The following is a 72,089-nucleotide window of genomic DNA, read 5'->3' on the forward strand; positions in this document are numbered from 1 at the left end:
CTTGTGACGAAGATGTGCGCCGACAAGGACACTTGGGACGCAGTACGCACGACCGCAAGGGCCTTCTTCAGGACACTGCAACAGTTGTGGAATGAAATGAGACCACCCAGACGACGACAACGACGCAAAACATTGTAGATGCCATTATGCTTTCTTTTAGATGAAGCAGCACAGCCAACAAATGCATGAAGACGTCGAAGCAGCAGCAGAAGCAGCGACGGAAGAGTGCTAAGCACGCACACATCCCTGCAAAGAGTAATACACATCTCACCGCATCGGCAGGGTTGGATCTGGTCGAATGGTTTAGCGAGATCGCGCCAGGACGCTAATTCCTTCCCCTTCGAGTTAGCGGATCTCGTGAATCCCGCACTGTTCACCGGACGGACGGTGGTTTACAAACGATACGGTGGAGGAGCTGCGTCGAGCAAATATTCCTGTGGAAGAATTAAACTCCGCGATTCTAACTCTACAGTCGGAGCGATTCAACAGATTAGACAAGCTGAAAAAGAACCGTCGTCTATAATGTTATGCAGGCGAAGTTCATGCGTTACGTGGTGACGATGGTGACTCAAAATCGACAAGACACCAGGCTGAACAGAGTGTAATATACAAACTATCACCATTCACCAATGAGGACGGAGTGTTACGAATGCAAGGAACAGTAGGAGCAGTGGTGGATGTCGTGGATATCGTATGATACTGTCTAGAACTTCAAAGCTTGGCGAGCTGATAGTTGAACGAACAAGGACGAACGAAAAGCCGACTGTTCACGTGTTTGATAATACGTGCCATTCATCTAAAGTAGTACGCAATTTGTCAACCGAGTCGGGTGTTATTGCGTGCGCTACGCAGTACAGGTCCGGTTTGAGGGATAACTATACGATAGCGTAACACATATTGGACGGTGCGTACCACTAGCGGCACATTTAGGCGACCAGTAGTTTGGCGTAGGGTGACCATACGTAGTTGGTCACGGGCGGGGGGATGTTGAGAATCATGTGAAGGATCCGACTGTCGCCCGGAGGAACGCGAAAAGGGACAGCGATAACGAGAGAGAGAGTAAATGCGAATGCGCCGAATGCGGTTGCGTACGAAAAACGGATTATTATAACTTAGGACACAGGAGCCGGTGTAGCAAAAGCCGGACCTTTTCTTAGATTTATATTCTCTTTTCTTTTTCTGATTCTTTCCCTTTTACTTCCTTCTTGTCGGCACTGTAACAGTACGAGAATAAAGTTTAATTACTATCAAAACGCATTTCGCGCTCCGTATGCCTACCGTAGCAACACAGCAGTAGCACAGGATCGAGCAAACCATACACAAAAATAGAATATCCTTCAACAACGACAACAGCTCCAACAAGCCGAACAACAACAAAAACACAATCACAACCGAGTATACCCGGGATAGGACAAATTACAAACAGAAAATGGCTTGCAAAAATTGCACAAAACTCAACCAAGGCGGTGATAGTACGTCGTATGCCGTCATTATCAAATAAATAAAATATGTAGCTTACAGAAATATCTTTAGAAAAACTCACCTCTCGTTGCAGACTTTTACCATAAATTCATCGAATATGTGATTGTTTTGATGAAACCCATTATCCGCACGATTGGCAATACTCCATTAACGATAAAAATCGCAATAATATACCTAAAAGGAAACGATTAAAAGGTGCATATTATAAAACTATACCTCATGACACATTTTATTTAAAAAATCTTTATAGAGGGAATCAAGTATACCTACGAATCATACACACATACACCTTGCCGATAGTCCCTTGTAAGCAACAGGTGCGAAGGTTGGTTTTTCGATGAACAATTGAATGTTGTTTTCGTTTTCGTTGTTTTGTTAAATAACTGACTAAATTCACAATCAACTTAATCCATTACTTCGTTGCTCCATTAACACATGCTGCGAATACCATGCATCACTTTATCCGCTGAGTTCGTGACATTCGAAAGACAGCTGCCGTGTAAATCATGTTATACTCGGCCAATACGGAACGAAAAACGTATCACAAACACTTATGTGCTATCATTGCACAACACCACAAAGATGTGCAGCTATCATAACATCACCTGAATTGAATGAATTGTAGCTTACGAATGAATTGTTCGTTGTCGAAAAATAGAAAACGAATCAATTATCTAACAAAACGAACCATTCTTTCAATCCTGGCGCTTTCTTCTTTCTTCTCCGCATCATTCTTTTGGTCAAGCTAAGCCCACCACAATCGAGGAACACAAACTGAGAAGAAAAAAATCCGAGGCTGATCCTTTTGCCATTGTGTAAGCGACTCTGATCCACAACGAAAAAACCAACATACGATTTTAAGCTGACACGCAAGCGTCGACATCAGACAAACGAAAACTACCGCCTACTTGTATCTCTACTTTGTAGATATAGTTCCGAGTTTCTCAATGCGTCCACACAACCAACGAATTATTTCCCGGAACCAACAGGTCTCCACTGACAGCTATCAAAAGCATCAGTGGTGGTTATGTCGGAGCGGATGCAATCAATCTGGAACGTTCGCTCCGACCTTAATCGCACAAGGTCAATGTAAACGCCAAAGGTATTTAAATAACGCAGTATGCTATAATGCTTCCATATGATACAAATGTAGGCAAAAAGTTTTTGGATAAAGGATTCGGTAACAGGTTTCGGGTAAAAGAATCGGTAAAATATTTGTTCGAAAAGGTTCTAGTTGTCCACCCCCCCTCTACCACACTGAACCAAATGGTTTGAAGCTACACACGACATATTAGTTGCACATATTAGTCAACGACGATCCTGCCAGTGAAGACGTGGCACGTCAGCAACGACATAATTTGGAGATAAGCCGGTTGGAGTTGGAACTCCAGCTGTGGTTCGTGCGTGGAAAGAAGGTGAGGTGCGTGAGGTTTGGTAAAATAGAATTTTCGACAAGTTTAACCTCAGCTTTTCAGTCAGAAGAGAGTGTGGCAACAACCAGTAAAGAAGACTCAGATGTAACTCCTCGCCAAACGGTCACAATGAAGACTATCCCAAAAGAGCTCCCGACCTTTACAGGTGAGCCGGCTTAGTGGCCAATATCTATTTCTCACTATTAGCACACCACCAGGCGATGTGGGTACTCCTGGGTAAAGAGTCCTGCATTGGAAGCTGTGAGCAGTCGCTTAACAACAATCAGTACAGTATTCATGAAACGACACGATTGTCAAAAACGGTGGAGGGAATAATACAGAGTACTTGTGTGGACGGTTTCATTGACAATTATGAATCTGTAGCAGAAGCGCGTCAGACATCTGTGGAGGTGAGAGCGATATTTCGGAACGGAGGGCTTGAGCTCAGAAATTGGACCTCCAACAATTCGAAGGTAATGAACCATCTTGGATAGGCTAGTAACGACGGCATTAAAACTCTAGCAACAGACAGTGAGACGGTACAGGTTTTGGGAATGCTCGGTTTCTGCAACGAGGATCATTTATGACAACGGCGATTGGCACGTGTTCGTTGATGGCAGCTATACTGGACCGTACTGTACTGTGTTTGTCCGTTGTATCTGCGAAAAATTGACGCTATGGGTGTACCGGAATGTACACTTGCTAGTAGGAAAGTGAAGGTCACACCGCTGAAACCACTATCGATTCCAAAACTAGAACTACAAGCTTGTGTGTTGGGCGCACGAATTTTGCAGTATGTACAAACCACCATCCATGTACTGTTCTCATGTCCCCGATTTGCCCGAATACACCAGGAAATGCAACAGCGCAGTCGAACCCGGCTCACCATGGAGAAACTTGTGACGAAGATGTGCGCCGACAAGGACACTTGGGACGCAGTACGCACGACCGCAAGGGCCTTCTTCAGGACACTGCAACAGTTGTGGAATGAAATGAGCCCACCCAGACGACGACAACGACGGCGGTAACCACGCAAAACATTGTAGATGCCATTATGCTTTCTTTTAGATGAAGCAGCACAGCCAACAAATGAACCATCCACCAGCCGCGAGAGCAAGTTGTGTCATGACTCGTGGCACAAACTGGTGGACTGCGAACTATTTCGAGAACTACCGTTATCGGAAAGACGTGCACACGTACAAAACGAAGACTTATGCGTACGATGTTTGGCAGCGCATCGAGGTATGTGCTTCATAAAAACGGTGTGTAACATCGACGGGGACATACGCCCTCCTCGACGAAGGGTCAACGGCGACCTTCATTGAACATAGTTTGATTGGCGAGTTAGGTGTTGAAAGCAGGCCGGATCCATTGAGCTTGAGGTGGACGGGAGGCACAACTCGGCAGGAAGTTGGCTCAGTCCGTGCGGCACTTCGCATCGCAGGCGTGCGCGATGGGTCAAAATCATTTCACCTAAAAATAGTGCATTCTATTAATGACTTGTCTCTTCCAGAACAATCGCTAAACATGGAAGAGCTAGGTGAGAGGTATACTCATCTGAAGGGACTGTCCATTGCCTCGTATCGTAAGGCGAGACCACGCATACTGATCGGAGTGGACTATTTCGGTCCGATACATGTAGCCGTTGGACGTCGCCACGAGAAACGATGGGGGGTGATCTTCACCTGTCTGACCACGCGAGCAATTCATTTGGAGGTGGCCCACTCACTAACGACGGCATCGTGCATTTTGGCGATTCGACGATTTATGGCGAGGCCCGGAACACCGCGCGAAATCCTCAGTGACCAGGGCACCAACTTCGTCGGCGCAGCGCGTGAGCTACGAGCAGCTATGAAGAACGTCGACGCTAAATCGCTGATGGAAAGGTTTTCGAGCCCGACAACGAAATGGAGCTTCAACCCGCCAGCTGCACCTCATTTTGGTGGTTGTTGGGAGCGTCTGGTGCAGTCCGTTAAAAGGGCACTAAGTAGCCTGGATCTACCAAAGACTCCGAGCGACGAGCAGCTGCTGTCAACACTAACGGAAATAGAACTTATTATCAATTGCAGGCCGTTAACGTACCTACCGTTAGAAGACGAAATGGACTCCCCAATAACGCCAAACCACCTTCTGTTGGGTAGCTCGGACGGAGTTAAACCACAAGCCTTCCTTGACGATTCACCGGCAGCAGTGAGAGCGATATGGAGCGCGGCTCAACGCAATGCGCAGCTATTTTGGAAGAGGTGGATCCAAGACTACTTGCCCACGCTAACCCGTCGAACTAAGTGGTTCGAGCCTGTAAAGCATATCGCGGTCGGCGATATCGTGTTGATCGTAGATGGGAACCTGCCTCGCAACAGTTGGCCGAAAGGACGTGTGATTGCAGCGGTTAGGGCTAGTGACGGTCAGGTTAGGCGTGCGACAATACAAACCAATACCGGTACGATCGAGCGACCCGCAACTAAAATAGCAGTATTAGATGTGAAACCGCGGAAGGAATAAGACTTATCAAACGATCAGAACATACAAACTAGGAACCGCGTGGTTTACAGTGACGTTTCGTTAAGTGAAGAACCGAGTTTCAACACTGGAGGGGAGAATGTTGTGAAAACAACGCGTCAATGTAGTGGTGCGCACGCGGTGACAGCGTAGGTGACTGCAGTAATAAGTTCACCGTTTGAGGAAATGTCAAGCGAGATAGGATCATGACGAAACAGTGTGCGAGTCGACATTGGAGAAAGATGATGGCCGTTAGGAGAGCGGAAAATTGTATAAATAGGGGGTGAAAGGGACGATTTCGTTCTTTTCCAAACTAAGTGGCAATAAAGACCAATTTGTGGTTGCTAACGATTAGCACAACCGACAAAACCTTTTTTCGCCGTTACTTTTACAACAGAGGGCTTGAGCTCAGAAATTGGACCTCCAACAATTCGAAGGTAATGAACCATCTTGGATAGGCTAGTAACGACGTCATTAAAACTCTAGCAACAGACAGTGAGACGGAACAGGTTTTGGGAATGCTCGGTTTCTGCAACGAGGATCATTTATGACAATGGCGATTGGCACGTGTTCGTTGATGGCAGCTATACTGGACCGTACTGTACTGTGTTTGTCCGTTGTATCTGCGAAAAATTGACGCTATGGGTGTACCGGAATGTACACTTGCTAGTAGGAAAGTGAAGGTCACACCGCTGAAACCACTATCGATTCCAAAACTAGAACTACAAGCTTGTGTGTTGGGCGCACGAATTTTGCAGTATGTACAAACCACCATCCATGTACTGTTCTCATGTCCCCGATTTGCCCGAATACACCAGGAAATGCAACAGCGCAGTCGAACCTGGCTCACCATGGAGAAACTTGTGACGAAGATGTGCGCCGACAAGGACACTTGGGACGCAGTACGCACGACCGCAAGGGCCTTCTTCAGGACACTGCAACAGTTGTGGAATGAAATGAGACCACCCAGACGACGACAACGACGGCGATAACCACGCAAAACATTGTAGATGCCATTATGCTTTCTTTTAGATGAAGCAGCACAGCCAACAAATGCATGAAGACGTCGAAGCAGCAGCAGAGGATCGACGACAAGGGTGCATAGCACGCACACATCCCTGCAAAGAGTAATACGCATCTCACCGCATCGGCAGGGTTGGATCTGGTCGAATGGTTTAGCGAGATCGCGCCAGGACGCTAATTCCTTCCCCTTCGAGTTAGCGGACCTCGTGAATCCCGCACTGTTCACCGGACGGACGGTGGTTTACAAACGATACGGTGGAGGAGCTGCGTCGAGCAAATATTCCTGTGGAAGAATTAAACTCCGCGATTCTAACTCTACAGTCGGAGCGATTCAACAGATTAGACAAGCTGAAAAAGAACCGTCGTCTATAATGTTATGCAGGCGAAGTTCATGCGTTACGTGGTGACGATGGTGACTCAAAATCGACAAGACACCAGGCTGAACAGAGTGTAATATACAAACTATCACCATTCACCAATGAGGACGGCGTGTTACGAATGCAAGGAACAGTAGGAGCAGTGGTGGATGTCGTGGATATCGTATGATACTGTCTAGAACTTCAAAGCTTGGCGAGCTGATAGTTGAACGAACAAGGACGAACGAAAAGCCGACTGTTCACGTGTTTGATAATACGTGCCATTCATCTAAAGTAGTACGCAATTTGTCAACCGAGTCGGGTGTTATTGCGTGCGCTACGCGGTACAGGTCCGGTTTGAGGGATAACTATACGATAGCGTAACACATATTGGACGGTGCGTACCACTAGCGGCACATTTAGGCGACCAGTAGTTTGGCGTAGGGTGACCATACGTAGTTGGTCACGGGCGGGGGGATGTTGAGAATCATGTGAAGGATCCGACTGTCGCCCGGAGGAACGCGAGAAGGGACAGCGATAACGAGAGAGAGAGAGTAAATGCGAAAGCGCCGAATGCAGTTGCGTACGAAAAACGGATTATTATAACTTAGGACACAGGAGCCGGTGTAGCAAAAGCCGGACCTTTTCTTAGATTTATATTCTCTTTTCTTTTTCTGATTCTTTCTCTTTTACTTCCTTCTTGTCGGCACTGTAACAGTACGAGGATAAAGTTTAATTACTATCAAAACGCATTTCGTGCTCCGTATGCCTACCATAGCAATACAGCAAGAGCACAGGATCGAGCAAACCATACACAAAAATAGAATATCCTTCAACAACGACAACAGCTCCAACAAGCCGAACAACAACAAAAACACAATCACAATGGCTTGCAAAAATTGCACAAAACTCAACGATGGCGGTGTTGATAGTACGTCGTATGCCGGCATTATCAAATAAATAAAATATGTAGCTTACAGAAATATCTTTAGAAAAACTCACCTCTCGATGCAGACTTTTACCATAAATTCAACGAATATGTGATTGTTTTGATGAAACCCATTATCCGCACGATTGGCAATACTCCATTAACGATAAAAATCGCAATAATATACCTAAAAGGAAACGATTAAAAGGTGCATATTATAAAACTATACCTCATGACACATTTTATAAAAAAAAAATCTATATAGAGGGAATCAAATATACCTACGAATCATACACACATACACCTTGCCGATAGTCCCTTGTAAGCAACAGGTGCGAAGGTTGGTTTTTCGATGAACAATTGAATGTTGTTTTCGTTTTCGTTGTTTTGTTAAATAACTGACTAAATTCACAATCAACTTAATCCATTACTTCGTTGCTCCATTAACACATGCTGCGAATACCATGCATCACTTTATCCGCTGAGTTCGTGACATTCGAAAGACAGCTGCCGTGTAAATCATGTTATACTCGGCCAATACGGAACGAAAAACGTATCACAAACACTTATGTGCTATCATTGCACAACACCACAAAGATGCGCAGCTATCATAACATCACCTGAACAAGATAAATTGTAGCTTACGAATGAATTGTTCGTTGTCGAAAAATAGAAAACGAATCAATTATCTAACAAAACGAACCATTCTTTCAATCCTGGCGCTTTCTTCTTTCTTCTCCGCATCATTCTTTTGGTCAAGCTAAGCCCACCACAATCGAGGAACACAAACTGAGAAGAAAAAAAATCCGAGGCTGATCCTTTTGCCATTGTGTAAGCGACTCTGATCCACAACGAAAAAACCAACATACGATTTTAAGCTGACACGCAAGCGTCGACATCAGACAAACGAAAACTACCGCCTACTTGTATCTTTCCTTTGTAGATATAGTTCCGAGTTTCTCAATGCGTTTCTCAACACAACCAACGAATTATTTCCCGGAACCAACAGGTCTCCACTGACAGCTATCAAAAGCATCAGTGGTGGTTATGTCGGAGCGGATGCAATCAATCTGGAACGTTCGCTCCGACCTTAATCGCACAAGGTCAATGTAAACGCCAAAGGTATTTAAATAACGCAGTATGCTATAATGCTTCCATATGATACAAATGTAGGCAAAAAGTTTTTGGATAAAGGATTCGGTAACAGGTTTCGGGTAAAAGAATCGGTAAAATATTTGTTCGAAAAGGTTCTAGTTCTCCACCCCCCCTCTACCACACTGAACCAAATGGTTTGAAGCTACACACGACATATTAGTTGCACATATTAGTCAACGACGATCCTGCCAGTGAAGACGTGGCACGTCAGCAACGACATAATTTGGAGATAAGCCGGTTGGAGTTGGAACTCCAGCTGTGGTTCGTGCGTGGCGAGAAGGTGAGGTGCGTGTGGTTTGGTAAAATAGAATTTTCGACAAGTTTAACCTCAGCTTTTCAGTCAGAAGAGAGTGTGGCAACAACCAGTAAAGAAGACTCAGATGTAACTCCTCGCCAAACGGTCACAATGAAGACTATCCCAAAAGAGCTCCCGACCCTTACAGGTGAGCCGGCTTAGTGGCCAATATCTATTTCTCACTATTAGCACACCACCAGGCGATGTGGGTACTCCTGGGTAAAGAGTCCTGCATTGGAAGCTGTGAGCAGTCGCTTAACAACAATCAGTACAGTATTCATGAAACGACACGATTGTCAAAAACGGTGGAGGGAATAATGCAGAGTACTTGTGTGGACGGTTTCATTGACAATTATGAATCTGTAGCAGAAGCGCGTCAGACATCGGTGGAGGTGAGAGCGATATTTCGGAACGGAGGGCTTGAGCTCAGAAATTGGACCTCCCACAATTCGAAGGTAATGAACCATCTTGGATAGGCTAGTAACGACGGCATTAAAACTCTAGCAACAGACAGTGAGACGGTACAGGTTTTGGGAATGCTCGGTTTCTGCAACGAGGATCATTTATGACAATGACGATTGGCACGTGTTCGTTGATGGCAGCTATACTGGACCGTACTGTACTGTGTTTGTCCGTTGTATCTGCGAAAAATTGACGCTATGGGTGTACCGGAATGTACACTTGCTAGTAGGAAAGTGAAGGTCACACCGCTGAAACCACTATCGATTCCAAAACTAGAACTACAAGCTTGTGTGTTGGGCGCACGAATTTTGCAGTATGTACAAACCACCATCCATGTACTGTTCTCATGTCCCCGATTTGCCCGAATACACCAGGAAATGCAACAGCGCAGTCGAACCCGGCTCACCATGGAGAAACTTGTGACGAAGATGTGCGCCGACAAGGACACTTGGGACGCAGTACGCACGACCGCAAGGGCCTTCTTCAGGACACTGCAACAGTTGTGGAATGAAATGAGCCCACCCAGACGACGACAACGACGGCGGTAACCACGCAAAACATTGTAGATGCCATTATGCTTTCTTTTAGATGAAGCAGCACAGCCAACAAATGCATGTAGACGTCGAAGCAGCAGCAGAAGCAGCGACGGAAGGGTGCAAAGCACGCACACATCCCTGCAAAGAGTAATACACATCTCACCGCATCGGCAGGGTTGGATCTGGTCGAATGGTTTAGCGAGATCGCGCCAGGACGCTAATTCCTTCCCCTTCGAGTTAGCGGACCTTGTGAATCCCGCACTGTTCACCGGACGGACGGTGGTTTACACACGATACGGTGGAGGAGCTGCGTCGAGCAAATATTCCTGTGGCAGAATTAAACTCCGCGATTCTAACTCTACAGTCGGAGCGATTCAACAGATTAGACAAGCTGAAAAAGAACCGTCGTCTATAATGTTATGCAGGCGAAGTTCATGCGTTACGTGGTGACGATGGTGACTCAAAATCGACAAGACACCAGGCTGAACAGAGTGTAATATACAAACTATCACCATTCACCAATGAGGACGGCGTGTTACGAATGCAAGGAACAGTAGGAGCAGTGGTGGATGTCGTGGATATCGTATGATACTGTCTAGAACTTCAAAGCTTGGCGAGCTGATAGTTGAACGAACAAGGACGAACGAAAAGCCGACTGTTCACGTGTTTGATAATACGTGCCATTCATCTAAAGTAGTACGCAATTTGTCAACCGAGTCGGGTGTTATTGCGTGCGCTACGCAGTACAGGTCCGGTTTGAGGGATAACTATACGATAGCGTAACACATATTGGACGGTGCGTACCACTAGCGGCACATTTAGGCGACCAGTAGTTTGGCGTAGGGTGACCATACGTAGTTGGTCACGGGCGGGGGGATGTTGAGAATCATGTGAAGGATCCGACTGTCGCCCGGAGGAACGCGAGAAGGGACAGCGATAACGAGAGAGAGAGAGAGTAAATGCGAATGCGCCGAATGCGGTTGCGTACGAAAAACGGATTATTATAACTTAGGACACAGGAGCCGGTGTAGCAAAAGCCGGACCTTTTCTTAGATTTATATTCTCTTTTCTTTTTCTGAATCTTTCCCTTTTACTTCCTTCTTGTCGGCACTGTAACAGTACGAGGATAAAGTTTAATTACTCTCAAAACGCATTTCGCGCTCCGTATGCCTACCGTAGCAATACAGCAATAGCACAGGATCGAGCAAACCATACACAAAAATAGAATATCCTTCAACAACGACAACAGCTCCAACAAGCCGAACAACAACAAAAACACAATCACAACCGAGTATACCCGGAATAGGACAAATTACAAACAGAAAATGGCTTGCAAAAATTGCACAAAACTCAACCAAGGCGGTGATAGTACGTCGTATGCCGTCATTATCAAATAAATAAAATATGTAGCTTACAGAAATATCTTTAGAAAAACTCACCTCTCGTTGCAGACTTTTACCATAAATTCATCGAATATGTGATTGTTTTGATGAAACCCATTATCCGCACGATTGGCAATACTCCATTAACGATAAAAATCGCAATAATATACCTAAAAGGAAACGATTAAAAGGTGCATATTATAAAACTATACCTCATTACACATTTTATAAAAAAAAAATCTATATAGAGGGAATCAAATATACCTACGAATCATACACACATACACCTTGCCGATAGTCCCTTGTAAGCAAAAGGTGCGAAGGTTGGTTTTTCGATGAACAATTGAATGTTGTTTTCGTTTTCGTTGTTTTGTTAAATAACTGACTAAACTCACAATCAACTTAATCCATTACTTCGTTGCTCCATTAACACATGCTGCGAATACCATGCATCACTTTATCCGCTGAGTTCGTGACATTCGAAAGACAGCTGCCGTGTAAATCATGTTATACTCGGCCAATACGGAACGAAAAACGTATCACAAACACTTATGTGCTATCATTGCACAACATCACAAAGATGCGCAGCTATCATAACATCACCTGAACAAGATAAATTGTAGCTTACGAATGAATTGTTCGTTGTCGAAAAATAGAAAACGAATCAATTATCTAACAAAACGAACCATTCTTTCAATCCTGGCGCTTTCTTCTTTCTTCTCCGCATCATTCTTTTGGTCAAGCTAAGCCCACCGCAATCGAGGAACACAAACTGAGAACAAAAAAAATCCGAGGCTGATCTTTTTGCCATTGTGTAAGCGACTCTGATCCACAACGAAAAAACCAACATACGATTTTAAGCTGACACGCAAGCGTCGACATCAGACAAACGAAAACTACCGCCTACTTGTATCTTTACTTTGTAGATATAGTTCCGAGTTTCTCAATGCGTCCACACAACCAACGAATTATATCCCGGAACCAACAGGTCTCCACTGACAGCTATCAAAAGCATCAGTGGTGGTTATGTCGGAGCGGATGCAATCAATCTGGAACGTTCGCTCCGACCTTAATCGCACAAGGTCAATGTAAACGCCAAAGGTATTTAAATAACGCAGTATGCTATAATGCTTCCATATGATACAAATGTAGGCAAAAAGTTTTTGGATAAAGGATTCGGTAACAGGTTTCGGGTAAAAGAATCGGTAAAATATTTGTTCGAAAAAGTTCTAGTTGTCCACCCCCCCCTCTACCACACTGAACCAAATGGTTTGAAGCTACATACGACATATTAGTTGCACATATTAGTCAACGACGATCCTGCCAGTGATGACGTGGCACGTCAGCAACGACATAATTTGGAGATAAGCCGGTTGGAGTTGGAACTCCAGCTGTGGTACGTGCGTGGAAAGAAGGTAAGGTGCGTGGGGTTTGGTAAAATAGAATTTTCGGCAAGTTTAACCTCAGCTTTTCAGTCAGAAGAGAGTGTGGCAACAACCAGTAAAGAAGACTCAGATGTAACTCCTCGCCAAACGGTCACAATGAAGACTATCCCAAAAGAGCTCCCGACCCTTACAGGTGAGCCGGCTTAGTGGCCAATATCTATTTCTCACTATTAGCACACCACCAGGCGATGTGGGTACTCCTGGCTAAAGAGTCCTGCATTGGAAGCTGCGAGCAGTCGCTTAACAACAATCAGTACAGTATTCATGAAACGACACGATTGTCAAAAACGGTGGAGGGAATAATGCAGAGTACTTGTGTGGACGATTTCATTGACAATTATGAATCTGTAGCAGAAGCGCGTCAGACATCGATGGAGGTGAGAGCGATATTTCGGAACGGAGGAACGGCTTGAGCTCAGAAATTGGACCTCCAACAATTCGAAGGTAATGAACCATCTTGGATAGGCTAGTAACGACGGCATTAAAACTCTAGCAACAGACAGTGAGACGGTACAGGTTTTGGGAATGCTCGGTTTCTGCAACGAGGATCATTTATGACAACGGCGATTGGCACGTGTTCGTTGATGGCAGCTATACTGGACCGTACTGTACTGTGTTTGTCCGTTGTATCTGCGAAAAATTGACGCTATGGGTGTACCGGAATGTACACTTGCTAGTAGGAAAGTGAAGGTCACACCGCTGAAACCACTATCGATTCCAAAACTAGAACTACAAGCTTGTGTGTTGGGCGCACGAATTTTGCAGTATGTACAAACCACCATCCATGTACTGTTCTCATGTCCCCGATTTGCCCGAATACACCAGGAAATGCAACAGCGCAGTCGAACCCGGCTCACCATGGAGAAACTTGTGACGAAGATGTGTGCCGACAAAGACACTTGGGACGCAGTACGCACGACCGCTAGGGCCTTCTTCAGGACACTGCAACAGTTGTGGAATGAAATGAGCCCACCCAGACGACGACAACGACGGCGATAACCACGCAAAACATTGTAGATGCTGTTATGCTTTCTTTTAGATGAAGCAGCACAGCCAACAAATGCATGTAGACGTCGAAGCAGCAGCAGAAGCAGCGACGGAAGGGTGCAAAGCACGCACACATCCCTGCAAAGAGTAATACACATCTCACCGCATCGGCAGGGTTGGATCTGGTCGAATGGTTTAGCGAGATCGCGCCAGGACGCTAATTCCTTCCCCTTCGAGTTAGCGGACCTTGTGAATCCCGCACTGTTCACCGGACGGACGGTGGTTTACACACGATACGGTGGAGGAGCTGCGTCGAGCAAATATTCCTGTGGCAGAATTAAACTCCGCGATTCTAACTCTACAGTCGGAGCGATTCAACAGATTAGACAAGCTGAAAAAGAACCGTCGTCTATAATGTTATGCAGGCGAAGTTCATGCGTTACGTGGTGACGATGGTGACTCAAAATCGACAAGACACCAGGCTGAACAGAGTGTAATATACAAACTATCACCATTCACCAATGAGGACGGCGTGTTACGAATGCAAGGAACAGTAGGAGCAGTGGTGGATGTCGTGGATATCGTATGATACTGTCTAGAACTTCAAAGCTTGGCGAGCTGATAGTTGAACGAACAAGGACGAACGAAAAGCCGACTGTTCACGTGTTTGATAATACGTGCCATTCATCTAAAGTAGTACGCAATTTGTCAACCGAGTCGGGTGTTATTGCGTGCGCTACGCAGTACAGGTCCGGTTTGAGGGATAACTATACGATAGCGTAACACATATTGGACGGTGCGTACCACTAGCGGCACATTTAGGCGACCAGTAGTTTGGCGTAGGGTGACCATACGTAGTTGGTCACGGGCGGGGGGATGTTGAGAATCATGTGAAGGATCCGACTGTCGCCCGGAGGAACGCGAGAAGGGACAGCGATAACGAGAGAGAGAGAGTAAATGCGAATGCGCCGAATGCGGTTGCGTACGAAAAACGGATTATTATAACTTAGGACACAGGAGCCGGTGTAGCAAAAGCCGGACCTTTTCTTAGATTTATATTCTCTTTTCTTTTTCTGAATCTTTCCCTTTTACTTCCTTCTTGTCGGCACTGTAACAGTACGAGGATAAAGTTTAATTACTCTCAAAACGCATTTCGCGCTCCGTATGCCTACCGTAGCAATACAGCAATAGCACAGGATCGAGCAAACCATACACAAAAATAGAATATCCTTCAACAACGACAACAGCTCCAACAAGCCGAACAACAACAAAAACACAATCACAACCGAGTATACCCGGAATAGGACAAATTACAAACAGAAAATGGCTTGCAAAAATTGCACAAAACTCAACCAAGGCGGTGATAGTACGTCGTATGCCGTCATTATCAAATAAATAAAATATGTAGCTTACAGAAATATCTTTAGAAAAACTCACCTCTCGTTGCAGACTTTTACCATAAATTCATCGAATATGTGATTGTTTTGATGAAACCCATTATCCGCACGATTGGCAATACTCCATTAACGATAAAAATCGCAATAATATACCTAAAAGGAAACGATTAAAAGGTGCATATTATAAAACTATACCTCATTACACATTTTATAAAAAAAAAAATCTATATAGAGGGAATCAAATATACCTACGAATCATACACACATACACCTTGCCGATAGTCCCTTGTAAGCAACAGGTGCGAAGGTTGGTTTTTCGATGAACAATTGAATGTTGTTTTCGTTTTCGTTGTTTTGTTAAATAACTGACTAAACTCTCAATCAACTTAATCCATTACTTCGTTGCTCCATTAACACATGCTGCGAATACCATGCATCACTTTATCCGCTGAGTTCGTGACATTCGAAAGACAGCTGCCGTGTAAATCATGTTATACTCGGCCAATACGGAACGAAAAACGTATCACAAACACTTATGTGCTATCATTGCACAACATCACAAAGATGCGCAGCTATCATAACATCACCTGAACAAGATAAATTGTAGCTTACGAATGAATTGTTCGTTGTCGAAAAATAGAAAACGAATCAATTATCTAACAAAACGAACCATTCTTTCAATCCTGGCGCTTTCTTCTTTCTTCTCCGCATCATTCTTTTGGTCAAGCTAAGCCCACCGCAATCGAGGAACACAAACTGAGAACAAAAAAAATCCGAGGCTGATCTTTTTGCCATTGTGTAAGCGACTCTGATCCACAACGAAAAAACCAACATACGATTTTAAGCTGACACGCAAGCGTCGACATCAGACAAACGAAAACTACCGCCTACTTGTATCTTTACTTTGTAGATATAGTTCCGAGTTTCTCAATGCGTCCACACAACCAACGAATTATATCCCGGAACCAACAGGTCTCCACTGACAGCTATCAAAAGCATCAGTGGTGGTTATGTCGGAGCGGATGCAATCAATCTGGAACGTTCGCTCCGACCTTAATCGCACAAGGTCAATGTAAACGCCAAAGGTATTTAAATAACGCAGTATGCTATAATGCTTCCATATGATACAAATGTAGGCAAAAAGTTTTTGGATAAAGGATTCGGTAACAGGTTTCGGGTAAAAGAATCGGTAAAATATTTGTTCGAAAAAGTTCTAGTTGTCCACCCCCCCCTCTACCACACTGAACCAAATGGTTTGAAGCTACATACGACATATTAGTTGCACATATTAGTCAACGACGATCCTGCCAGTGATGACGTGGCACGTCAGCAACGACATAATTTGGAGATAAGCCGGTTGGAGTTGGAACTCCAGCTGTGGTACGTGCGTGGAAAGAAGGTGAGGTGCGTGGGGTTTGGTAAAATAGAATTTTCGACAAGTTTAACCTCAGCTTTTCAGTCAGAAGAGAGTGTGGCAACAACCAGTAAAGAAGACTCAGATGTAACTCCTCGCCAAACGGTCACAAAGAAAGACTATCCCAAAAGAGCTCCCGACCTTTACAGGTGAGCCGGCATAGTGGTCAATATCCATTTCTCACTATGAGCACACCACCAGGCGATGTGGGTACTCCTGGGTAAAGAGTCCTGCATTGGAAGCTGTGAGCAGTCGCTTAACAACAATCAGTACAGTATTCATGAAACGACACGATTGTCAAAAACGGTGGAGGGAATAATGCAGAGTACTTGTGTGGACGATTTCATTGACAATTATGAATCTGTAGCAGAAGCGCGTCAGACATCGGTGGAGGTGAGAGCGATATTTCGGAACGGAGGAACGGCTTGAGCTCAGAAATTGGACCTCCAACAATTCGAAGGTAATGAACCATCTTGGATAGGCTAGTAACGACGTCATTAAAACTCTAGCAACAGACAGTGAGACGGAACAGGTTTGGGAATGCTCGGTTTCTGCAACGAGGATCATTTATGACAATGGCGATTGGCACGTGTTCGTTGATGGCAGCTATACTGGACCGTACTGTACTGTGTTTGTCCGTTGTATCTGCGGAAATTGACGCTATGGGTGTACCGGAATGTACACTTGCTAGTAAGAAAAGTGAAGGTCACACCGCTGAAACCACTATCGATTCCAAAACTAGAACTACAAGCTTGTGTGTTGGGCGCACGAATTTTGCAGTATGTACAAACCACCATCTATTTACTGTTATCATGTCCCCGATTTGCCCGAATACACCAGGAAATGCAACAGCGCAGTCGAACCCGGCTCACCATGGAGAAACTTGTGACGAAGATGTGCGCCGACAAGGACACTTGGGACGCAGTACGCACGACCGCAAGGGCCTTCTTCAGGACACTGCAACAGTTGTGGAATGAAATGAGACCACCCAGACGACGACAACGACGCAAAACATTGTAGATGCCATTATGCTTTCTTTTAGATGAAGCAGCACAGCCAACAAATGCATGAAGACGTCGAAGCAGCAGCAGAAGCAGCGACGGAAGAGTGCTAAGCACGCACACATCCCTGCAAAGAGTAATACACATCTCACCGCATCGGCAGGGTTGGATCTGGTCGAATGGTTTAGCGAGATCGCGCCAGGACGCTAATTCCTTCCCCTTCGAGTTAGCGGATCTCGTGAATCCCGCACTGTTCACCGGACGGACGGTGGTTTACAAACGATACGGTGGAGGAGCTGCGTCGAGCAAATATTCCTGTGGAAGAATTAAACTCCGCGATTCTAACTCTACAGTCGGAGCGATTCAACAGATTAGACAAGCTGAAAAAGAACCGTCGTCTATAATGTTATGCAGGCGAAGTTCATGCGTTACGTGGTGACGATGGTGACTCAAAATCGACAAGACACCAGGCTGAACAGAGTGTAATATACAAACTATCACCATTCACCAATGAGGACGGAGTGTTACGAATGCAAGGAACAGTAGGAGCAGTGGTGGATGTCGTGGATATCGTATGATACTGTCTAGAACTTCAAAGCTTGGCGAGCTGATAGTTGAACGAACAAGGACGAACGAAAAGCCGACTGTTCACGTGTTTGATAATACGTGCCATTCATCTAAAGTAGTACGCAATTTGTCAACCGAGTCGGGTGTTATTGCGTGCGCTACGCAGTACAGGTCCGGTTTGAGGGATAACTATACGATAGCGTAACACATATTGGACGGTGCGTACCACTAGCGGCACATTTAGGCGACCAGTAGTTTGGCGTAGGGTGACCATACGTAGTTGGTCACGGGCGGGGGGATGTTGAGAATCATGTGAAGGATCCGACTGTCGCCCGGAGGAACGCGAAAAGGGACAGCGATAACGAGAGAGAGAGTAAATGCGAATGCGCCGAATGCGGTTGCGTACGAAAAACGGATTATTATAACTTAGGACACAGGAGCCGGTGTAGCAAAAGCCGGACCTTTTCTTAGATTTATATTCTCTTTTCTTTTTCTGATTCTTTCCCTTTTACTTCCTTCTTGTCGGCACTGTAACAGTACGAGAATAAAGTTTAATTACTATCAAAACGCATTTCGCGCTCCGTATGCCTACCGTAGCAACACAGCAGTAGCACAGGATCGAGCAAACCATACACAAAAATAGAATATCCTTCAACAACGACAACAGCTCCAACAAGCCGAACAACAACAAAAACACAATCACAACCGAGTATACCCGGGATAGGACAAATTACAAACAGAAAATGGCTTGCAAAAATTGCACAAAACTCAACCAAGGCGGTGATAGTACGTCGTATGCCGTCATTATCAAATAAATAAAATATGTAGCTTACAGAAATATCTTTAGAAAAACTCACCTCTCGTTGCAGACTTTTACCATAAATTCATCGAATATGTGATTGTTTTGATGAAACCCATTATCCGCACGATTGGCAATACTCCATTAACGATAAAAATCGCAATAATATACCTAAAAGGAAACGATTAAAAGGTGCATATTATAAAACTATACCTCATGACACATTTTATTTAAAAAATCTATATAGAGGGAATCAAGTATACCTACGAATCATACACACATACACCTTGCCGATAGTCCCTTGTAAGCAACAGGTGCGAAGGTTGGTTTTTCGATGAACAATTGAATGTTGTTTTCGTTTTCGTTGTTTTGTTAAATAACTGACTAAATTCACAATCAACTTAATCCATTACTTCGTTGCTCCATTAACACATGCTGCGAATACCATGCATCACTTTATCCGCTGAGTTCGTGACATTCGAAAGACAGCTGCCGTGTAAATCATGTTATACTCGGCCAATACGGAACGAAAAACGTATCACAAACACTTATGTGCTATCATTGCACAACACCACAAAGATGTGCAGCTATCATAACATCACCTGAATTGAATGAATTGTAGCTTACGAATGAATTGTTCGTTGTCGAAAAATAGAAAACGAATCAATTATCTAACAAAACGAACCATTCTTTCAATCCTGGCGCTTTCTTCTTTCTTCTCCGCATCATTCTTTTGGTCAAGCTAAGCCCACCACAATCGAGGAACACAAACTGAGAAGAAAAAAATCCGAGGCTGATCCTTTTGCCATTGTGTAAGCGACTCTGATCCACAACGAAAAAACCAACATACGATTTTAAGCTGACACGCAAGCGTCGACATCAGACAAACGAAAACTACCGCCTACTTGTATCTTTACTTTGTAGATATAGTTCCGAGTTTCTCAATGCGTCCACACAACCAACGAATTATATCCTGGAACCAACAGGTCTCCACTGACAGCTATCAAAAGCATCAGTGGTGGTTATGTCGGAGCGGATGCAATCAATCTGGAACGTTCGCTCCGACCTTAATCGCACAAGGTCAATGTAAACGCCAAAGGTATTTAAATAACGCAGTATGCTATAATGCTTCCATATGATACAAATGTAGGCAAAAAGTTTTTGGATAAAGGATTCGGTAACAGGTTTCGGGTAAAAGAATCGGTAAAATATTTGTTCGAAAAAGTTCTAGTTGTCCACCCCCCCCTCTACCACACTGAACCAAATGGTTTGAAGCTACATACGACATATTAGTTGCACATATTAGTCAACGACGATCCTGCCAGTGATGACGTGGCACGTCAGCAACGACATAATTTGGAGATAAGCCGGTTGGAGTTGGAACTCCAGCTGTGGTACGTGCGTGGAAAGAAGGTGAGGTGCGTGGGGTTTGGTAAAATAGAATTTTCGACAAGTTTAACCTCAGCTTTTCAGTCAGAAGAGAGTGTGGCAACAACCAGTAAAGAAGACTCAGATGTAACTCCTCGCCAAACGGTCACAAAGAAAGACTATCCCAAAAGAGCTCCCGACCTTTACAGGTGAGCCGGCATAGTGGTCAATATCCATTTCTCACTATGAGCACACCACCAGGCGATGTGGGTACTCCTGGGTAAAGAGTCCTGCATTGGAAGCTGTGAGCAGTCGCTTAACAACAATCAGTACAGTATTCATGAAACGACACGATTGTCAAAAACGGTAGAGGGAATAATGCAGAGTACTTGTGTGGACGATTTCATTGACAATTATGAATCTGTAGCAGAAGCGCGTCAGACATCGGTGGAGGTGAGAGCGATATTTCGGAACGGAGGAACGGCTTGAGCTCAGAAATTGGACCTCCAACAATTCGAAGGTAATGAACCATCTTGGATAGGCTAGTAACGACGTCATTAAAACTCTAGCAACAGACAGTGAGACGGAACAGGTTTGGGAATGCTCGGTTTCTGCAACGAGGATCATTTATGACAATGGCGATTGGCACGTGTTCGTTGATGGCAGCTATACTGGACCGTACTGTACTGTGTTTGTCCGTTGTATCTGCGGAAATTGACGCTATGGGTGTACCGGAATGTACACTTGCTAGTAAGAAAAGTGAAGGTCACACCGCTGAAACCACTATCGATTCCAAAACTAGAACTACAAGCTTGTGTGTTGGGCGCACGAATTTTGCAGTATGTACAAACCACCATCTATTTACTGTTATCATGTCCCCGATTTGCCCGAATACACCAGGAAATGCAACAGCGCAGTCGAACCCGGCTCACCATGGAGAAACTTGTGACGAAGATGTGCGCCGACAAGGACACTTGGGACGCAGTACGCACGACCGCAAGGGCCTTCTTCAGGACACTGCAACAGTTGTGGAATGAAATGAGACCACCCAGACGACGACAACGACGCAAAACATTGTAGATGCCATTATGCTTTCTTTTAGATGAAGCAGCACAGCCAACAAATGCATGAAGACGTCGAAGCAGCAGCAGAAGCAGCGACGGAAGAGTGCTAAGCACGCACACATCCCTGCAAAGAGTAATACACATCTCACCGCATCGGCAGGGTTGGATCTGGTCGAATGGTTTAGCGAGATCGCGCCAGGACGCTAATTCCTTCCCCTTCGAGTTAGCGGATCTCGTGAATCCCGCACTGTTCACCGGACGGACGGTGGTTTACAAACGATACGGTGGAGGAGCTGCGTCGAGCAAATATTCCTGTGGAAGAATTAAACTCCGCGATTCTAACTCTACAGTCGGAGCGATTCAACAGATTAGACAAGCTGAAAAAGAACCGTCGTCTATAATGTTATGCAGGCGAAGTTCATGCGTTACGTGGTGACGATGGTGACTCAAAATCGACAAGACACCAGGCTGAACAGAGTGTAATATACAAACTATCACCATTCACCAATGAGGACGGAGTGTTACGAATGCAAGGAACAGTAGGAGCAGTGGTGGATGTCGTGGATATCGTATGATACTGTCTAGAACTTCAAAGCTTGGCGAGCTGATAGTTGAACGAACAAGGACGAACGAAAAGCCGACTGTTCACGTGTTTGATAATACGTGCCATTCATCTAAAGTAGTACGCAATTTGTCAACCGAGTCGGGTGTTATTGCGTGCGCTACGCAGTACAGGTCCGGTTTGAGGGATAACTATACGATAGCGTAACACATATTGGACGGTGCGTACCACTAGCGGCACATTTAGGCGACCAGTAGTTTGGCGTAGGGTGACCATACGTAGTTGGTCACGGGCGGGGGGATGTTGAGAATCATGTGAAGGATCCGACTGTCGCCCGGAGGAACGCGAAAAGGGACAGCGATAACGAGAGAGAGAGTAAATGCGAATGCGCCGAATGCGGTTGCGTACGAAAAACGGATTATTATAACTTAGGACACAGGAGCCGGTGTAGCAAAAGCCGGACCTTTTCTTAGATTTATATTCTCTTTTCTTTTTCTGATTCTTTCCCTTTTACTTCCTTCTTGTCGGCACTGTAACAGTACGAGAATAAAGTTTAATTACTATCAAAACGCATTTCGCGCTCCGTATGCCTACCGTAGCAACACAGCAGTAGCACAGGATCGAGCAAACCATACACAAAAATAGAATATCCTTCAACAACGACAACAGCTCCAACAAGCCGAACAACAACAAAAACACAATCACAACCGAGTATACCCGGGATAGGACAAATTACAAACAGAAAATGGCTTGCAAAAATTGCACAAAACTCAACCAAGGCGGTGATAGTACGTCGTATGCCGTCATTATCAAATAAATAAAATATGTAGCTTACAGAAATATCTTTAGAAAAACTCACCTCTCGTTGCAGACTTTTACCATAAATTCATCGAATATGTGATTGTTTTGATGAAACCCATTATCCGCACGATTGGCAATACTCCATTAACGATAAAAATCGCAATAATATACCTAAAAGGAAACGATTAAAAGGTGCATATTATAAAACTATACCTCATGACACATTTTATTTAAAAAATCTTTATAGAGGGAATCAAGTATCCCTACGAATCATACACACATACACCTTGCCGATAGTCCCTTGTAAGCAACAGGTGCGAAGGTTGGTTTTTCGATGAACAATTGAATGTTGTTTTCGTTTTCGTTGTTTTGTTAAATAACTGACTAAATTCACAATCAACTTAATCCATTACTTCGTTGCTCCATTAACACATGCTGCGAATACCATGCATCACTTTATCCGCTGAGTTCGTGACATTCGAAAGACAGCTGCCGTGTAAATCATGTTATACTCGGCCAATACGGAACGAAAAACGTATCACAAACACTTATGTGCTATCATTGCACAACACCACAAAGATGTGCAGCTATCATAACATCACCTGAATTGAATGAATTGTAGCTTACGAATGAATTGTTCGTTGTCGAAAAATAGAAAACGAATCAATTATCTAACAAAACGAACCATTCTTTCAATCCTGGCGCTTTCTTCTTTCTTCTCCGCATCATTCTTTTGGTCAAGCTAAGCCCACCACAATCGAGGAACACAAACTGAGAAGAAAAAAATCCGAGGCTGATCCTTTTGCCATTGTGTAAGCGACTCTGATCCACAACGAAAAAACCAACATACGATTTTAAGCTGACACGCAAGCGTCGACATCAGACAAACGAAAACTACCGCCTACTTGTATCTCTACTTTGTAGATATAGTTCCGAGTTTCTCAATGCGTCCACACAACCAACGAATTATTTCCCGGAACCAACAGGTCTCCACTGACAGCTATCAAAAGCATCAGTGGTGGTTATGTCGGAGCGGATGCAATCAATCTGGAACGTTCGCTCCGACCTTAATCGCACAAGGTCAATGTAAACGCCAAAGGTATTTAAATAACGCAGTATGCTATAATGCTTCCATATGATACAAATGTAGGCAAAAAGTTTTTGGATAAAGGATTCGGTAACAGGTTTCGGGTAAAAGAATCGGTAAAATATTTGTTCGAAAAGGTTCTAGTTGTCCACCCCCCCTCTACCACACTGAACCAAATGGTTTGAAGCTACACACGACATATTAGTTGCACATATTAGTCAACGACGATCCTGCCAGTGAAGACGTGGCACGTCAGCAACGACATAATTTGGAGATAAGCCGGTTGGAGTTGGAACTCCAGCTGTGGTTCGTGCGTGGAAAGAAGGTGAGGTGCGTGAGGTTTGGTAAAATAGAATTTTCGACAAGTTTAACCTCAGCTTTTCAGTCAGAAGAGAGTGTGGCAACAACCAGTAAAGAAGACTCAGATGTAACTCCTCGCCAAACGGTCACAATGAAGACTATCCCAAAAGAGCTCCCGACCTTTACAGGTGAGCCGGCTTAGTGGCCAATATCTATTTCTCACTATTAGCACACCACCAGGCGATGTGGGTACTCCTGGGTAAAGAGTCCTGCATTGGAAGCTGTGAGCAGTCGCTTAACAACAATCAGTACAGTATTCATGAAACGACACGATTGTCAAAAACGGTGGAGGGAATAATACAGAGTACTTGTGTGGACGGTTTCATTGACAATTATGAATCTGTAGCAGAAGCGCGTCAGACATCTGTGGAGGTGAGAGCGATATTTCGGAACGGAGGGCTTGAGCTCAGAAATTGGACCTCCAACAATTCGAAGGTAATGAACCATCTTGGATAGGCTAGTAACGACGGCATTAAAACTCTAGCAACAGACAGTGAGACGGTACAGGTTTTGGGAATGCTCGGTTTCTGCAACGAGGATCATTTATGACAACGGCGATTGGCACGTGTTCGTTGATGGCAGCTATACTGGACCGTACTGTACTGTGTTTGTCCGTTGTATCTGCGAAAAATTGACGCTATGGGTGTACCGGAATGTACACTTGCTAGTAGGAAAGTGAAGGTCACACCGCTGAAACCACTATCGATTCCAAAACTAGAACTACAAGCTTGTGTGTTGGGCGCACGAATTTTGCAGTATGTACAAACCACCATCCATGTACTGTTCTCATGTCCCCGATTTGCCCGAATACACCAGGAAATGCAACAGCGCAGTCGAACCCGGCTCACCATGGAGAAACTTGTGACGAAGATGTGCGCCGACAAGGACACTTGGGACGCAGTACGCACGACCGCAAGGGCCTTCTTCAGGACACTGCAACAGTTGTGGAATGAAATGAGCCCACCCAGACGACGACAACGACGGCGGTAACCACGCAAAACATTGTAGATGCCATTATGCTTTCTTTTAGATGAAGCAGCACAGCCAACAAATGAACCATCCACCAGCCGCGAGAGCAAGTTGTGTCATGACTCGTGGCACAAACTGGTGGACTGCGAACTATTTCGAGAACTACCGTTATCGGAAAGACGTGCACACGTACAAAACGAAGACTTATGCGTACGATGTTTGGCAGCGCATCGAGGTATGTGCTTCATAAAAACGGTGTGTAACATCGACGGGGACATACGCCCTCCTCGACGAAGGGTCAACGGCGACCTTCATTGAACATAGTTTGATTGGCGAGTTAGGTGTTGAAAGCAGGCCGGATCCATTGAGCTTGAGGTGGACGGGAGGCACAACTCGGCAGGAAGTTGGCTCAGTCCGTGCGGCACTTCGCATCGCAGGCGTGCGCGATGGGTCAAAATCATTTCACCTAAAAATAGTGCATTCTATTAATGACTTGTCTCTTCCAGAACAATCGCTAAACATGGAAGAGCTAGGTGAGAGGTATACTCATCTGAAGGGACTGTCCATTGCCTCGTATCGTAAGGCGAGACCACGCATACTGATCGGAGTGGACTATTTCGGTCCGATACATGTAGCCGTTGGACGTCGCCACGAGAAACGATGGGGGGTGATCTTCACCTGTCTGACCACGCGAGCAATTCATTTGGAGGTGGCCCACTCACTAACGACGGCATCGTGCATTTTGGCGATTCGACGATTTATGGCGAGGCCCGGAACACCGCGCGAAATCCTCAGTGACCAGGGCACCAACTTCGTCGGCGCAGCGCGTGAGCTACGAGCAGCTATGAAGAACGTCGACGCTAAATCGCTGATGGAAAGGTTTTCGAGCCCGACAACGAAATGGAGCTTCAACCCGCCAGCTGCACCTCATTTTGGTGGTTGTTGGGAGCGTCTGGTGCAGTCCGTTAAAAGGGCACTAAGTAGCCTGGATCTACCAAAGACTCCGAGCGACGAGCAGCTGCTGTCAACACTAACGGAAATAGAACTTATTATCAATTGCAGGCCGTTAACGTACCTACCGTTAGAAGACGAAATGGACTCCCCAATAACGCCAAACCACCTTCTGTTGGGTAGCTCGGACGGAGTTAAACCACAAGCCTTCCTTGACGATTCACCGGCAGCAGTGAGAGCGATATGGAGCGCGGCTCAACGCAATGCGCAGCTATTTTGGAAGAGGTGGATCCAAGACTACTTGCCCACGCTAACCCGTCGAACTAAGTGGTTCGAGCCTGTAAAGCATATCGCGGTCGGCGATATCGTGTTGATCGTAGATGGGAACCTGCCTCGCAACAGTTGGCCGAAAGGACGTGTGATTGCAGCGGTTAGGGCTAGTGACGGTCAGGTTAGGCGTGCGACAATACAAACCAATACCGGTACGATCGAGCGACCCGCAACTAAAATAGCAGTATTAGATGTGAAACCGCGGAAGGAATAAGACTTATCAAACGATCAGAACATACAAACTAGGAACCGCGTGGTTTACAGTGACGTTTCGTTAAGTGAAGAACCGAGTTTCAACACTGGAGGGGAGAATGTTGTGAAAACAACGCGTCAATGTAGTGGTGCGCACGCGGTGACAGCGTAGGTGACTGCAGTAATAAGTTCACCGTTTGAGGAAATGTCAAGCGAGATAGGATCATGACGAAACAGTGTGCGAGTCGACATTGGAGAAAGATGATGGCCGTTAGGAGAGCGGAAAATTGTATAAATAGGGGGTGAAAGGGACGATTTCGTTCTTTTCCAAACTAAGTGGCAATAAAGACCAATTTGTGGTTGCTAACGATTAGCACAACCGACAAAACCTTTTTTCGCCGTTACTTTTACAACAGAGGGCTTGAGCTCAGAAATTGGACCTCCAACAATTCGAAGGTAATGAACCATCTTGGATAGGCTAGTAACGACGTCATTAAAACTCTAGCAACAGACAGTGAGACGGAACAGGTTTTGGGAATGCTCGGTTTCTGCAACGAGGATCATTTATGACAATGGCGATTGGCACGTGTTCGTTGATGGCAGCTATACTGGACCGTACTGTACTGTGTTTGTCCGTTGTATCTGCGAAAAATTGACGCTATGGGTGTACCGGAATGTACACTTGCTAGTAGGAAAGTGAAGGTCACACCGCTGAAACCACTATCGATTCCAAAACTAGAACTACAAGCTTGTGTGTTGGGCGCACGAATTTTGCAGTATGTACAAACCACCATCCATGTACTGTTCTCATGTCCCCGATTTGCCCGAATACACCAGGAAATGCAACAGCGCAGTCGAACCTGGCTCACCATGGAGAAACTTGTGACGAAGATGTGCGCCGACAAGGACACTTGGGACGCAGTACGCACGACCGCAAGGGCCTTCTTCAGGACACTGCAACAGTTGTGGAATGAAATGAGACCACCCAGACGACGACAACGACGGCGATAACCACGCAAAACATTGTAGATGCCATTATGCTTTCTTTTAGATGAAGCAGCACAGCCAACAAATGCATGAAGACGTCGAAGCAGCAGCAGAGGATCGACGACAAGGGTGCATAGCACGCACACATCCCTGCAAAGAGTAATACGCATCTCACCGCATCGGCAGGGTTGGATCTGGTCGAATGGTTTAGCGAGATCGCGCCAGGACGCTAATTCCTTCCCCTTCGAGTTAGCGGACCTCGTGAATCCCGCACTGTTCACCGGACGGACGGTGGTTTACAAACGATACGGTGGAGGAGCTGCGTCGAGCAAATATTCCTGTGGAAGAATTAAACTCCGCGATTCTAACTCTACAGTCGGAGCGATTCAACAGATTAGACAAGCTGAAAAAGAACCGTCGTCTATAATGTTATGCAGGCGAAGTTCATGCGTTACGTGGTGACGATGGTGACTCAAAATCGACAAGACACCAGGCTGAACAGAGTGTAATATACAAACTATCACCATTCACCAATGAGGACGGCGTGTTACGAATGCAAGGAACAGTAGGAGCAGTGGTGGATGTCGTGGATATCGTATGATACTGTCTAGAACTTCAAAGCTTGGCGAGCTGATAGTTGAACGAACAAGGACGAACGAAAAGCCGACTGTTCACGTGTTTGATAATACGTGCCATTCATCTAAAGTAGTACGCAATTTGTCAACCGAGTCGGGTGTTATTGCGTGCGCTACGCGGTACAGGTCCGGTTTGAGGGATAACTATACGATAGCGTAACACATATTGGACGGTGCGTACCACTAGCGGCACATTTAGGCGACCAGTAGTTTGGCGTAGGCTGACCATACGTAGTTGGTCACGGGCGGGGGGATGTTGAGAATCATGTGAAGGATCCGACTGTCGCCCGGAGGAACGCGAGAAGGGACAGCGATAACGAGAGAGAGAGAGAGTAAATGCGAAAGCGCCGAATGCAGTTGCGTACGAAAAACGGATTATTATAACTTAGGACACAGGAGCCGGTGTAGCAAAAGCCAGACCTTTTCTTAGATTTATATTCTCTTTTCTTTTTCTGATTCTTTCTCTTTTACTTCCTTCTTGTCGGCACTGTAACAGTACGAGGATAAAGTTTAATTACTATCAAAACGCATTTCGTGCTCCGTATGCCTACCATAGCAATACAGCAAGAGCACAGGATCGAGCAAACCATACACAAAAATAGAATATCCTTCAACAACGACAACAGCTCCAACAAGCCGAACAACAACAAAAACACAATCACAATGGCTTGCAAAAATTGCACAAAACTCAACGATGGCGGTGTTGATAGTACGTCGTATGCCGGCATTATCAAATAAATAAAATATGTAGCTTACAGAAATATCTTTAGAAAAACTCACCTCTCGATGCAGACTTTTACCATAAATTCAACGAATATGTGATTGTTTTGATGAAACCCATTATCCGCACGATTGGCAATACTCCATTAACGATAAAAATCGCAATAATATACCTAAAAGGAAACGATTAAAATGTGCATATTATAAAACTATACCTCATGACACATTTTATAAAAAAAAAATCTATATAGAGGGAATCAAATATACCTACGAATCATACACACATACACCTTGCCGATAGTCCCTTGTAAGCAACAGGTGCGAAGGTTGGTTTTTCGATGAACAATTGAATGTTGTTTTCGTTTTCGTTGTTTTGTTAAATAACTGACTAAATTCACAATCAACTTAATCCATTACTTCGTTGCTCCATTAACACATGCTGCGAATACCATGCATCACTTTATCCGCTGAGTTCGTGACATTCGAAAGACAGCTGCCGTGTAAATCATGTTATACTCGGCCAATACGGAACGAAAAACGTATCACAAACACTTATGTGCTATCATTGCACAACACCACAAAGATGCGCAGCTATCATAACATCACCTGAACAAGATAAATTGTAGCTTACGAATGAATTGTTCGTTGTCGAAAAATAGAAAACGAATCAATTATCTAACAAAACGAACCATTCTTTCAATCCTGGCGCTTTCTTCTTTCTTCTCCGCATCATTCTTTTGGTCAAGCTAAGCCCACCACAATCGAGGAACACAAACTGAGAAGAAAAAAAATCCGAGGCTGATCCTTTTGCCATTGTGTAAGCGACTCTGATCCACAACGAAAAAACCAACATACGATTTTAAGCTGACACGCAAGCGTCGACATCAGACAAACGAAAACTACCGCCTACTTGTATCTTTCCTTTGTAGATATAGTTCCGAGTTTCTCAATGCGTTTCTCAACACAACCAACGAATTATTTCCCGGAACCAACAGGTCTCCACTGACAGCTATCAAAAGCATCAGTGGTGGTTATGTCGGAGCGGATGCAATCAATCTGGAACGTTCGCTCCGACCTTAATCGCACAAGGTCAATGTAAACGCCAAAGGTATTTAAATAACGCAGTATGCTATAATGCTTCCATATGATACAAATGTAGGCAAAAAGTTTTTGGATAAAGGATTCGGTAACAGGTTTCGGGTAAAAGAATCGGTAAAATATTTGTTCGAAAAGGTTCTAGTTCTCCACCCCCCCTCTACCACACTGAACCAAATGGTTTGAAGCTACACACGACATATTAGTTGCACATATTAGTCAACGACGATCCTGCCAGTGAAGACGTGGCACGTCAGCAACGACATAATTTGGAGATAAGCCGGTTGGAGTTGGAACTCCAGCTGTGGTTCGTGCGTGGCGAGAAGGTGAGGTGCGTGTGGTTTGGTAAAATAGAATTTTCGACAAGTTTAACCTCAGCTTTTCAGTCAGAAGAGAGTGTGGCAACAACCAGTAAAGAAGACTCAGATGTAACTCCTCGCCAAACGGTCACAATGAAGACTATCCCAAAAGAGCTCCCGACCCTTACAGGTGAGCCGGCTTAGTGGCCAATATCTATTTCTCACTATTAGCACACCACCAGGCGATGTGGGTACTCCTGGGTAAAGAGTCCTGCATTGGAAGCTGTGAGCAGTCGCTTAACAACAATCAGTACAGTATTCATGAAACGACACGATTGTCAAAAACGGTGGAGGGAATAATGCAGAGTACTTGTGTGGACGGTTTCATTGACAATTATGAATCTGTAGCAGAAGCGCGTCAGACATCGGTGGAGGTGAGAGCGATATTTCGGAACGGAGGGCTTGAGCTCAGAAATTGGACCTCCCACAATTCGAAGGTAATGAACCATCTTGGATAGGCTAGTAACGACGGCATTAAAACTCTAGCAACAGACAGTGAGACGGTACAGGTTTTGGGAATGCTCGGTTTCTGCAACGAGGATCATTTATGACAATGACGATTGGCACGTGTTCGTTGATGGCAGCTATACTGGACCGTACTGTACTGTGTTTGTCCGTTGTATCTGCGAAAAATTGACGCTATGGGTGTACCGGAATGTACACTTGCTAGTAGGAAAGTGAAGGTCACACCGCTGAAACCACTATCGATTCCAAAACTAGAACTACAAGCTTGTGTGTTGGGCGCACGAATTTTGCAGTATGTACAAACCACCATCCATGTACTGTTCTCATGTCCCCGATTTGCCCGAATACACCAGGAAATGCAACAGCGCAGTCGAACCCGGCTCACCATGGAGAAACTTGTGACGAAGATGTGCGCCGACAAGGACACTTGGGACGCAGTACGCACGACCGCAAGGGCCTTCTTCAGGACACTGCAACAGTTGTGGAATGAAATGAGCCCACCCAGACGACGACAACGACGGCGGTAACCACGCAAAACATTGTAGATGCCATTATGCTTTCTTTTAGATGAAGCAGCACAGCCAACAAATGCATGTAGACGTCGAAGCAGCAGCAGAAGCAGCGACGGAAGGGTGCAAAGCACGCACACATCCCTGCAAAGAGTAATACACATCTCACCGCATCGGCAGGGTTGGATCTGGTCGAATGGTTTAGCGAGATCGCGCCAGGACGCTAATTCCTTCCCCTTCGAGTTAGCGGACCTTGTGAATCCCGCACTGTTCACCGGACGGACGGTGGTTTACACACGATACGGTGGAGGAGCTGCGTCGAGCAAATATTCCTGTGGCAGAATTAAACTCCGCGATTCTAACTCTACAGTCGGAGCGATTCAACAGATTAGACAAGCTGAAAAAGAACCGTCGTCTATAATGTTATGCAGGCGAAGTTCATGCGTTACGTGGTGACGATGGTGACTCAAAATCGACAAGACACCAGGCTGAACAGAGTGTAATATACAAACTATCACCATTCACCAATGAGGACGGCGTGTTACGAATGCAAGGAACAGTAGGAGCAGTGGTGGATGTCGTGGATATCGTATGATACTGTCTAGAACTTCAAAGCTTGGCGAGCTGATAGTTGAACGAACAAGGACGAACGAAAAGCCGACTGTTCACGTGTTTGATAATACGTGCCATTCATCTAAAGTAGTACGCAATTTGTCAACCGAGTCGGGTGTTATTGCGTGCGCTACGCAGTACAGGTCCGGTTTGAGGGATAACTATACGATAGCGTAACACATATTGGACGGTGCGTACCACTAGCGGCACATTTAGGCGACCAGTAGTTTGGCGTAGGGTGACCATACGTAGTTGGTCACGGGCGGGGGGATGTTGAGAATCATGTGAAGGATCCGACTGTCGCCCGGAGGAACGCGAGAAGGGACAGCGATAACGAGAGAGAGAGAGAGTAAATGCGAATGCGCCGAATGCGGTTGCGTACGAAAAACGGATTATTATAACTTAGGACACAGGAGCCGGTGTAGCAAAAGCCGGACCTTTTCTTAGATTTATATTCTCTTTTCTTTTTCTGAATCTTTCCCTTTTACTTCCTTCTTGTCGGCACTGTAACAGTACGAGGATAAAGTTTAATTACTCTCAAAACGCATTTCGCGCTCCGTATGCCTACCGTAGCAATACAGCAATAGCACAGGATCGAGCAAACCATACACAAAAATAGAATATCCTTCAACAACGACAACAGCTCCAACAAGCCGAACAACAACAAAAACACAATCACAACCGAGTATACCCGGAATAGGACAAATTACAAACAGAAAATGGCTTGCAAAAATTGCACAAAACTCAACCAAGGCGGTGATAGTACGTCGTATGCCGTCATTATCAAATAAATAAAATATGTAGCTTACAGAAATATCTTTAGAAAAACTCACCTCTCGTTGCAGACTTTTACCATAAATTCATCGAATATGTGATTGTTTTGATGAAACCCATTATCCGCACGATTGGCAATACTCCATTAACGATAAAAATCGCAATAATATACCTAAAAGGAAACGATTAAAAGGTGCATATTATAAAACTATACCTCATTACACATTTTATAAAAAAAAAATCTATATAGAGGGAATCAAATATACCTACGAATCATACACACATACACCTTGCCGATAGTCCCTTGTAAGCAAAAGGTGCGAAGGTTGGTTTTTCGATGAACAATTGAATGTTGTTTTCGTTTTCGTTGTTTTGTTAAATAACTGACTAAACTCACAATCAACTTAATCCATTACTTCGTTGCTCCATTAACACATGCTGCGAATACCATGCATCACTTTATCCGCTGAGTTCGTGACATTCGAAAGACAGCTGCCGTGTAAATCATGTTATACTCGGCCAATACGGAACGAAAAACGTATCACAAACACTTATGTGCTATCATTGCACAACATCACAAAGATGCGCAGCTATCATAACATCACCTGAACAAGATAAATTGTAGCTTACGAATGAATTGTTCGTTGTCGAAAAATAGAAAACGAATCAATTATCTAACAAAACGAACCATTCTTTCAATCCTGGCGCTTTCTTCTTTCTTCTCCGCATCATTCTTTTGGTCAAGCTAAGCCCACCGCAATCGAGGAACACAAACTGAGAACAAAAAAAATCCGAGGCTGATCTTTTTGCCATTGTGTAAGCGACTCTGATCCACAACGAAAAAACCAACATACGATTTTAAGCTGACACGCAAGCGTCGACATCAGACAAACGAAAACTACCGCCTACTTGTATCTTTACTTTGTAGATATAGTTCCGAGTTTCTCAATGCGTCCACACAACCAACGAATTATATCCCGGAACCAACAGGTCTCCACTGACAGCTATCAAAAGCATCAGTGGTGGTTATGTCGGAGCGGATGCAATCAATCTGGAACGTTCGCTCCGACCTTAATCGCACAAGGTCAATGTAAACGCCAAAGGTATTTAAATAACGCAGTATGCTATAATGCTTCCATATGATACAAATGTAGGCAAAAAGTTTTTGGATAAAGGATTCGGTAACAGGTTTCGGGTAAAAGAATCGGTAAAATATTTGTTCGAAAAAGTTCTAGTTGTCCACCCCCCCCTCTACCACACTGAACCAAATGGTTTGAAGCTACATACGACATATTAGTTGCACATATTAGTCAACGACGATCCTGCCAGTGATGACGTGGCACGTCAGCAACGACATAATTTGGAGATAAGCCGGTTGGAGTTGGAACTCCAGCTGTGGTACGTGCGTGGAAAGAAGGTAAGGTGCGTGGGGTTTGGTAAAATAGAATTTTCGGCAAGTTTAACCTCAGCTTTTCAGTCAGAAGAGAGTGTGGCAACAACCAGTAAAGAAGACTCAGATGTAACTCCTCGCCAAACGGTCACAATGAAGACTATCCCAAAAGAGCTCCCGACCCTTACAGGTGAGCCGGCTTAGTGGCCAATATCTATTTCTCACTATTAGCACACCACCAGGCGATGTGGGTACTCCTGGCTAAAGAGTCCTGCATTGGAAGCTGCGAGCAGTCGCTTAACAACAATCAGTACAGTATTCATGAAACGACACGATTGTCAAAAACGGTGGAGGGAATAATGCAGAGTACTTGTGTGGACGATTTCATTGACAATTATGAATCTGTAGCAGAAGCGCGTCAGACATCGATGGAGGTGAGAGCGATATTTCGGAACGGAGGAACGGCTTGAGCTCAGAAATTGGACCTCCAACAATTCGAAGGTAATGAACCATCTTGGATAGGCTAGTAACGACGGCATTAAAACTCTAGCAACAGACAGTGAGACGGTACAGGTTTTGGGAATGCTCGGTTTCTGCAACGAGGATCATTTATGACAACGGCGATTGGCACGTGTTCGTTGATGGCAGCTATACTGGACCGTACTGTACTGTGTTTGTCCGTTGTATCTGCGAAAAATTGACGCTATGGGTGTACCGGAATGTACACTTGCTAGTAGGAAAGTGAAGGTCACACCGCTGAAACCACTATCGATTCCAAAACTAGAACTACAAGCTTGTGTGTTGGGCGCACGAATTTTGCAGTATGTACAAACCACCATCCATGTACTGTTCTCATGTCCCCGATTTGCCCGAATACACCAGGAAATGCAACAGCGCAGTCGAACCCGGCTCACCATGGAGAAACTTGTGACGAAGATGTGTGCCGACAAAGACACTTGGGACGCAGTACGCACGACCGCTAGGGCCTTCTTCAGGACACTGCAACAGTTGTGGAATGAAATGAGCCCACCCAGACGACGACAACGACGGCGATAACCACGCAAAACATTGTAGATGCTGTTATGCTTTCTTTTAGATGAAGCAGCACAGCCAACAAATGCATGTAGACGTCGAAGCAGCAGCAGAAGCAGCGACGGAAGGGTGCAAAGCACGCACACATCCCTGCAAAGAGTAATACACATCTCACCGCATCGGCAGGGTTGGATCTGGTCGAATGGTTTAGCGAGATCGCGCCAGGACGCTAATTCCTTCCCCTTCGAGTTAGCGGACCTTGTGAATCCCGCACTGTTCACCGGACGGACGGTGGTTTACACACGATACGGTGGAGGAGCTGCGTCGAGCAAATATTCCTGTGGCAGAATTAAACTCCGCGATTCTAACTCTACAGTCGGAGCGATTCAACAGATTAGACAAGCTGAAAAAGAACCGTCGTCTATAATGTTATGCAGGCGAAGTTCATGCGTTACGTGGTGACGATGGTGACTCAAAATCGACAAGACACCAGGCTGAACAGAGTGTAATATACAAACTATCACCATTCACCAATGAGGACGGCGTGTTACGAATGCAAGGAACAGTAGGAGCAGTGGTGGATGTCGTGGATATCGTATGATACTGTCTAGAACTTCAAAGCTTGGCGAGCTGATAGTTGAACGAACAAGGACGAACGAAAAGCCGACTGTTCACGTGTTTGATAATACGTGCCATTCATCTAAAGTAGTACGCAATTTGTCAACCGAGTCGGGTGTTATTGCGTGCGCTACGCAGTACAGGTCCGGTTTGAGGGATAACTATACGATAGCGTAACACATATTGGACGGTGCGTACCACTAGCGGCACATTTAGGCGACCAGTAGTTTGGCGTAGGGTGACCATACGTAGTTGGTCACGGGCGGGGGGATGTTGAGAATCATGTGAAGGATCCGACTGTCGCCCGGAGGAACGCGAGAAGGGACAGCGATAACGAGAGAGAGAGAGTAAATGCGAATGCGCCGAATGCGGTTGCGTACGAAAAACGGATTATTATAACTTAGGACACAGGAGCCGGTGTAGCAAAAGCCGGACCTTTTCTTAGATTTATATTCTCTTTTCTTTTTCTGAATCTTTCCCTTTTACTTCCTTCTTGTCGGCACTGTAACAGTACGAGGATAAAGTTTAATTACTCTCAAAACGCATTTCGCGCTCCGTATGCCTACCGTAGCAATACAGCAATAGCACAGGATCGAGCAAACCATACACAAAAATAGAATATCCTTCAACAACGACAACAGCTCCAACAAGCCGAACAACAACAAAAACACAATCACAACCGAGTATACCCGGAATAGGACAAATTACAAACAGAAAATGGCTTGCAAAAATTGCACAAAACTCAACCAAGGCGGTGATAGTACGTCGTATGCCGTCATTATCAAATAAATAAAATATGTAGCTTACAGAAATATCTTTAGAAAAACTCACCTCTCGTTGCAGACTTTTACCATAAATTCATCGAATATGTGATTGTTTTGATGAAACCCATTATCCGCACGATTGGCAATACTCCATTAACGATAAAAATCGCAATAATATACCTAAAAGGAAACGATTAAAAGGTGCATATTATAAAACTATACCTCATTACACATTTTATAAAAAAAAAAATCTATATAGAGGGAATCAAATATACCTACGAATCATACACACATACACCTTGCCGATAGTCCCTTGTAAGCAACAGGTGCGAAGGTTGGTTTTTCGATGAACAATTGAATGTTGTTTTCGTTTTCGTTGTTTTGTTAAATAACTGACTAAACTCTCAATCAACTTAATCCATTACTTCGTTGCTCCATTAACACATGCTGCGAATACCATGCATCACTTTATCCGCTGAGTTCGTGACATTCGAAAGACAGCTGCCGTGTAAATCATGTTATACTCGGCCAATACGGAACGAAAAACGTATCACAAACACTTATGTGCTATCATTGCACAACATCACAAAGATGCGCAGCTATCATAACATCACCTGAACAAGATAAATTGTAGCTTACGAATGAATTGTTCGTTGTCGAAAAATAGAAAACGAATCAATTATCTAACAAAACGAACCATTCTTTCAATCCTGGCGCTTTCTTCTTTCTTCTCCGCATCATTCTTTTGGTCAAGCTAAGCCCACCGCAATCGAGGAACACAAACTGAGAACAAAAAAAATCCGAGGCTGATCTTTTTGCCATTGTGTAAGCGACTCTGATCCACAACGAAAAAACCAACATACGATTTTAAGCTGACACGCAAGCGTCGACATCAGACAAACGAAAACTACCGCCTACTTGTATCTTTACTTTGTAGATATAGTTCCGAGTTTCTCAATGCGTCCACACAACCAACGAATTATATCCCGGAACCAACAGGTCTCCACTGACAGCTATCAAAAGCATCAGTGGTGCCCAGCATGCAAAAGACAGCCGGACGGGCTAACATTGTCAATTTACACTATCCAGTCCAAAGGTTCACGTGTTTTTGAAGCATTTTTACTACGTTTTTACCAGAAATTCTATCCGAGATGTCTTTTAAAACATTTATCCTAATTTTAGAAGTATGTTTTATTCTAATTCAGACAAATTTTCAAATAAAATCGATTATCAGCCCCCTACCATGGGTATTGTTATTGTTGATGTTGGTACTTTTGCTCGCGGATTGCTGTTGTTTTGGTTGTCACACCAAAAAAGCCGCGTAAAGAAGAACATCAGAGAAGAAGCAGAACCACAAGCGTAAAGAAACATAAGTGTATATTTCAGTGATATTTCGAGCGATTTGCGAATATTTGAGTTTTTGAGTTGAGTGAGCAAAGAAAAGATCATGGAAAAGTCTTTTACGAAGCGAATTCGATACAACGCTCATCTGTATCGCAATCGTGACCATCTGGTAGAGCATGATAATGCAATTGCAACTGAGAGTGCTCATGGTAAGGAAAAGTTGTAATTTCTTTTAAATTTTCTGTTAACAGAAGTATGTTCGAATTGCAGGTACACAAGACGAACAAAACATTGCTGAGAATGTATCTTTTGATGCTGGAATAGCTGGTGATCATGTCACACAGGATGTTTCAGAAAACGAAACTATGGAAAACGCTGAGGATGATGCTGACGATAATAACGATGATAATGCTATCGATTATCTCGTTGAAAGTTCGGACGAAGAGCAGGAGTCGGAACAATACAGTAATGTATTTTCGGTGCAAGATGCTCTACGTCGCTGGGCCATATCAAAAAATCAAACTTACGAGTCAATCGAGGAAGTTATGGATATAATACGGAAAGTAAGTAACTGCAAGTTGCCTAAAGATGCCAGAACCCTGCTGAAGACCGATTGCAACCCTTCGATTGAAATAGTGACGGTACAAGGAGGCCAATATTGGTATCATGGAGTTCAAAAATGTTTTCTAAACGAGCTAAGGTAATTGATTCTGCGTAGATATTTTAAGCTATATTCGTATTTGTACATATGGATTTGTTTATTTATAGCCATGTAAATTTTCGTTCCATTTGTACGCTTGTGTTAAATATTGCAATCGACGGGTTACCGATCTTCAAAAGCAGTAAATTGCAATTTTGGCCCATACTTATTAACATTCATGAAATGCCAGAAGTACCAGTTATGAAAGTTGCTATATACTGCGGACCAACAAAACCAGCAAGTATCGAACACTTTCTTCGTCCTTTCGTGGACGAACTAAACTTCCTAATGAAGAATGGAGTAATGGTTCAAAATAAGAAGTTTAATATACAACTACGTGCCATTATAGCTGATTCTCCTGCTCGTGCGCATATCAAAGGTAATATAAATCAATTGTAAAATTACGTTAAAATTACTATTAAATTATACTTTCTTAAACAGGTGTTGCCAATTACAACGCTCGACACGGCTGTTTAAAATGCACTACGGTAGGACAGAGTATGCGAAGAAGAGTTGCGTTCCCGGATCAAATTGCTCCAAATCGTACTGACGAGGGATTTAGAATGTGTATATATGGCCCTCATCATAAATTTGAATCTCCTCTAGTACATTTGGACAACTTCGACATTGTGAAACAAGTAATAGTTGGAGATTCGTTGCACATAATCGATTTAGGAAATACCAAACGACTATTGAACAGTTGGATAAACGGGAAACTTGGATTGGCACACAAATTATCAACACAACAGATTAATAACATGTCAGCTATGTTGTTAAATACTAAATTACCATCCGAGATACATCGCAAATTTCGTTCTCTTAACGATCTAAAGTACTGGAAAGGGTCTGAGTTATCCTCATTTTTATTTTACGCTTCAACAGCTGTACTTAAAGAACATTTATGTGAAACAAAATGGAACCATTTTATGTTATACTTTTGTAGCATTACACTGCTATCTTCAGTGGTATACAAAGAGCATTGGCCACTTGCACATTCGCTCCTACAGCTTTTCGTTCAACAGTACAAAACTATATACGGCCCAGAGTATATTTCTAGTAATGTGCATAATCTGTTGCATATTTACGATGAAGTAGAACAATTCGGTCCTCTTAATACTTTTTCTTCCTACCCATTTGAAAATGAATTGCAGCATATAAAACGTTTGCTGCGAAGCGGTTCAAAAAGTTTGGAACAAGCTATCAATAGAATTTCAGAAAGGGAAACTTTTAATACGGATCATAGTAACGAAAATGTTGCATATCCCTTAATTAAACAAAGAGGCAATTTAATCTCACTTTATGTACGCAAAGGATTTTGCTTAAAAAATGATCAACGCAATGCATGGTTTTTAACCAAAACGGGTAGCATTTGTAAATATGAAAAAGCAGTTTTACAAGAAAATACCATTGACATATCTGCAAAAAAAAAAACCTCTTCAATAGATGCTTTCGATTATCCCTTCAATTCGAAGGTTATCAACATACATCATGCGAATATAAATAATTTAGAAGAAACGGATATAATAGTAGGGGCCCAGGATATAAAATGTAAATTAGTGATGGTACCGCTTGCTCAGGAAAATGATTATTTCTTTGTACCCCTTATACATACCTTAGTTTAAAATAAAATACATTTTTTTTTAAGCAAAAACCATTTTTTAATAAAACGATATGATATTGAATAACGATAGGATATGATATTGAATTGTAAATAAATAATAACAAAAAATATTTCCTAAATAGTTCATTAACTGCTTAAAGATATGTAATGAATCCTGGATTCCCTAATTAATTTACTACTTGCTATGCCTATGATAAGTTGTTTTCACTATACCTACTAAATTTAATCTTTGTGTACTATGTCTAAACTTATTTTGTAAAAATGATTTTATTTTCATGTCGGTAGCATTAAAACCATGGCATGCCCCAATATATCTATAAAAATTTAGTACATTAATATAATCCTTAAACGCTATTTTTGGGTTCGGATGGCCCATACCTGTCCAGCTTAACTTAACAACAAAATCGCGCTTAAAAAGAATGTCAACGCTGGCATGTAGGCGCGCTTCAATGCTTTCAGTTGGCAGCCTGGCATCTACAAACTGACGCATTTTAATTGTGAATTGTTGCCCTCGTAGATTTTGCTCAAAATCGTCCAATTCTTCTTTGCATCCTATGGGTTCGAATTCAAAACTGTTTGCACGTACAATGCCAACCCTGGGAGCAATTCTGTCCGCCAGCAGGTCTAGCTCCGAACGAACGAGTTTCATTTGCTTGTCCACTTCCATCAGTTTTTTGTTGGTTACTTGCTGTTCCCGTTGGATCTCGTTGAGTTTATTTAGAATTTGGCTAGAGCACGCATTCTCTTCGCCGGATGAAATTGTTTGTGTAGCAATCGACGACTGCGTTGTGCGTGCTGATTTACGGAACGCGATTTGTTTGCCTAAAAGTATGCATTAAATACGAAAACATTATTGTTGTTCTAGTGGTATTGCAAAACTACTCCATACTTTTTGCCGGTATATGTTGAACATTGGAAGTACTTTGGCTGGATTGTTCAGTCGTGTTGGGTGCCATTTGTTGTATTAAATGTTGGTGCAAAATTAGGTTTGTAGCACGGGGTTGTGAATCTAATAAAGTACAAACACATTTAATATGATATTTTTGTCTACATATGTCCCGATTATGATGACGAAACTAAAATGCTCACCATTATTTTGGGGTTTCAATGGTGTAAGAATGCATTTTCCATCGATCACCTTTACCATCACCTTTGGCCGTTTTGCGCTAAAAATATAGACGAATAAAGATGTGCTCTTTGTGTACATTACTGTTGAAACATTCCCGTATCCGCACTTACTTTTCCATTTTGGCCTATCTGGATGAACGATTAATATTGGCTAAATGCAATTCACTTTCCGATGGGACCGAGTAGCTCTACCAGCTTCAGAGCGAACGTTATAACACGCTGCGGACGAGTTCAACACCGTTGAGGAACACCAAAGGAACACAAATATAAAATAATTCTCTCACAACTCTACAAAACAACATCAACAAAAAAAACTCCGCAACTGAACCTGACTTCGACACGCTGATGTTAGAAACATACGAAACCACCGAGAAGAGAGAACGAAAGTACTACGACGCAATAAGCTTAGCCCCCCCACCTAGGAAGAAGTGATGAGTGATGAGAGAGAGCTACCCCCCCCCCCCCCCCCCCTACACAAGCGCACACACGAAAGTGAATCAAACATGGCAAGAAGGCCCTCGGAAAAAAAATTGAAAAATGGCGGTTTTTTTTCTCCAGTTTTTTTTATTTACCCGAGCGATGATATTTTGCGACATTATACCACTGCAAACATTTCCTATACCAAGGCATATATAAATTGAGGTATCCACCTCGCTGTCAAAACCTGCCTTAGCCATCGTTATTCGGGCGCCCGACGGTACCAATTTCGGGCGCCCTGCGGGAGCATTTTCGGGCGCCCTTTCGTGTGACGTTTGGAGCTTGGGTGGTTATGTCGGAGCGGATGCAATCAATCTGGAACGTTCGCTCCGACCTTAATCGCACAAGGTCAATGTAAACGCCAAAGGTATTTAAATAACGCAGTATGCTATAATGCTTCCATATGATACAAATGTAGGCAAAAAGTTTTTGGATAAAGGATTCGGTAACAGGTTTCGGGTAAAAGAATCGGTAAAATATTTGTTCGAAAAAGTTCTAGTTGTCCACCCCCCCCTCTACCACACTGAACCAAATGGTTTGAAGCTACATACGACATATTAGTTGCACATATTAGTCAACGACGATCCTGCCAGTGATGACGTGGCACGTCAGCAACGACATAATTTGGAGATAAGCCGGTTGGAGTTGGAACTCCAGCTGTGGTACGTGCGTGGAAAGAAGGTGAGGTGCGTGGGGTTTGGTAAAATAGAATTTTCGACAAGTTTAACCTCAGCTTTTCAGTCAGAAGAGAGTGTGGCAACAACCAGTAAAGAAGACTCAGATGTAACTCCTCGCCAAACGGTCACAAAGAAAGACTATCCCAAAAGAGCTCCCGACCTTTACAGGTGAGCCGGCATAGTGGTCAATATCCATTTCTCACTATGAGCACACCACCAGGCGATGTGGGTACTCCTGGGTAAAGAGTCCTGCATTGGAAGCTGTGAGCAGTCGCTTAACAACAATCAGTACAGTATTCATGAAACGACACGATTGTCAAAAACGGTGGAGGGAATAATGCAGAGTACTTGTGTGGACGATTTCATTGACAATTATGAATCTGTAGCAGAAGCGCGTCAGACATCGGTGGAGGTGAGAGCGATATTTCGGAACGGAGGAACGGCTTGAGCTCAGAAATTGGACCTCCAACAATTCGAAGGTAATGAACCATCTTGGATAGGCTAGTAACGACGTCATTAAAACTCTAGCAACAGACAGTGAGACGGAACAGGTTTGGGAATGCTCGGTTTCTGCAACGAGGATCATTTATGACAATGGCGATTGGCACGTGTTCGTTGATGGCAGCTATACTGGACCGTACTGTACTGTGTTTGTCCGTTGTATCTGCGGAAATTGACGCTATGGGTGTACCGGAATGTACACTTGCTAGTAAGAAAAGTGAAGGTCACACCGCTGAAACCACTATCGATTCCAAAACTAGAACTACAAGCTTGTGTGTTGGGCGCACGAATTTTGCAGTATGTACAAACCACCATCTATTTACTGTTATCATGTCCCCGATTTGCCCGAATACACCAGGAAATGCAACAGCGCAGTCGAACCCGGCTCACCATGGAGAAACTTGTGACGAAGATGTGCGCCGACAAGGACACTTGGGACGCAGTACGCACGACCGCAAGGGCCTTCTTCAGGACACTGCAACAGTTGTGGAATGAAATGAGACCACCCAGACGACGACAACGACGCAAAACATTGTAGATGCCATTATGCTTTCTTTTAGATGAAGCAGCACAGCCAACAAATGCATGAAGACGTCGAAGCAGCAGCAGAAGCAGCGACGGAAGAGTGCTAAGCACGCACACATCCCTGCAAAGAGTAATACACATCTCACCGCATCGGCAGGGTTGGATCTGGTCGAATGGTTTAGCGAGATCGCGCCAGGACGCTAATTCCTTCCCCTTCGAGTTAGCGGATCTCGTGAATCCCGCACTGTTCACCGGACGGACGGTGGTTTACAAACGATACGGTGGAGGAGCTGCGTCGAGCAAATATTCCTGTGGAAGAATTAAACTCCGCGATTCTAACTCTACAGTCGGAGCGATTCAACAGATTAGACAAGCTGAAAAAGAACCGTCGTCTATAATGTTATGCAGGCGAAGTTCATGCGTTACGTGGTGACGATGGTGACTCAAAATCGACAAGACACCAGGCTGAACAGAGTGTAATATACAAACTATCACCATTCACCAATGAGGACGGAGTGTTACGAATGCAAGGAACAGTAGGAGCAGTGGTGGATGTCGTGGATATCGTATGATACTGTCTAGAACTTCAAAGCTTGGCGAGCTGATAGTTGAACGAACAAGGACGAACGAAAAGCCGACTGTTCACGTGTTTGATAATACGTGCCATTCATCTAAAGTAGTACGCAATTTGTCAACCGAGTCGGGTGTTATTGCGTGCGCTACGCAGTACAGGTCCGGTTTGAGGGATAACTATACGATAGCGTAACACATATTGGACGGTGCGTACCACTAGCGGCACATTTAGGCGACCAGTAGTTTGGCGTAGGGTGACCATACGTAGTTGGTCACGGGCGGGGGGATGTTGAGAATCATGTGAAGGATCCGACTGTCGCCCGGAGGAACGCGAGAAGGGACAGCGATAACGAGAGAGAGAGTAAATGCGAATGCGCCGAATGCGGTTGCGTACGAAAAACGGATTATTATAACTTAGGACACAGGAGCCGGTGTAGCAAAAGCCGGACCTTTTCTTAGATTTATATTCTCTTTTCTTTTTCTGATTCTTTCCCTTTTACTTCCTTCTTGTCGGCACTGTAACAGTACGAGAATAAAGTTTAATTACTATCAAAACGCATTTCGCGCTCCGTATGCCTACCGTAGCAACACAGCAGTAGCACAGGATCGAGCAAACCATACACAAAAATAGAATATCCTTCAACAACGACAACAGCTCCAACAAGCCGAACAACAACAAAAACACAATCACAACCGAGTATACCCGGGATAGGACAAATTACAAACAGAAAATGGCTTGCAAAAATTGCACAAAACTCAACCAAGGCGGTGATAGTACGTCGTATGCCGTCATTATCAAATAAATAAAATATGTAGCTTACAGAAATATCTTTAGAAAAACTCACCTCTCGTTGCAGACTTTTACCATAAATTCATCGAATATGTGATTGTTTTGATGAAACCCATTATCCGCACGATTGGCAATACTCCATTAACGATAAAAATCGCAATAATATACCTAAAAGGAAACGATTAAAAGGTGCATATTATAAAACTATACCTCATGACACATTTTATTTAAAAAATCTATATAGAGGGAATCAAGTATACCTACGAATCATACACACATACACCTTGCCGATAGTCCCTTGTAAGCAACAGGTGCGAAGGTTGGTTTTTCGATGAACAATTGAATGTTGTTTTCGTTTTCGTTGTTTTGTTAAATAACTGACTAAATTCACAATCAACTTAATCCATTACTTCGTTGCTCCATTAACACATGCTGCGAATACCATGCATCACTTTATCCGCTGAGTTCGTGACATTCGAAAGACAGCTGCCGTGTAAATCATGTTATACTCGGCCAATACGGAACGAAAAACGTATCACAAACACTTATGTGCTATCATTGCACAACACCACAAAGATGTGCAGCTATCATAACATCACCTGAATTGAATGAATTGTAGCTTACGAATGAATTGTTCGTTGTCGAAAAATAGAAAACGAATCAATTATCTAACAAAACGAACCATTCTTTCAATCCTGGCGCTTTCTTCTTTCTTCTCCGCATCATTCTTTTGGTCAAGCTAAGCCCACCACAATCGAGGAACACAAACTGAGAAGAAAAAAATCCGAGGCTGATCCTTTTGCCATTGTGTAAGCGACTCTGATCCACAACGAAAAAACCAACATACGATTTTAAGCTGACACGCAAGCGTCGACATCAGACAAACGAAAACTACCGCCTACTTGTATCTTTACTTTGTAGATATAGTTCCGAGTTTCTCAATGCGTCCACACAACCAACGAATTATATCCTGGAACCAACAGGTCTCCACTGACAGCTATCAAAACCCAGGATGCAAAAGACAGCCGGACGGGCTAACATTGTCGATTTACGCTACAGAGTCGAAGAGTGCACGTTTTTTTAAGGCATTTTTACTGCATTATGGTCAGAAATTTTATCTTATATGACTTTAAGAAGATTTTAACTAATTTTACAAACTTGTTTATTAACATTCAGACGATTTTTCAACATTTTGCAAGTTTTAGCCCACCTTTGGGGGCATTGCTATTGTTGATGTTGGTACCTTGGGCAGCATATTGGTTGTCACACCTTCACCAAGAAGAAGAACAAGAAGCTCACGTAAACAACATGAGAGAAGCCGCTGCAGAAGCGAACCAATTTTTTCTGCAATTGTGTGAAATACAGTTGTTTCCATGCAGAAAATAACAGTGAGGAGTCTTCTGCAGCTTCTACCCTTGCGAATAAAGCGTCATTCGCTTCTGTATCACTACCATGTTCGTGCAACTGGTTCCACCGTCATGATCATGCTGCCGGCAGAACCAAAGGAATGAAAGAAATTTATGTCGTATGAATGTGCTTTTTTACTATGCTACAGGTTCATCCTGTACCCGAAGAGGTCCTTAAACACGTAAATGACCCTGTTACATCGCACAACAGCCCCAGTGCCATCTTGCAGTGGTTAAAACGGGTTACAATTTTCTTCAGCGATACCGACCTCTGAATGTGCATGTGATATTCTGCGTCATAAAAGAGATAATATAATCGCACGTTTGGTTGCAAGCAGAGCTCTTGTTACATTATATTTGCCCCTTTAATGTATTGACAATAGTTTACGTTACAATCTCAGGAAAACAAGACGAGACAAACTCATGACGGTAATGATGATGCTGTTCCACTGGAATTAGTGTCTGAAAATGCATGTAAAAAGAGACTATTTATACCTCCATTCAATTCAGGAAACACTTTTCGCTGAGGCCGAGGCTTCAACGAAACCAAAATACATACCGACCTTTTACTGCACCATCAATTTGGTGCATCTAGCGCAAATTCATGACGAAGACATACACAGCAGTGCATATTTCGCTTGACTCCATCATGGGTGCTTTTATAGGCCTATATTAGCCCCCAATTCAACACAGACGTAAAAGACAAATACATAACACATTAGAGATTCAAACACATACAATACGAGTTCGATTCTAAATATAGAGAGTAAAATGATTGGGGGATGCATAGAAGAAAAAAAGAACTGGTAGGGAATGGTGTGGGAGAGGGGAGAGGGATGGAACCGAAAATTTGGTTTTTGGCAGCGTTGCCAATTTTTTGGCTACTGCAAATGTCAAAACCTGCCTTAGCCATCGTTATTCGGGCGCCCGACGGTACCAATTTCGGGCGCCCTGCGGGAGCATTTTCGGGCGCCCTTTCGTGTGACGTTTGGAGCTTGGGAAGCATCAGTGGTGGTTATGTCGGAGCGGATGCAATCAATCTGGAACGTTCGCTCCGACCTTAATCGCACAAGGTCAATGTAAACGCCAAAGGTATTTAAATAACGCAGTATGCTATAATGCTTCCATATGATACAAATGTAGGCAAAAAGTTTTTGGATAAAGGATTCGGTAACAGGTTTCGGGTAAAAGAATCGGTAAAATATTTGTTCGAAAAAGTTCTAGTTGTCCACCCCCCCCTCTACCACACTGAACCAAATGGTTTGAAGCTACATACGACATATTAGTTGCACATATTAGTCAACGACGATCCTGCCAGTGATGACGTGGCACGTCAGCAACGACATAATTTGGAGATAAGCCGGTTGGAGTTGGAACTCCAGCTGTGGTACGTGCGTGGAAAGAAGGTGAGGTGCGTGGGGTTTGGTAAAATAGAATTTTCGACAAGTTTAACCTCAGCTTTTCAGTCAGAAGAGAGTGTGGCAACAACCAGTAAAGAAGACTCAGATGTAACTCCTCGCCAAACGGTCACAAAGAAAGACTATCCCAAAAGAGCTCCCGACCTTTACAGGTGAGCCGGCATAGTGGTCAATATCCATTTCTCACTATGAGCACACCACCAGGCGATGTGGGTACTCCTGGGTAAAGAGTCCTGCATTGGAAGCTGTGAGCAGTCGCTTAACAACAATCAGTACAGTATTCATGAAACGACACGATTGTCAAAAACGGTGGAGGGAATAATGCAGAGTACTTGTGTGGACGATTTCATTGACAATTATGAATCTGTAGCAGAAGCGCGTCAGACATCGGTGGAGGTGAGAGCGATATTTCGGAACGGAGGAACGGCTTGAGCTCAGAAATTGGACCTCCAACAATTCGAAGGTAATGAACCATCTTGGATAGGCTAGTAACGACGTCATTAAAACTCTAGCAACAGACAGTGAGACGGAACAGGTTTGGGAATGCTCGGTTTCTGCAACGAGGATCATTTATGACAATGGCGATTGGCACGTGTTCGTTGATGGCAGCTATACTGGACCGTACTGTACTGTGTTTGTCCGTTGTATCTGCGGAAATTGACGCTATGGGTGTACCGGAATGTACACTTGCTAGTAAGAAAAGTGAAGGTCACACCGCTGAAACCACTATCGATTCCAAAACTAGAACTACAAGCTTGTGTGTTGGGCGCACGAATTTTGCAGTATGTACAAACCACCATCTATTTACTGTTATCATGTCCCCGATTTGCCCGAATACACCAGGAAATGCAACAGCGCAGTCGAACCCGGCTCACCATGGAGAAACTTGTGACGAAGATGTGCGCCGACAAGGACACTTGGGACGCAGTACGCACGACCGCAAGGGCCTTCTTCAGGACACTGCAACAGTTGTGGAATGAAATGAGACCACCCAGACGACGACAACGACGCAAAACATTGTAGATGCCATTATGCTTTCTTTTAGATGAAGCAGCACAGCCAACAAATGCATGAAGACGTCGAAGCAGCAGCAGAAGCAGCGACGGAAGAGTGCTAAGCACGCACACATCCCTGCAAAGAGTAATACACATCTCACCGCATCGGCAGGGTTGGATCTGGTCGAATGGTTTAGCGAGATCGCGCCAGGACGCTAATTCCTTCCCCTTCGAGTTAGCGGATCTCGTGAATCCCGCACTGTTCACCGGACGGACGGTGGTTTACAAACGATACGGTGGAGGAGCTGCGTCGAGCAAATATTCCTGTGGAAGAATTAAACTCCGCGATTCTAACTCTACAGTCGGAGCGATTCAACAGATTAGACAAGCTGAAAAAGAACCGTCGTCTATAATGTTATGCAGGCGAAGTTCATGCGTTACGTGGTGACGATGGTGACTCAAAATCGACAAGACACCAGGCTGAACAGAGTGTAATATACAAACTATCACCATTCACCAATGAGGACGGAGTGTTACGAATGCAAGGAACAGTAGGAGCAGTGGTGGATGTCGTGGATATCGTATGATACTGTCTAGAACTTCAAAGCTTGGCGAGCTGATAGTTGAACGAACAAGGACGAACGAAAAGCCGACTGTTCACGTGTTTGATAATACGTGCCATTCATCTAAAGTAGTACGCAATTTGTCAACCGAGTCGGGTGTTATTGCGTGCGCTACGCAGTACAGGTCCGGTTTGAGGGATAACTATACGATAGCGTAACACATATTGGACGGTGCGTACCACTAGCGGCACATTTAGGCGACCAGTAGTTTGGCGTAGGGTGACCATACGTAGTTGGTCACGGGCGGGGGGATGTTGAGAATCATGTGAAGGATCCGACTGTCGCCCGGAGGAACGCGAGAAGGGACAGCGATAACGAGAGAGAGAGTAAATGCGAATGCGCCGAATGCGGTTGCGTACGAAAAACGGATTATTATAACTTAGGACACAGGAGCCGGTGTAGCAAAAGCCGGACCTTTTCTTAGATTTATATTCTCTTTTCTTTTTCTGATTCTTTCCCTTTTACTTCCTTCTTGTCGGCACTGTAACAGTACGAGAATAAAGTTTAATTACTATCAAAACGCATTTCGCGCTCCGTATGCCTACCGTAGCAACACAGCAGTAGCACAGGATCGAGCAAACCATACACAAAAATAGAATATCCTTCAACAACGACAACAGCTCCAACAAGCCGAACAACAACAAAAACACAATCACAACCGAGTATACCCGGGATAGGACAAATTACAAACAGAAAATGGCTTGCAAAAATTGCACAAAACTCAACCAAGGCGGTGATAGTACGTCGTATGCCGTCATTATCAAATAAATAAAATATGTAGCTTACAGAAATATCTTTAGAAAAACTCACCTCTCGTTGCAGACTTTTACCATAAATTCATCGAATATGTGATTGTTTTGATGAAACCCATTATCCGCACGATTGGCAATACTCCATTAACGATAAAAATCGCAATAATATACCTAAAAGGAAACGATTAAAAGGTGCATATTATAAAACTATACCTCATGACACATTTTATTTAAAAAATCTATATAGAGGGAATCAAATATACCTACGAATCATACACACATACACCTTGCCGATAGTCCCTTGTAAGCAACAGGTGCGAAGGTTGGTTTTTCGATGAACAATTGAATGTTGTTTTCGTTTTCGTTGTTTTGTTAAATAACTGACTAAATTCACAATCAACTTAATCCATTACTTCGTTGCTCCATTAACACATGCTGCGAATACCATGCATCACTTTATCCGCTGAGTTCGTGACATTCGAAAGACAGCTGCCGTGTAAATCATGTTATACTCGGCCAATACGGAACGAAAAACGTATCACAAACACTTATGTGCTATCATTGCACAACACCACAAAGATGTGCAGCTATCATAACATCACCTGAATTGAATGAATTGTAGCTTGCGAATGAATTGTTCGTTGTCGAAAAATAGAAAACGAATCAATTATCTAACAAAACGAACCATTCTTTCAATCCTGGCGCTTTCTTCTTTCTTCTCCGCATCATTCTTTTGGTCAAGCTAAGCCCACCACAATCGAGGAACACAAACTGAGAAGAAAAAAATCCGAGGCTGATCCTTTTGCCATTGTGTAAGCGACTCTGATCCACAACGAAAAAACCAACATACGATTTTAAGCTGACACGCAAGCGTCGACATCAGACAAACGAAAACTACCGCCTACTTGTATCTCTACTTTGTAGATATAGTTCCGAGTTTCTCAATGCGTCCACACAACCAACGAATTATATCCCGGAACCAACAGGTCTCCACTGACAGCTATCAAAAGCATCAGTGGTGGTTATGTCGGAGCGAATGCAATCAATCTGGAACGTTCGCTCCGACCTTAATCGCACAAGGTCAATGTAAACGCCAAAGGTATTTAAATAACGCAGTATGCTATAATGCTTCCATATGATACAAATGTAGGCAAAAAGTTTTTGGATAAAGGATTCGGTAACAGGTTTCGGGTAAAAGAATCGGTAAAATATTTGTTCGAAAAGGTTCTAGTTGTCCACCCCCCCTCTACCACACTGAACCAAATGGTTTGAAGCTACACACGACATATTAGTTGCACATATTAGTCAACGACGATCCTGCCAGTGAAGACGTGGCACGTCAGCAACGACATAATTTGGAGATAAGCCGGTTGGAGTTGGAACTCCAGCTGTGGTTCGTGCGTGGCGAGAAGGTGAGGTGCGTGAGGTTTGGTAAAATAGAATTTTCGACAAGTTTAACCTCAGCTTTTCAGTCAGAAGAGAGTGTGGCAACAACCAGTAAAGAAGACTCAGATGTAACTCCTCGCCAAACGGTCACAATGAAGACTATCCCAAAAGAGCTCCCGACCCTTACAGGTGAGCCGGCTTAGTGGCCAATATCTATTTCTCACTATTAGCACACCACCAGGCGATGTGGGTACTCCTGGGTAAAGAGTCCTGCATTGGAAGCTGTGAGCAGTCGCTTAACAACAATCAGTACAGTATTCATGAAACGACACGATTGTCAAAAACGGTGGAGGGAATAATACAGAGTACTTGTGTGGACGGTTTCATTGACAATTATGAATCTGTAGCAGAAGCGCGTCAGACATCTGTGGAGGTGAGAGCGATATTTCGGAACGGAGGGCTTGAGCTCAGAAATTGGACCTCCAACAATTCGAAGGTAATGAACCATCTTGGATAGGCTAGTAACGACGGCATTAAAACTCTAGCAACAGACAGTGAGACGGTACAGGTTTTGGGAATGCTCGGTTTCTGCAACGAGGATCATTTATGACAACGGCGATTGGCACGTGTTCGTTGATGGCAGCTATACTGGACCGTACTGTACTGTGTTTGTCCGTTGTATCTGCGAAAAATTGACGCTATGGGTGTACCGGAATGTACACTTGCTAGTAGGAAAGTGAAGGTCACACCGCTGAAACCACTATCGATTCCAAAACTAGAACTACAAGCTTGTGTGTTGGGCGCACGAATTTTGCAGTATGTACAAACCACCATCCATGTACTGTTCTCATGTCCCCGATTTGCCCGAATACACCAGGAAATGCAACAGCGCAGTCGAACCCGGCTCACCATGGAGAAACTTGTGACGAAGATGTGCGCCGACAAGGACACTTGGGACGCAGTACGCACGACCGCAAGGGCCTTCTTCAGGACACTGCAACAGTTGTGGAATGAAATGAGCCCACCCAGACGACGACAACGACGGCGGTAACCACGCAAAACATTGTAGATGCCATTATGCTTTCTTTTAGATGAAGCAGCACAGCCAACAAATGAACCATCCACCAGCCGCGAGAGCAAGTTGTGTCATGACTCGTGGCACAAACTGGTGGACTGCGAACTATTTCGAGAACTACCGTTATCGGAAAGACGTGCACACGTACAAAACGAAGACTTATGCGTACGATGTTTGGCAGCGCATCGAGGTATGTGCTTCATAAAAACGGTGTGTAACATCGACGGGGACATACGCCCTCCTCGACGAAGGGTCAACGGCGACCTTCATTGAACATAGTTTGATTGGCGAGTTAGGTGTTGAAAGCAGGCCGGATCCATTGAGCTTGAGGTGGACGGGAGGCACAACTCGGCAGGAAGTTGGCTCAGTCCGTGCGGCACTTCGCATCGCAGGCGTGCGCGATGGGTCAAAATCATTTCACCTAAAAATAGTGCATTCTATTAATGACTTGTCTCTTCCAGAACAATCGCTAAACATGGAAGAGCTAGGTGAGAGGTATACTCATCTGAAGGGACTGTCCATTGCCTCGTATCGTAAGGCGAGACCACGCATACTGATCGGAGTGGACTATTTCGGTCCGATACATGTAGCCGTTGGACGTCGCCACGAGAAACGATGGGGGGTGATCTTCACCTGTCTGACCACGCGAGCAATTCATTTGGAGGTGGCCCACTCACTAACGACGGCATCGTGCATTTTGGCGATTCGACGATTTATGGCGAGGCCCGGAACACCGCGCGAAATCCTCAGTGACCAGGGCACCAACTTCGTCGGCGCAGCGCGTGAGCTACGAGCAGCTATGAAGAACGTCGACGCTAAATCGCTGATGGAAAGGTTTTCGAGCCCGACAACGAAATGGAGCTTCAACCCGCCAGCTGCACCTCATTTTGGTGGTTGTTGGGAGCGTCTGGTGCAGTCCGTTAAAAGGGCACTAAGTAGCCTGGATCTACCAAAGACTCCGAGCGACGAGCAGCTGCTGTCAACACTAACGGAAATAGAACTTATTATCAATTGCAGGCCGTTAACGTACCTACCGTTAGAAGACGAAATGGACTCCCCAATAACGCCAAACCACCTTCTGTTGGGTAGCTCGGACGGAGTTAAACCACAAGCCTTCCTTGACGATTCACCGGCAGCAGTGAGAGCGATATGGAGCGCGGCTCAACGCAATGCGCAGCTATTTTGGAAGAGGTGGATCCAAGACTACTTGCCCACGCTAACCCGTCGAACTAAGTGGTTCGAGCCTGTAAAGCATATCGCGGTCGGCGATATCGTGTTGATCGTAGATGGGAACCTGCCTCGCAACAGTTGGCCGAAAGGACGTGTGATTGCAGCGGTTAGGGCTAGTGACGGTCAGGTTAGGCGTGCGACAATACAAACCAATACCGGTACGATCGAGCGACCCGCAACTAAAATAGCAGTATTAGATGTGAAACCGCGGAAGGAATAAGACTTATCAAACGATCAGAACATACAAACTAGGAACCGCGTGGTTTACAGTGACGTTTCGTTAAGTGAAGAACCGAGTTTCAACACTGGAGGGGAGAATGTTGTGAAAACAACGCGTCAATGTAGTGGTGCGCACGCGGTGACAGCGTAGGTGACTGCAGTAATAAGTTCACCGTTTGAGGAAATGTCAAGCGAGATAGGATCATGACGAAACAGTGTGCGAGTCGACATTGGAGAAAGATGATGGCCGTTAGGAGAGCGGAAAATTGTATAAATAGGGGGTGAAAGGGACGATTTCGTTCTTTTCCAAACTAAGTGGCAATAAAGACCAATTTGTGGTTGCTAACGATTAGCACAACCGACAAAACCTTTTTTCGCCGTTACTTTTACAACAGAGGGCTTGAGCTCAGAAATTGGACCTCCAACAATTCGAAGGTAATGAACCATCTTGGATAGGCTAGTAACGACGTCATTAAAACTCTAGCAACAGACAGTGAGACGGAACAGGTTTTGGGAATGCTCGGTTTCTGCAACGAGGATCATTTATGACAATGGCGATTGGCACGTGTTCGTTGATGGCAGCTATACTGGACCGTACTGTACTGTGTTTGTCCGTTGTATCTGCGAAAAATTGACGCTATGGGTGTACCGGAATGTACACTTGCTAGTAGGAAAGTGAAGGTCACACCGCTGAAACCACTATCGATTCCAAAACTAGAACTACAAGCTTGTGTGTTGGGCGCACGAATTTTGCAGTATGTACAAACCACCATCCATGTACTGTTCTCATGTCCCCGATTTGCCCGAATACACCAGGAAATGCAACAGCGCAGTCGAACCTGGCTCACCATGGAGAAACTTGTGACGAAGATGTGCGCCGACAAGGACACTTGGGACGCAGTACGCACGACCGCAAGGGCCTTCTTCAGGACACTGCAACAGTTGTGGAATGAAATGAGACCACCCAGACGACGACAACGACGGCGATAACCACGCAAAACATTGTAGATGCCATTATGCTTTCTTTTAGATGAAGCAGCACAGCCAACAAATGCATGAAGACGTCGAAGCAGCAGCAGAGGATCGACGACAAGGGTGCATAGCACGCACACATCCCTGCAAAGAGTAATACGCATCTCACCGCATCGGCAGGGTTGGATCTGGTCGAATGGTTTAGCGAGATCGCGCCAGGACGCTAATTCCTTCCCCTTCGAGTTAGCGGACCTTGTGAATCCCGCACTGTTCACCGGACGGACGGTGGTTTACACACGATACGGTGGAGGAGCTGCGTCGAGCAAATATTCCTGTGGCAGAATTAAACTCCGCGATTCTAACTCTACAGTCGGAGCGATTCAACAGATTAGACAAGCTGAAAAAGAACCGTCGTCTATAATGTTATGCAGGCGAAGTTCATGCGTTACGTGGTGACGATGGTGACTCAAAATCGACAAGACACCAGGCTGAACAGAGTGTAATATACAAACTATCACCATTCACCAATGAGGACGGCGTGTTACGAATGCAAGGAACAGTAGGAGCAGTGGTGGATGTCGTGGATATCGTATGATACTGTCTAGAACTTCAAAGCTTGGCGAGCTGATAGTTGAACGAACAAGGACGAACGAAAAGCCGACTGTTCACGTGTTTGATAATACGTGCCATTCATCTAAAGTAGTACGCAATTTGTCAACCGAGTCGGGTGTTATTGCGTGCGCTACGCGGTACAGGTCCGGTTTGAGGGATAACTATACGATAGCGTAACACATATTGGACGGTGCGTACCACTAGCGGCACATTTAGGCGACCAGTAGTTTGGCGTAGGGTGACCATACGTAGTTGGTCACGGGCGGGGGGATGTTGAGAATCATGTGAAGGATCCGACTGTCGCCCGGAGGAACGCGAGAAGGGACAGCGATAACGAGAGAGAGAGAGTAAATGCGAATGCGCCGAATGCGGTTGCGTACGAAAAACGGATTATTATAACTTAGGACACAGGAGCCGGTGTAGCAAAAGCCAGACCTTTTCTTAGATTTATATTCTCTTTTCTTTTTCTGATTCTTTCTCTTTTACTTCCTTCTTGTCGGCACTGTAACAGTACGAGGATAAAGTTTAATTACTATCAAAACGCATTTCGTGCTCCGTATGCCTACCATAGCAATACAGCAAGAGCACAGGATCGAGCAAACCATACACAAAAATAGAATATCCTTCAACAACGACAACAGCTCCAACAAGCCGAACAACAACAAAAACACAATCACAATGGCTTGCAAAAATTGCACAAAACTCAACGATGGCGGTGTTGATAGTACGTCGTATGCCGGCATTATCAAATAAATAAAATATGTAGCTTACAGAAATATCTTTAGAAAAACTCACCTCTCGATGCAGACTTTTACCATAAATTCAACGAATATGTGATTGTTTTGATGAAACCCATTATCCGCACGATTGGCAATACTCCATTAACGATAAAAATCGCAATAATATACCTAAAAGGAAACGATTAAAAGGTGCATATTATAAAACTATACCTCATGACACATTTTATAAAAAAAAAATCTATATAGAGGGAATCAAATATACCTACGAATCATACACACATACACCTTGCCGATAGTCCCTTGTAAGCAACAGGTGCGAAGGTTGGTTTTTCGATGAACAATTGAATGTTGTTTTCGTTTTCGTTGTTTTGTTAAATAACTGACTAAATTCACAATCAACTTAATCCATTACTTCGTTGCTCCATTAACACATGCTGCGAATACCATGCATCACTTTATCCGCTGAGTTCGTGACATTCGAAAGACAGCTGCCGTGTAAATCATGTTATACTCGGCCAATACGGAACGAAAAACGTATCACAAACACTTATGTGCTATCATTGCACAACACCACAAAGATGCGCAGCTATCATAACATCACCTGAACAAGATAAATTGTAGCTTACGAATGAATTGTTCGTTGTCGAAAAATAGAAAACGAATCAATTATCTAACAAAACGAACCATTCTTTCAATCCTGGCGCTTTCTTCTTTCTTCTCCGCATCATTCTTTTGGTCAAGCTAAGCCCACCACAATCGAGGAACACAAACTGAGAAGAAAAAAATCCGAGGCTGATCCTTTTGCCATTGTGTAAGCGACTCTGATCCACAACGAAAAAACCAACATACGATTTTAAGCTGACACGCAAGCGTCGACATCAGACAAACGAAAACTACCGCCTACTTGTATCTTTCCTTTGTAGATATAGTTCCGAGTTTCTCAATGCGTTTCTCAACACAACCAACGAATTATTTCCCGGAACCAACAGGTCTCCACTGACAGCTATCAAAAGCATCAGTGGTGGTTATGTCGGAGCGGATGCAATCAATCTGGAACGTTCGCTCCGACCTTAATCGCACAAGGTCAATGTAAACGCCAAAGGTATTTAAATAACGCAGTATGCTATAATGCTTCCATATGATACAAATGTAGGCAAAAAGTTTTTGGATAAAGGATTCGGTAACAGGTTTCGGGTAAAAGAATCGGTAAAATATTTGTTCGAAAAGGTTCTAGTTCTCCACCCCCCCTCTACCACACTGAACCAAATGGTTTGAAGCTACACACGACATATTAGTTGCACATATTAGTCAACGACGATCCTGCCAGTGAAGACGTGGCACGTCAGCAACGACATAATTTGGAGATAAGCCGGTTGGAGTTGGAACTCCAGCTGTGGTTCGTGCGTGGCGAGAAGGTGAGGTGCGTGAGGTTTGGTAAAATAGAATTTTCGACAAGTTTAACCTCAGCTTTTCAGTCAGAAGAGAGTGTGGCAACAACCAGTAAAGAAGACTCAGATGTAACTCCTCGCCAAACGGTCACAATGAAGACTATCCCAAAAGAGCTCCCGACCCTTACAGGTGAGCCGGCTTAGTGGCCAATATCTATTTCTCACTATTAGCACACCACCAGGCGATGTGGGTATTCCTGGGTAAAGAGTCCTGCATTGGAAGCTGTGAGCAGTCGCTTAACAACAATCAGTACAGTATTCATGAAACGACACGATTGTCAAAAACGGTGGAGGGAATAATGCAGAGTACTTGTGTGGACGGTTTCATTGACAATTATGAATCTGTAGCAGAAGCGCGTCAGACATCGGTGGAGGTGAGAGCGATATTTCGGAACGGAGGGCTTGAGCTCAGAAATTGGACCTCCCACAATTCGAAGGTAATGAACCATCTTGGATAGGCTAGTAACGACGGCATTAAAACTCTAGCAACAGACAGTGAGACGGTACAGGTTTTGGGAATGCTCGGTTTCTGCAACGAGGATCATTTATGACAATGACGATTGGCACGTGTTCGTTGATGGCAGCTATACTGGACCGTACTGTACTGTGTTTGTCCGTTGTATCTGCGAAAAATTGACGCTATGGGTGTACCGGAATGTACACTTGCTAGTAGGAAAGTGAAGGTCACACCGCTGAAACCACTATCGATTCCAAAACTAGAACTACAAGCTTGTGTGTTGGGCGCACGAATTTTGCAGTATGTACAAACCACCATCCATGTACTGTTCTCATGTCCCCGATTTGCCCGAATACACCAGGAAATGCAACAGCGCAGTCGAACCCGGCTCACCATGGAGAAACTTGTGACGAAGATGTGCGCCGACAAGGACACTTGGGACGCAGTACGCACGACCGCAAGGGCCTTCTTCAGGACACTGCAACAGTTGTGGAATGAAATGAGCCCACCCAGACGACGACAACGACGGCGGTAACCACGCAAAACATTGTAGATGCCATTATGCTTTCTTTTAGATGAAGCAGCACAGCCAACAAATGCATGAAGACGTCGAAGCAGCAGCAGAAGCAGCGACGGAAGGGTGCAAAGCACGCACACATCCCTGCAAAGAGTAATACACATCTCACCGCATCGGCAGGGTTGGATCTGGTCGAATGGTTTAGCGAGATCGCGCCAGGACGCTAATTCCTTCCCCTTCGAGTTAGCGGACCTTGTGAATCCCGCACTGTTCACCGGACGGACGGTGGTTTACACACGATACGGTGGAGGAGCTGCGTCGAGCAAATATTCCTGTGGCAGAATTAAACTCCGCGATTCTAACTCTACAGTCGGAGCGATTCAATAGATTAGACAAGCTGAAAAAGAACCGTCGTCTATAATGTTATGCAGGCGAAGTTCATGCGTTACGTGGTGACGATGGTGACTCAAAATCGACAAGACACCAGGCTGAACAGAGTGTAATATACAAACTATCACCATTCACCAATGAGGACGGCGTGTTACGAATGCAAGGAACAGTAGGAGCAGTGGTGGATGTCGTGGATATCGTATGATACTGTCTAGAACTTCAAAGCTTGGCGAGCTGATAGTTGAACGAACAAGGACGAACGAAAAGCCGACTGTTCACGTGTTTGATAATACGTGCCATTCATCTAAAGTAGTACGCAATTTGTCAACCGAGTCGGGTGTTATTGCGTGCGCTACGCGGTACAGGTCCGGTTTGAGGGATAACTATACGATAGCGTAACACATATTGGACGGTGCGTACCACTAGCGGCACATTTAGGCGACCAGTAGTTTGGCGTAGGGTGACCATACGTAGTTGGTCACGGGCGGGGGGATGTTGAGAATCATGTGAAGGATCCGACTGTCGCCCGGAGGAACGCGAGAAGGGACAGCGATAACGAGAGAGAGAGAGTAAATGCGAAAGCGCCGAATGCGGTTGCGTACGAAAAACGGATTATTATAACTTAGGACACAGGAGCCGGTGTAGCAAAAGCCAGACCTTTTCTTAGATTTATATTCTCTTTTCTTTTTCTGATTCTTTCTCTTTTACTTCCTTCTTGTCGGCACTGTAACAGTACGAGGATAAAGTTTAATTACTATCAAAACGCATTTCGTGCTCCGTATGCCTACCATAGCAATACAGCAAGAGCACAGGATCGAGCAAACCATACACAAAAATAGAATATCCTTCAACAACGACAACAGCTCCAACAAGCCGAACAACAACAAAAACACAATCACAACCGAGTATACCCGGGATAGGACAAATTACAAACAGAAAATGGCTTGCAAAAATTGCACAAAACTCAACCAAGGCGGTGATAGTACGTCGTATGCCGTCATTATCAAATAAATAAAATATGTAGCCTACAGAAATATCTTTAGAAAAACTCACCTCTCGTTGCAGATTTTTACCATAAATTCATCGAATATGTGATTGTTTTGATGAAACCCATTATCCGCACGATTGGCAATACTCCATTAACGATAAAAATCGCAATAATATACCTAAAAGGAAACGATTAAAAGGTGCATATTATAAAACTATACCTCATTACACATTTTATAAAAAAAAAATCTATATAGAGGGAATCAAATATACCTACGAATCATACACACATACACCTTGCCGATAGTCCCTTGTAAGCAAAAGGTGCGAAGGTTGGTTTTTCGATGAACAATTGAATGTTGTTTTCGTTTTCGTTGTTTTGTTAAATAACTGACTAAACTCTCAATCAACTTAATCCATTACTTCGTTGCTCCATTAACACATGCTGCGAATACCATGCATCACTTTATCCGCTGAGTTCGTGACATTCGAAAGACAGCTGCCGTGTAAATCATGTTATACTCGGCCAATACGGAACGAAAAACGTATCACAAACACTTATGTGCTATCATTGCACAACATCACAAAGATGCGCAGCTATCATAACATCACCTGAACAAGATAAATTGTAGCTTACGAATGAATTGTTCGTTGTCGAAAAATAGAAAACGAATCAATTATCTAACAAAACGAACCATTCTTTCAATCCTGGCGCTTTCTTCTTTCTTCTCCGCATCATTCTTTTGGTCAAGCTAAGCCCACCACAATCGAGGAACACAAACTGAGAAGAAAAAAATCCGAGGCTGATCCTTTTGCCATTGTGTAAGCGACTCTGATCCACAACGAAAAAACCAACATACGATTTTAAGCTGACACGCAAGCGTCGACATCAGACAAACGAAAACTACCGCCTACTTGTATCTCTACTTTGTAGATATAGTTCCGAGTTTCTCAATGCGTCCACACAACCAACGAATTATTTCCCGGAACCAACAGGTCTCCACTGACAGCTATCAAAAGCATCAGTGGTGGTTATGTCGGAGCGGATGCAATCAATCTGGAACGTTCGCTCCGACCTTAATCGCATAAGGTCAATGTAAACGCCAAAGGTATTTAAATAACGCAGTATGCTATAATGCTTCCATATGATACAAATGTAGGCAAAAAGTTTTTGGATAAAGGATTCGGTAACAGGTTTCGGGTAAAAGAATCGGTAAAATATTTGTTCGAAAAGGTTCTAGTTGTCCACCCCCCCTCTACCACACTGAACCAAATGGTTTGAAGCTACACACGACATATTAGTTGCACATATTAGTCAACGACGATCCTGCCAGTGAAGACGTGGCACGTCAGCAACGACATAATTTGGAGATAAGCCGGTTGGAGTTGGAACTCCAGCTGTGGTTCGTGCGTGGAAAGAAGGTGAGGTGCGTGAGGTTTGGTAAAATAGAATTTTCGACAAGTTTAACCTCAGCTTTTCAGTCAGAAGAGAGTGTGGCAACAACCAGTAAAGAAGACTCAGATGTAACTCCTCGCCAAACGGTCACAATGAAGACTATCCCAAAAGAGCTCCCGACCTTTACAGGTGAGCCGGCTTAGTGGCCAATATCTATTTCTCACTATTAGCACACCACCAGGCGATGTGGGTACTCCTGGGTAAAGAGTCCTGCATTGGAAGCTGTGAGCAGTCGCTTAACAACAATCAGTACAGTATTCATGAAACGACACGATTGTCAAAAACGGTGGAGGGAATAATACAGAGTACTTGTGTGGACGGTTTCATTGACAATTATGAATCTGTAGCAGAAGCGCGTCAGACATCTGTGGAGGTGAGAGCGATATTTCGGAACGGAGGGCTTGAGCTCAGAAATTGGACCTCCAACAATTCGAAGGTAATGAACCATCTTGGATAGGCTAGTAACGACGGCATTAAAACTCTAGCAACAGACAGTGAGACGGTACAGGTTTTGGGAATGCTCGGTTTCTGCAACGAGGATCATTTATGACAACGGCGATTGGCACGTGTTCGTTGATGGCAGCTATACTGGACCGTACTGTACTGTGTTTGTCCGTTGTATCTGCGAAAAATTGACGCTATGGGTGTACCGGAATGTACACTTGCTAGTAGGAAAGTGAAGGTCACACCGCTGAAACCACTATCGATTCCAAAACTAGAACTACAAGCTTGTGTGTTGGGCGCACGAATTTTGCAGTATGTACAAACCACCATCCATGTACTGTTCTCATGTCCCCGATTTGCCCGAATACACCAGGAAATGCAACAGCGCAGTCGAACCCGGCTCACCATGGAGAAACTTGTGACGAAGATGTGCGCCGACAAGGACACTTGGGACGCAGTACGCACGACCGCAAGGGCCTTCTTCAGGACACTGCAACAGTTGTGGAATGAAATGAGCCCACCCAGACGACGACAACGACGGCGGTAACCACGCAAAACATTGTAGATGCCATTATGCTTTCTTTTAGATGAAGCAGCACAGCCAACAAATGAACCATCCACCAGCCGCGAGAGCAAGTTGTGTCATGACTCGTGGCACAAACTGGTGGACTGCGAACTATTTCGAGAACTACCGTTATCGGAAAGACGTGCACACGTACAAAACGAAGACTTATGCGTACGATGTTTGGCAGCGCATCGAGGTATGTGCTTCATAAAAACGGTGTGTAACATCGACGGGGACATACGCCCTCCTCGACGAAGGGTCAACGGCGACCTTCATTGAACATAGTTTGATTGGCGAGTTAGGTGTTGAAAGCAGGCCGGATCCATTGAGCTTGAGGTGGACGGGAGGCACAACTCGGCAGGAAGTTGGCTCAGTCCGTGCGGCACTTCGCATCGCAGGCGTGCGCGATGGGTCAAAATCATTTCACCTAAAAATAGTGCATTCTATTAATGACTTGTCTCTTCCAGAACAATCGCTAAACATGGAAGAGCTAGGTGAGAGGTATACTCATCTGAAGGGACTGTCCATTGCCTCGTATCGTAAGGCGAGACCACGCATACTGATCGGAGTGGACTATTTCGGTCCGATACATGTAGCCGTTGGACGTCGCCACGAGAAACGATGGGGGGTGATCTTCACCTGTCTGACCACGCGAGCAATTCATTTGGAGGTGGCCCACTCACTAACGACGGCATCGTGCATTTTGGCGATTCGACGATTTATGGCGAGGCCCGGAACACCGCGCGAAATCCTCAGTGACCAGGGCACCAACTTCGTCGGCGCAGCGCGTGAGCTACGAGCAGCTATGAAGAACGTCGACGCTAAATCGCTGATGGAAAGGTTTTCGAGCCCGACAACGAAATGGAGCTTCAACCCGCCAGCTGCACCTCATTTTGGTGGTTGTTGGGAGCGTCTGGTGCAGTCCGTTAAAAGGGCACTAAGTAGCCTGGATCTACCAAAGACTCCGAGCGACGAGCAGCTGCTGTCAACACTAACGGAAATAGAACTTATTATCAATTGCAGGCCGTTAACGTACCTACCGTTAGAAGACGAAATGGACTCCCCAATAACGCCAAACCACCTTCTGTTGGGTAGCTCGGACGGAGTTAAACCACAAGCCTTCCTTGACGATTCACCGGCAGCAGTGAGAGCGATATGGAGCGCGGCTCAACGCAATGCGCAGCTATTTTGGAAGAGGTGGATCCAAGACTACTTGCCCACGCTAACCCGTCGAACTAAGTGGTTCGAGCCTGTAAAGCATATCGCGGTCGGCGATATCGTGTTGATCGTAGATGGGAACCTGCCTCGCAACAGTTGGCCGAAAGGACGTGTGATTGCAGCGGTTAGGGCTAGTGACGGTCAGGTTAGGCGTGCGACAATACAAACCAATACCGGTACGATCGAGCGACCCGCAACTAAAATAGCAGTATTAGATGTGAAACCGCGGAAGGAATAAGACTTATCAAACGATCAGAACATACAAACTAGGAACCGCGTGGTTTACAGTGACGTTTCGTTAAGTGAAGAACCGAGTTTCAACACTGGAGGGGAGAATGTTGTGAAAACAACGCGTCAATGTAGTGGTGCGCACGCGGTGACAGCGTAGGTGACTGCAGTAATAAGTTCACCGTTTGAGGAAATGTCAAGCGAGATAGGATCATGACGAAACAGTGTGCGAGTCGACATTGGAGAAAGATGATGGCCGTTAGGAGAGCGGAAAATTGTATAAATAGGGGGTGAAAGGGACGATTTCGTTCTTTTCCAAACTAAGTGGCAATAAAGACCAATTTGTGGTTGCTAACGATTAGCACAACCGACAAAACCTTTTTTCGCCGTTACTTTTACAACAGAGGGCTTGAGCTCAGAAATTGGACCTCCAACAATTCGAAGGTAATGAACCATCTTGGATAGGCTAGTAACGACGTCATTAAAACTCTAGCAACAGACAGTGAGACGGAACAGGTTTTGGGAATGCTCGGTTTCTGCAACGAGGATCATTTATGACAATGGCGATTGGCACGTGTTCGTTGATGGCAGCTATACTGGACCGTACTGTACTGTGTTTGTCCGTTGTATCTGCGAAAAATTGACGCTATGGGTGTACCGGAATGTACACTTGCTAGTAGGAAAGTGAAGGTCACACCGCTGAAACCACTATCGATTCCAAAACTAGAACTACAAGCTTGTGTGTTGGGCGCACGAATTTTGCAGTATGTACAAACCACCATCCATGTACTGTTCTCATGTCCCCGATTTGCCCGAATACACCAGGAAATGCAACAGCGCAGTCGAACCTGGCTCACCATGGAGAAACTTGTGACGAAGATGTGCGCCGACAAGGACACTTGGGACGCAGTACGCACGACCGCAAGGGCCTTCTTCAGGACACTGCAACAGTTGTGGAATGAAATGAGACCACCCAGACGACGACAACGACGGCGATAACCACGCAAAACATTGTAGATGCCATTATGCTTTCTTTTAGATGAAGCAGCACAGCCAACAAATGCATGAAGACGTCGAAGCAGCAGCAGAGGATCGACGACAAGGGTGCATAGCACGCACACATCCCTGCAAAGAGTAATACGCATCTCACCGCATCGGCAGGGTTGGATCTGGTCGAATGGTTTAGCGAGATCGCGCCAGGACGCTAATTCCTTCCCCTTCGAGTTAGCGGACCTCGTGAATCCCGCACTGTTCACCGGACGGACGGTGGTTTACAAACGATACGGTGGAGGAGCTGCGTCGAGCAAATATTCCTGTGGAAGAATTAAACTCCGCGATTCTAACTCTACAGTCGGAGCGATTCAACAGATTAGACAAGCTGAAAAAGAACCGTCGTCTATAATGTTATGCAGGCGAAGTTCATGCGTTACGTGGTGACGATGGTGACTCAAAATCGACAAGACACCAGGCTGAACAGAGTGTAATATACAAACTATCACCATTCACCAATGAGGACGGCGTGTTACGAATGCAAGGAACAGTAGGAGCAGTGGTGGATGTCGTGGATATCGTATGATACTGTCTAGAACTTCAAAGCTTGGCGAGCTGATAGTTGAACGAACAAGGACGAACGAAAAGCCGACTGTTCACGTGTTTGATAATACGTGCCATTCATCTAAAGTAGTACGCAATTTGTCAACCGAGTCGGGTGTTATTGCGTGCGCTACGCGGTACAGGTCCGGTTTGAGGGATAACTATACGATAGCGTAACACATATTGGACGGTGCGTACCACTAGCGGCACATTTAGGCGACCAGTAGTTTGGCGTAGGGTGACCATACGTAGTTGGTCACGGGCGGGGGGATGTTGAGAATCATGTGAAGGATCCGACTGTCGCCCGGAGGAACGCGAGAAGGGACAGCGATAACGAGAGAGAGAGAGTAAATGCGAAAGCGCCGAATGCAGTTGCGTACGAAAAACGGATTATTATAACTTAGGACACAGGAGCCGGTGTAGCAAAAGCCAGACCTTTTCTTAGATTTATATTCTCTTTTCTTTTTCTGATTCTTTCTCTTTTACTTCCTTCTTGTCGGCACTGTAACAGTACGAGGATAAAGTTTAATTACTATCAAAACGCATTTCGTGCTCCGTATGCCTACCATAGCAATACAGCAAGAGCACAGGATCGAGCAAACCATACACAAAAATAGAATATCCTTCAACAACGACAACAGCTCCAACAAGCCGAACAACAACAAAAACACAATCACAATGGCTTGCAAAAATTGCACAAAACTCAACGATGGCGGTGTTGATAGTACGTCGTATGCCGGCATTATCAAATAAATAAAATATGTAGCTTACAGAAATATCTTTAGAAAAACTCACCTCTCGATGCAGACTTTTACCATAAATTCAACGAATATGTGATTGTTTTGATGAAACCCATTATCCGCACGATTGGCAATACTCCATTAACGATAAAAATCGCAATAATATACCTAAAAGGAAACGATTAAAAGGTGCATATTATAAAACTATACCTCATGACACATTTTATAAAAAAAAAATCTATATAGAGGGAATCAAATATACCTACGAATCATACACACATACACCTTGCCGATAGTCCCTTGTAAGCAACAGGTGCGAAGGTTGGTTTTTCGATGAACAATTGAATGTTGTTTTCGTTTTCGTTGTTTTGTTAAATAACTGACTAAACTCACAATCAACTTAATCCATTACTTCGTTGCTCCATTAACACATGCTGCGAATACCATGCATCACTTTATCCGCTGAGTTCGTGACATTCGAAAGACAGCTGCCGTGTAAATCATGTTATACTCGGCCAATACGGAACGAAAAACGTATCACAAACACTTATGTGCTATCATTGCACAACACCACAAAGATGTGCAGCTATCATAACATCACCTGAACAAGATAAATTGTAGCTTGCGAATGAATTGTTCGTTGTCGAAAAATAGAAAACGAATCAATTATCTAACAAAACGAACCATTCTTTCAATCCTGGCGCTTTCTTCTTTCTTCTCCGCATCATTCTTTTGGTCAAGCTAAGCCCACCACAATCGAGGAACACAAACTGAGAAGAAAAAAATCCGAGGCTGATCCTTTTGCCATTGTGTAAGCGACTCTGATCCACAACGAAAAAACCAACATACGATTTTAAGCTGACACGCAAGCGTCGACATCAGACAAACGAAAACTACCGCCTACTTGTATCTTTCCTTTGTAGATATAGTTCCGAGTTTCTCAATGCGTTTCTCAACACAACCAACGAATTATTTCCCGGAACCAACAGGTCTCCACTGACAGCTATCAAAAGCATCAGTGGTGGTTATGTCGGAGCGGATGCAATCAATCTGGAACGTTCGCTCCGACCTTAATCGCACAAGGTCAATGTAAACGCCAAAGGTATTTAAATAACGCAGTATGCTATAATGCTTCCATATGATACAAATGTAGGCAAAAAGTTTTTGGATAAAGGATTCGGTAACAGGTTTCGGGTAAAAGAATCGGTAAAATATTTGTTCGAAAAGGTTCTAGTTCTCCACCCCCCCTCTACCACACTGAACCAAATGGTTTGAAGCTACACACGACATATTAGTTGCACATATTAGTCAACGACGATCCTGCCAGTGAAGACGTGGCACGTCAGCAACGACATAATTTGGAGATAAGCCGGTTGGAGTTGGAACTCCAGCTGTGGTTCGTGCGTGGCGAGAAGGTGAGGTGCGTGAGGTTTGGTAAAATAGAATTTTCGACAAGTTTAACCTCAGCTTTTCAGTCAGAAGAGAGTGTGGCAACAACCAGTAAAGAAGACTCAGATGTAACTCCTCGCCAAACGGTCACAATGAAGACTATCCCAAAAGAGCTCCCGACCCTTACAGGTGAGCCGGCTTAGTGGCCAATATCTATTTCTCACTATTAGCACACCACCAGGCGATGTGGGTATTCCTGGGTAAAGAGTCCTGCATTGGAAGCTGTGAGCAGTCGCTTAACAACAATCAGTACAGTATTCATGAAACGACACGATTGTCAAAAACGGTGGAGGGAATAATGCAGAGTACTTGTGTGGACGGTTTCATTGACAATTATGAATCTGTAGCAGAAGCGCGTCAGACATCGGTGGAGGTGAGAGCGATATTTCGGAACGGAGGGCTTGAGCTCAGAAATTGGACCTCCCACAATTCGAAGGTAATGAACCATCTTGGATAGGCTAGTAACGACGGCATTAAAACTCTAGCAACAGACAGTGAGACGGTACAGGTTTTGGGAATGCTCGGTTTCTGCAACGAGGATCATTTATGACAATGACGATTGGCACGTGTTCGTTGATGGCAGCTATACTGGACCGTACTGTACTGTGTTTGTCCGTTGTATCTGCGAAAAATTGACGCTATGGGTGTACCGGAATGTACACTTGCTAGTAGGAAAGTGAAGGTCACACCGCTGAAACCACTATCGATTCCAAAACTAGAACTACAAGCTTGTGTGTTGGGCGCACGAATTTTGCAGTATGTACAAACCACCATCCATGTACTGTTCTCATGTCCCCGATTTGCCCGAATACACCAGGAAATGCAACAGCGCAGTCGAACCCGGCTCACCATGGAGAAACTTGTGACGAAGATGTGCGCCGACAAGGACACTTGGGACGCAGTACGCACGACCGCAAGGGCCTTCTTCAGGACACTGCAACAGTTGTGGAATGAAATGAGCCCACCCAGACGACGACAACGACGGCGATAACCACGCAAAACATTGTAGATGCCATTATGCTTTCTTTTAGATGAAGCAGCACAGCCAACAAATGCATGAAGACGTCGAAGCAGCAGCAGAAGCAGCGACGGAAGGGTGCAAAGCACGCACACATCCCTGCAAAGAGTAATACACATCTCACCGCATCGGCAGGGTTGGATCTGGTCGAATGGTTTAGCGAGATCGCGCCAGGACGCTAATTCCTTCCCCTTCGAGTTAGCGGACCTTGTGAATCCCGCACTGTTCACCGGACGGACGGTGGTTTACACACGATACGGTGGAGGAGCTGCGTCGAGCAAATATTCCTGTGGCAGAATTAAACTCCGCGATTCTAACTCTACAGTCGGAGCGATTCAACAGATTAGACAAGCTGAAAAAGAACCGTCGTCTATAATGTTATGCAGGCGAAGTTCATGCGTTACGTGGTGACGATGGTGACTCAAAATCGACAAGACACCAGGCTGAACAGAGTGTAATATACAAACTATCACCATTCACCAATGAGGACGGCGTGTTACGAATGCAAGGAACAGTAGGAGCAGTGGTGGATGTCGTGGATATCGTATGATACTGTCTAGAACTTCAAAGCTTGGCGAGCTGATAGTTGAACGAACAAGGACGAACGAAAAGCCGACTGTTCACGTGTTTGATAATACGTGCCATTCATCTAAAGTAGTACGCAATTTGTCAACCGAGTCGGGTGTTATTGCGTGCGCTACGCGGTACAGGTCCGGTTTGAGGGATAACTATACGATAGCGTAACACATATTGGACGGTGCGTACCACTAGCGGCACATTTAGGCGACCAGTAGTTTGGCGTAGGGTGACCATACGTAGTTGGTCACGGGCGGGGGGATGTTGAGAATCATGTGAAGGATCCGACTGTCGCCCGGAGGAACGCGAGAAGGGACAGCGATAACGAGAGAGAGAGAGTAAATGCGAAAGCGCCGAATGCGGTTGCGTACGAAAAACGGATTATTATAACTTAGGACACAGGAGCCGGTGTAGCAAAAGCCAGACCTTTTCTTAGATTTATATTCTCTTTTCTTTTTCTGATTCTTTCTCTTTTACTTCCTTCTTGTCGGCACTGTAACAGTACGAGGATAAAGTTTAATTACTATCAAAACGCATTTCGTGCTCCGTATGCCTACCATAGCAATACAGCAAGAGCACAGGATCGAGCAAACCATACACAAAAATAGAATATCCTTCAACAACGACAACAGCTCCAACAAGCCGAACAACAACAAAAACACAATCACAACCGAGTATACCCGGGATAGGACAAATTACAAACAGAAAATGGCTTGCAAAAATTGCACAAAACTCAACCAAGGCGGTGATAGTACGTCGTATGCCGTCATTATCAAATAAATAAAATATGTAGCCTACAGAAATATCTTTAGAAAAACTCACCTCTCGTTGCAGATTTTTACCATAAATTCATCGAATATGTGATTGTTTTGATGAAACCCATTATCCGCACGATTGGCAATACTCCATTAACGATAAAAATCGCAATAATATACCTAAAAGGAAACGATTAAAAGGTGCATATTATAAAACTATACCTCATTACACATTTTATAAAAAAAAAATCTATATAGAGGGAATCAAATATACCTACGAATCATACACACATACTGTTGTGATCCAACCTGGCCGAGCTGATTAGACCAGTTGCTCGCCGTTGACAGTCAAGCTGTCAACGTGTCGATGTATAGGTGAAGGATCAGCTCGGCAGGTCAATGGGCCCTACACCAAAAAAGGGAATGGCGCAAATCCGCTTGGTGCGATCGGTCGGTGTGCGCGCGCGAGTCTAATTTTATAAGTTATATTAAATATATGTAGTAACGTGTACCTTGTGTTATTGGAATGTTACTAGTAACGTAATAACACGACCGAAACATAAAAGTGGCGACGAGGGAAACCTGAACTTTTTCTGTTTGTGACACAATTTAACTGCGTGTGTGTGCTGTGACAAACATTTTAATTTTGTAATAGTTTCGTGCATTGTGAAAAAATTCCGCGGCCACCGACCAAAAAGCGTAAGATGAGCACCAACGAGAACGGTGCATCAGACGCGAGCGAGGAGGAAACACGGCGATCTTCACTGATCCGTTCCAGCGCTTTTGGCCCCTCTCATCTCTTCGCCCCTCCGCCAACGCAGAGCGTACCGTCAGCGCCATCGCAGCATCCCGGGACGCCGTCATTTCCACAAGCGGGATCAGCACCGAATCCCGAAACTGCTGCGCTTTACCAAATGTTGCAGTTAATGCAACAACAAATGTCCCAGCAGCAGCAAATGATGGCACAAATGATGCAAATGCACACGACACAGCGTAACCCGGAATCCCAGCATCAGCAGCAGCCGCTTAGCCCGCAGCAGCCCGAGCTCATCATGGAAGCCTTGGCGCGCAGCTTAATAGAGTTTCGGTACGAGGCCGAATCCAACGTAACGTTTGAAGCATGGTATGCCCGTTACGAGGATTTATTTAAGCAGGACGCCTCCCGACTCGACGATGCGGCTAAAGTTCGCCTGCTACTAAGGAAGCTAGGAACGATGGAACACTCTCGCTATTCCAATTACATCCTGCCCCGTCTTCCGCGCGACGTGTCTTTCGAGGAAACAGTGTGTATCCTGAAGTCGCTGTTTGGATCCGCTGAATCCATCGTTAGCAAGCGTTACCAGTGTATGCAGCTAGCAAAAACGCGCTCGGAGGATATTCTAGCGTTCATTTGCCGCGTGAACCGTTCATGCGTCGATTTTCAGTTTTCATCGATGAACGAGGACCAGTTCAAGTGCTTGATATTAGTATGTGGGCTGAAGGATGAAACTGATGCAGAAATCCGCACAAGGCTTCTCGCGCGAGTGGAAGAGAGAAATGATGTCACGCTAGACGAACTAGCAGCCGAGTGTCGGCGTATAAAACATTTAAAAGGGGACAGCGTAATGATTGGTGCAAAATCAAGTGACCAAGTTCTGGCCGTTCATAGAGGATCTTTGCAAACGAAGCCTTCACACCATCACAGAGCCACTGTGCAACAG

At 44.5% G+C, this 72,089-nt stretch overlaps 2 protein-coding genes across 2 annotated transcripts; one reads left to right on the forward strand and one right to left on the reverse strand.

The window, feature by feature from the left end:
* Nucleotides 1–38,231: 38,231 nt before the first annotated feature.
* Nucleotides 38,232–40,328, forward strand: LOC128297340 (uncharacterized). The gene is made up of 5 exons (XM_053032969.1): nucleotides 38,232–38,337; nucleotides 38,399–38,828; nucleotides 38,897–39,207; nucleotides 39,270–40,173; nucleotides 40,301–40,328. The coding sequence occupies exons 1-5, from the start codon at nucleotides 38,232–38,234 to the stop codon at nucleotides 40,326–40,328; spliced, it is 1,779 nt and encodes a 592-aa protein (XP_052888929.1).
* A 296-nt stretch (nucleotides 40,329–40,624) lies between these two features.
* On the reverse strand, nucleotides 40,625–41,774 carry LOC128297350 (uncharacterized). Its single transcript, XM_053032981.1, has 4 exons — nucleotides 41,689–41,774; nucleotides 41,539–41,615; nucleotides 41,339–41,458; nucleotides 40,625–41,271 (listed from the first exon to the last, which is right to left on the reverse strand). Exons 1-4 carry the CDS (start codon nucleotides 41,694–41,696, stop codon nucleotides 40,625–40,627), a joined length of 852 nt encoding a protein of 283 aa, XP_052888941.1. The 5' UTR covers nucleotides 41,697–41,774.
* Nucleotides 41,775–72,089: the final 30,315 nt, after the last annotated feature.

The sequence above is a fragment of the Anopheles moucheti genome, chromosome 2 (assembly GCF_943734755.1).
Source record: "Anopheles moucheti chromosome 2, idAnoMoucSN_F20_07, whole genome shotgun sequence".
Lineage (NCBI taxonomy): Eukaryota > Metazoa > Arthropoda > Insecta > Diptera > Culicidae > Anopheles > Anopheles moucheti.

What these genes read in the sequence shown, in the direction of transcription:
- LOC128297340 (XM_053032969.1), top strand. Translation starts at nt 38,232, where the DNA reads ATGGAAAAGTCTTTTACGAAGCGAATTCGATACAACGCTCATCTGTAT. An exon ending in TGCAACTGAGAGTGCTCATG is followed by an intron (nt 38,338 to 38,398) that starts GTAAGGAAAAGT and finishes TTCGAATTGCAG; the next exon opens with GTACACAAGACGAACAAAAC. An exon ending in AATGATCAACGCAATGCATG is followed by an intron (nt 40,174 to 40,300) that starts GTTTTTAACCAA and finishes TTCAATTCGAAG; the next exon opens with GTTATCAACATACATCATGC.
- LOC128297350 (XM_053032981.1), bottom strand. An exon ending in ATTGAAACCCCAAAATAATG is followed by an intron (nt 41,459 to 41,538) that starts GTGAGCATTTTA and finishes GTACTTTATTAG; the next exon opens with ATTCACAACCCCGTGCTACA. An exon ending in TCAACATATACCGGCAAAAA is followed by an intron (nt 41,272 to 41,338) that starts GTATGGAGTAGT and finishes GCATACTTTTAG; the next exon opens with GCAAACAAATCGCGTTCCGT.